Source organism: Pseudopodoces humilis, chromosome 5 (genome assembly GCF_049639895.1).
Source record: "Pseudopodoces humilis isolate 2021_Gansu_Grassland_sample_001 chromosome 5, ASM4963989v1, whole genome shotgun sequence".
Classification (NCBI taxonomy): Eukaryota; Metazoa; Chordata; class Aves; order Passeriformes; family Paridae; genus Pseudopodoces; species Pseudopodoces humilis.
Window position 1 is genome coordinate 16,983,652 of NC_142204.1, and position 72,089 is coordinate 17,055,740.

Below are 72,089 nucleotides of genomic sequence, written 5' to 3' on the forward strand. Positions count from 1 at the left end.
TCAGTTTTCTTCAAATTGAAGAAAATACTAAGTTTTGAGGAATATAAAGTAATGAGTCCTAAGCATTATTCTAAATGCCCTGAAATGCAGATTTTAAATATCAAGTGGTGTCATTTTTAAGAGGAAAAGAGGGAAAAAAACATAATGCAGCAGCGTCCCTCACACCAGCTGGGAAAATCATGCAATATATATGCATGATTTTGCATCTCTCTTCCCTCATCCAACCTCTGTAAACCAGTCTCTGGCAATCCAGAGGAGGTTGATAGGCAGTCTGGCACTAACAGGGACCTTGTTAGCTGCCATTAGCCAGAGTCACTCTCTAATTCTTAAGCTTAGACAATGGGGAAAATAAGAATAGCATTAAAATATTTATTGCTTTCCCTCTCAGCAACTCCCTGTAATTGTAACTGAGAACCACAGAACACAAAGATTGAAATATTCAGCTTAAGTAGCTATAAATTTAGGAAACACATTTTCTTTCCCTGACAAAGGGAGATGAAACCAATAATAATACAAAAACCTCTACCTAGAGAAAAACAAAGTAAGTTAGGAGCAGCAGTTCTCTGTGAGAATCTTCTAAATGCATAAAAATTCTGTTTGGCTTTCTAAATAATAAATTGCTAAAGAGCAAATTTTAAGAAGCTCTACAGAAATTAATCTTTCTTTAACAGATAGCACAGGTACTCAAGCCTTTAGTTAATTATGGGGGCTTTAAACAATATTGTCCTCCATTAAGGAGCAAGTGAGGAACAGTTTCTTTTTAGGCAATTGCATTCATTTAAAGTGACTTTTTAAGGGTTTTTTTTCTAAAATTAAAAGGTCCATTCACAAGTATCATCAAAATTAATTCCACAGTGATGCAGAACCTGGCTAACAACTCAAGTTTCATATTCATTTGGAAAATTGGTTTCTACATAGAATCATGGAGCTTTCCAGATTAAACAAACAGAAATCAGTACACAAAATTTTCTATTACTGAATGAATTCATACATATTCATACATATTCATGAATATCTCTGTGTTTCAGACCTCCAAGCATACAATTCCATAGGCCACCATACAGAATTCCTTCTTTGCCTTTAACCCAACTGAGACAGAAATGAATTTTAGCCTCCCCAATCCTGAATGAATTATTGGTAAATCACATCAGGGTTTATCTCTACTCTCTCCATGTATATGAGGATAGAAGCTATGCCTGATAGCATCTCTCTGTCACTCACAAGGGCTGAGGTAACAAAGCTTTTAATTTTTTTCAGTCAAGCTTTTAAGAAATGGGAGAATAACCCATGAGGATTCTTGCATAACACACTTCCTCAACACTCCTGGCTTAAACTAATATTTTCCCAAGTGATTGCACCAAGGATTTAATTGTAAAATATTAAACTGTTACTCTTTCTTTCCCAATCTTGCTTTTTCCTCTCCTGAGAGAATATAAAGCTGAAAAGGCATTATTGCCCCTAGAAATGTAAAATCCCACGAGTGGGTGAGCATCCCTCCACCAGCACATGTAAGAGGGTGAGGATCTGAATAAATAAGTCCTTAACATTCAGGGCTCTGAGCAACCCAATCCAGTGGAAGATGTCCCTGCTCATTGCAGGGGCTGGATTAGGTGGTTTTAAAAGGTCTCATCCAGCCCAAACCATTCTGTAACTCTATGACTGTACAATACTGACTCCATTCTCTAATTAATTTAAATAGGAGTATCATAGCAATTTCTGAGGGAGTAAAATCCAATGATGGGTTAAAAGGAAGTGTATTTGAAGCTATTACAAATCATGATGAACATGTCAGTCTAAAAATGGATCCATGATGCTCTGGTTCTGCCTTTAAAAATACTATTTACAAAACCATTCTGCATACCAACAATTAGTAATTTGTATGTATCCTTGTCTTGCCTCACCTTTCCAAATGCCATTAAGTCAAGCAATTCTTCCCATTACCATTTCAAATGGATTTGTACTAGAAAAGTGACAGCTGGATTTTTTTTTTTTAATACAGCCAGAAATAAAAATAATTTATGACTTTATGATATAAATGCAATGATATTAATCTCTGTCCAGAAATTAAATGTACATAAGTTCAGCCTGCAAGATCCTCCTTCAGAACAGCTTTCTGGTCTGTGAATGCTTTGAATGATTCTAACCTCAAGACCTGATCAACCAATCTATATGCTTTTTGTGTTTTTAGAAAGTTCTAGGTTCAGCTCTATCTTGGCAAAACTTTGCTCTTAAGGATGAACAGACAATACAGGAGTAGATCTGCTCTTTATCTATATCAGCAATGCTCCAATAGCTCAATAGGCAGTATATTGATTTATGTGAGTTGGGCATATCCTGTAGCCCCTGAAATTGTCCTCTTTGTTTGATTTAGAGAGAAATTAGATTTAATGTGCAGTAGATATGTCTGAAAGCTAAATTTTTCCCATTATCCTGACATCCATCACTACCTACCATGCCCTGTGCACTTTAGATTGTTTCCAGATTCCATTAAGTCCAGCAAAACTTGTAATTAATGATTGATTCCGTTTGGGTTTTAGCACTGTACCTGTAGGGTTGCTGTCAAAGGAGTGTTGCTGTATTACACTTTTACTTATTTATTTACTTGTTTCATTCTCAGTGTTTAATGAGCCTGCATTGCCTCCAGAAAACTGATGGCAAGACAGTAGGAAAAATGACTGCTTAGAGAGACAGTTTCTGGTATTTTGTAGCCCAGACTGCTGGTAATGCTCTGGAACCTGTGCTCACTCATGGAAAGAGCAGAACACCTAACCAAAAAGTTATGGCAACTTTAGGGGCATTTATTGTTTTCAAGTGAATTAAATTGTTACAGTTTCTGAAAGGAAATAGGTATTTAAACTATTTTAAGGGGAAGGCAAGGGCAGCTGTTTCAACACAACATTCAAGTTTCCCACAGATGTTAGGGAAGGTTATATATTCCTTTAGATAAACTGTGGGACTGTGAGCAGAAGTTTATATTCTGTTTGCTGTCAGATTCAGTTTCCAGATAGGTTAAGTCAGAATTTATAGTGAATGCAGTCAATGCCAAGGCCAGATCTTCAACAGCTCCTTTGCCCCTGTTGCTGATATATCTGTCTGTAAAGTTTTCTTTCCACAACTATGCAATTGGAATTGTACTTCCACAAATGTCTAAAATGTAACTATAAGATGAGAGAATTTTGCAAAACATGTTTTCCTCAGCAGCATTTTCAGGAAAGGTCTTAAGAATTTATAAATATTCCTAGAGTGTTTAATTTATTTAGCATGCCTGTTGAGAAATAACATACTCACTCTGAGTAATTTTTAAAAAGTGCATGCTTTAAGGAGTTTAAACATTGGCTAATTGTATATTGAAGTTAAGTGTAACACATTGCTTCCCCTTGAAGCATGATGAATTGAAAAGCACAGTCTAAATATCATCATTACAGAATTAATATTTTATTTATATTTGATAAAATCCTAACATACACATCTACAGTACCATTCCTAAATGACAGTCTGACATTTGCAATTGAAGAAACAGCTTGTGAAAAATTAGTGTAAATGTGAAGACACAAATGATAACTCAGATGTATCTGCAGCCCACACACCGATCTTAAATGTCCTTTTGTCGAAGAAGAGTCTCTGCAGACCAACCATGATATAAATAGTATCTAAATATTTCATTTTATTTCAGGCAATAAAAACATGCAGGGTGACCATGAGGAGAAGTAGGTTGATGCAATGTCCCAGCCCACTGATGAAGCTAAGGAAAGAGCAGTCCTGATGTAAACTCCTGAAGCACCCACATCTTCAGGAAGGAGCTGCAGCTCCACTTGCCTGAGCAAGTGGAAGGAATTTCCTAAGCATATATCAGAGTTTTAGGGAGTTATGTGCTTTAGAGATTCCGTCATCTTTTCTGTGTAGTAGAATGGAACATCCCTCCCATTTTTCCCTCTCCATCTTTTTATGGAGTGGCCTTTAGGAATAGCATTACTGCAGCCACCACAAATGATATCAAATAAATAAAGAAGTGGAGGTGGGTTGCAGTTTGAATGGGACCTTATCCTTTGCTCATGACCTTGACCTCTCAGGATCAGATCACAACTATTTTGTGCCTAGAGAATGCTGAATTCTTAGCCTATTTTATAGGATGAAAATTCTCCAATGGAGTAGCAAGATAAGCCATCATTAGTTCAAACTCGTAATTTCTATTTCTCTGCATGAAAATTACCTGTCAAGGGAATAATAAGGCCCTTCTTTGTGCATCTAGCAGTATAAAGTGTTGCTAGGATTTTAGGGGAGAGCTGAACAAGTTCACCTTATTTAAACTTCTGTCTGCTTGAATTTTGAAAAACACATCTCTAAAATGTCATTCAGTGGATAAAAGGCAAGAAGATTGGAGGAGTGAAGTTTTCCTGTCTCTACCTTTAAAGTGCCAGTTATTTCTGAGATTGCAAGCTATTTGCTGAACCTGGTGAATTATAACCTTGAATACCCAAATGCTCACCACAGGATTGCAAAGGCTTGGTTTGTAGCAGGGTATCTAGAGGAATCTAGCCAAAACCCAGACATAATTTAGATTCTATCACTGATGAGATTTTAAACTGTTTTCCATTGTGCTAGCAAAACAACACAAAAGCAGTTCCCCAAATAATGTGCCAGGACGGAACATGGAACACAAATCAAAGGTCCAACTCAACAGTTTTCAGAGCATTCACCCTCCAGAATGGTCTCACTCTTTGGTTATGCCAATCAAATCTGTCACCAAATTCCTGAATGCTGTGCTTTGATCCTTCTGTTTAGAAATTCAGCGTGATGCTGCTGAGCTTGTAATGGACAAGTGAGGAATGAAAAGGAAAACTCTGGCAGCTCCTTCAGTTGGGACAGTTGTCTGTGAAGCCGTGCATGGTAGTGCAGGTGCATGTGAACACTTCCATATTCATAACAGAAGGGGAGAAAACATTAATTTCCTAAGAGACAAGAGTTAAACCTTTACACTTACATAGTGTTAATGGAAAGATGTGCATTGAATCAAATTGACTGAGCCTTAACTCATTCATGGCCTTAACTATTCAACAGGGAATCAGGAAATCTAAAAAAACCCCACACTTTATTATTAATAACCACTCATAGAGGAAAGAGGTGCAAGGGCCACTGTTCATACCTAACCAGGACATGCTCCAAGCTTTTATTATTTCCTTGGCTACTCTAGGATTCTCATTTCTATGGAGTTCCTTAATGGAATAGTCCTCACTGTGATCAAGGCTATTTATTATTAATGATGTGATTGCTTCTTTAGTCCTCTCCTTTATTCAAATGGCTCTAAATCCTAATCATGGAAGATGCAGTTGCTCAAATTCTTATCTCACTAAAAGTGTCATAAACCAAAATATTGAGTCAAAGGAATCATTTCAAATTTATAAAGACACAAAATAAAATTCTGACCAAGTACAACAAAGGTAACCGAACATAAAATTCAGTGCTGCATCCTCATGAGCACACAATAAACTACAAAGACTTGTGGACCTTCTTGAAGAAAAGAAAAATGAGTGGGCAATTGATCCAGAAACAAAATGAAAGCAACCTTTATCAAAAAAATATTTTAAAAGTGCTGAACTGCCCAGAACATATAAAAAAGACCACTACACACTGGCAACATCATCGCTTCAAATGAAAAAAACATGAAATTAAAGTCCTCTGTGAACAAAAGGAGCTAAAAAGTAAACAAATCCCAGTGCAGCAAAAATAGGGCATGGTAGTGAACAAATCTAGGGAAGCAGCTAGACTCTGAAGGCCAGGAAATACATCAATGAAATTAAATATAATTTTGAAAATAGTAATTTCTAAATTGAAAATTTAACTCTGTTTTAGTAACCTTTTGTAGCTTATACTTCCAAGCACGTATGACCCATTGTACATTATCTGAATTTTGAGCCATCACCTATATACCACCGTACATAAAAAGCAGTAGCAGGTCGATGTGAACTCTTCTGATAAGTGTGACGCATAAACCATGCCTGTGGTTCTCAGGAAAAGAAATCACACAAGAGCAAATGGCAGCCTAAAGATACCTTCCTTTCTTCAACTTGGAAGTGTCAGGGGAAGAGTTTTATGTGAAGACACATAAAGTCTACAAAGCACTGCTCTTCCTGTACTGGTTAGAGTGGTAACCAGCTTTCCAAGATGATGATGTTGACCTTCTGTGTCACTCAGCATTGATTGAAAAGACACTAACTACACGACAAACCTGCCAGAGAATTTCTTTGGTTCTCTGTGGAAGGCTCTCAAAGCCAATCAAGACCCTGAAGAAGTGTTCTTGCTTGCTGGGCTGCACTTCAGAGGTTAATGTGGTTAATGTGCCTTCCTGGTTTTAGAAATATTTGACTGCTCTTGCTTGCAGACAGTGCAGAAGGTAAGGACTCTCCTTTGGATCCTGCAGATTGTCTCAGTGTGAGCAATTTTTCTGCCACAAAGATCACCTTGCTGTGATGAACTTTTAAATCTCCAGCATTTAGGTCTCTTCTGGGAACTCTCCAGATTAGTTATCCTGACATTCCAGGTTCTTTGTTTCACAACAATCATTCACAGTGAAGTCAAAGATCAGGTCCCTGACCTACTAACAATGCTTTCTGTGGTTTTTGTGTTCAGATCTTGCTTCTTCACTATTTTTTCTGAAATGTTCAGAAATTACTCTTTTAATTCAATGAAAATTATTTGCTTGTTTATAAAGCCTATTTATATTTTAATATTTAAAACTTTCCAGCTTTGAATAAATTAAATGGTAGATAAATCACTTCCTTATTAAAAGTTAGTCTGACATGCTATGCCTGTTCTGGACTGTTAGGAAGGCTTAACACCATCCAAAACTCATTTAATTCTTATGTTTAATGCCCTACACAAGCTCTTAGGTCTGTCTTTTCCCATCTCTGATAATCCATTATGTACTATTCTTTCCTATACAGCAAAATACAGATTACACTGCAGTTCTTTCATTACAAGTCTAACAGAAACGTTTTTTAAAGCTGTCACTTTGTTAATCATTTTACAGAATCTATAGCAACAGAGAGAATATTTTTTTGTTTCAGTTGATTGTGACAGACATTATGAATGACCATTTATGTATAATCTTTTCATCAGCAATATCACAGCAACTTCAAATCAAGTGATTTCATATAACAGATTATCTAATACCTGCAGCTGGGATTTTGGGCAAATCTGTACTGACCACTCATCAATTGTAGAAAGCCTTAGATGCAGAAAAGTTCCAAACTCATATTTTTCCTGTCATCATGCATAGACTGAGTATAATTATTTGCTATTTCCATTTAAAATTATTAAGCCCAGATATGCAATTGCATCCTGCAGTTGCCAAAATGTCTGAACAAGAATGCAGCCATACTGTGTCTTCATACAGAAATTATATAATTAGGTTAAATCCATTTTTGCCAATTCTACTTTTGTTTCCAAATTCTTCCTATAGAAGCTTTCAAACCCCCACCATGTCCTGTCTGTAATAGTTCCTATTCCCACTGCTGGTCACAAGAAAATTGATACATAACATGGTGTGATGGGCTGACCCTGACTGGGTACCAGTTGCCTACCAGAGCTGCTCTATCTCTCCCCTTCCTCTGCTCAGGACACAGGAGAGAAATATCCAAGTTTACCCTGCATTTTCTCCCATTTGTTCAGTGTATGTTGTCCTGTAATTTCCTGCCAAATGCTGCAAGTGTTGGCAGATTCTGGCCACCTCATTTTCACTAGAACAGGTCATTACTCTTAAAATGGCCACATCTACTTCCTCATTGACAAATCTGTACTTAAGGAGCTACAGGATGTGGTGCTTCATACAAGTAACCAGAAACAGCCTCTGTAGAAGTCCTGCAGAATGGAGCAATCATTCCTTCAGTCTGGAACAAAACACTGGTGTGGAAGGTCAGCAGTGGAAAGCTGATGCTGTTTCATGGATTCATAGATGGATGAATTTTGTAGTGTTATTTAGCAGACATTGCAATTGGATGGACCTAAGTTTGGGGCAAAATTTGTACATATGTATAAAGTTTGTCCAGGAATTTATATCACTGCCCTGGGATAGGCAGCCCTAGTCCCAAATCAGAAGTTACAGGGCATCAAGGTCCTGCTGGGCACCTTGGAGCTGGTCTCAAAGCCAATTGCAGTCCCTGTTCCTGGCATTAGCACACTCAGCTACCTTTAAAAATGCAATGACAGCTGATGGGTATTATATATTTATAATGATTTATTCACTTCAGTACACTTGTCTCTGTTCCCTGACTGAATTATTGTAACAATGTTCTCTTTTCTAGCCACCAGTGACTGGTGGTTCACATGTGTTGATAACCTGATGTTAAGGTAAGTAGCCAGAGAAACCATGAAACCACCGTGTTGCCAGTGTCCTCTGGTATTTATTCCAGCTACAAAATCCCTTACATGACTTCCTTGTTGTGCCAAAAATGGGCAAGGAAATAATTTTCCACACCAGAGTGAAGAAATTGGTTTACCTTGAAAGCTGCTCACTTGCTTTTTTACTCATTGTCCTCTCCTTTTCAATAACACTTTGCAAATGGAGACAGATATACAAAGAATCCTGATCATTTCAAGGCTCAGTACACCAATGCTCTCAGTATTTTGGGACTTGGCCTACAGTGAAGGATCAACAATTCACTTATGTCCCTGGTTTCCACTTTAACAAAAAAAAAAAAAGGGAATCTACTGAAATAACTCAAATTTAAATTATACAAATGATTCCTTTACAATGATTGTAAGGAAAAGCTTAACTTTCCTTTTTGTGATGTAGATCTTCTGTGAAAAAATAGGAACTAAAAGAAGTTTAAACTTTTAAATGCTGCATTTCTAGGAGAGTTTTGCTTTCTTTACATTTCAGAATTAGAAATGCTAGACTCCTGTATATGTCCACGCTTTTGGAGGTATTGGAGGAATGCAATATTAATAGAGCTGGAAGTCTCTAGATAAAGTAAAAACAAGTTTCAAGGGCAGAAGCCTTGAAAGCGTCATTATCCTGACTTTGGGAAAAATTAACCTCCTCTGAGCACTGCCTGGCTCAGAAATGTGCTCTTGCATCTACAGCATGGTTTTACCCATGCAGGTGCACACCATTCTTCTCTCTTTCTTGCTGCAGCCTGATCAGGGTGGCATCCACCTGATCATTAGGAATAACAAGTACCTCACCTAGAAGGGCACATTTCATTTCTCATTCTTTTAAGCATAGTACTTTGTTCCTGTATCAAATAGAATAATGAATTCTGGAACTCATATGAAAAAAATCTTGCTATTTCCTGTAAAAGGAAAAACTCATTCTATCTTGCCTGTGTGCATAATAATCTTGTTGCCTCACCAGAGCCAGTAGCAGGAATTTGACCACAATTCTTAGTAGCAGAAAGGACAGGTGAGCTTCGGAAGGACGTGCTGCACTAGTTTGAGGCACGACAATGCTTAAATATTTCATTCAGTCCCTTCTCTTTAAGTTACTGCTTTCTAGCCCTCCAGCAAAAACAGCAGGGGGCTGGCCATGATTCGTTTTCTTCCAGTTTTCCATTGTTTAGCATCAGCACTGAGGTTGGGCTTGCACTGTGCCACCAGACTGGGAAACAAAGGGGTCAGGCTGTGAGCACACAAGAGCTGGGTGACCTTGCTCTGCACCAGTAAAAGGCTGCATCACATTGCTTTGGTGCTGTGATTTAAAGTTTTATTTAGGAGGTGGGTAAAAACACATGTATATTATAGATTCTGATTCTGAGCCTGAAATACGAGCTTCTGGAGAAAAAGATGCTATTTTATTTTTATTTATTTAATTTTTTTTAATTAGAGGTATGAAGAATCCTGACTCTAGATCATGAGCAAAAATTTCAGGAGAGGGGTTTTCTGGCAGCTATTAACACAATTAATTGGCTGTAAATCAGGAAGATTTTTAGAAGCTGGTGGATGGAGAGGGATCTTGCAGTCTTTTTCTGAAGAAAGTGCAAAGTACTCTCCATGTTTCTTGCACTCTTTCCAAAAGCACCAAATACTGGCCACTGTCTGAAAGCAGATAAGGAGCTGGATGGACACTGGCATTAACCAGTTTGTCAGCACAATGACTGCACTCTTGTTATCCCTATCATGCCTGTGCTGGCATCATTAGGCTAATAAGAATATGTACAAAAGAATGTGGGGCTTAGGGCTTTTCTCCTGCTGAAATATTTGCTAGGATCTGTGGCAGTAAAGACATATGGTCTCACACCATAGTCAAATATAATTCAGACACAGCAAAGATTACAAATGCCAAATAGCTCCTCTGGAGGCATAGAAATCCTCAGTGGGCTCAAATCCACTGAATCATTGAAAGGTTCAGGTTGGAAGGGGCCTTAAAGGTCACCTGGTTCCAACCCCCCTGCCATGGGCAGGGACACCTACCACTAGACCAGGTTGGTCAGAGCTCCATCCAACCTGGCCTTGAACACTTCCAGGGATGGGGCACCACAACCTCTCTGGGCAACCTGTTGCAATGCCTCACCATCCTCATGAGTAGCAAACTCATTCTCTCTTCTCCGGAGCCAGGAAAAAGCATAAGCTTTTCTGGGACCAATGTTATTTTAATTCTGTTCTAGAAACTAGGAAACAGGACAACTAGTTTACCACGTAACTGTCAGATAAAAATGAAAATAAAGTGCTTATTTGGATACATCTGATTTGAAATCTAATGTTTCTGACCATTGAAAATGTCCTAAAAATCTTTCTTCCATAAACTGTTATTCCAAGGCAAGCTCTAAATAGAACTATAAAAGATGAGATTTTAAAAAAATAAGTGTATGAGCAATGAACATGCTCATTCATTGCTCAAGAACTTAAGGCATGTATTTTCTTGAGGTAAATACGAGCACAAAGTTGATGTTACAAAAGTTCTGTCTCAACATGGGGAAATAAAAGATGCCAAACAGCACATGGCTAATTTGCCACAGCTTGGTGATTGTTCTCTTTTATGCTTACCATAAAAACTGAGCCTGAGTCTAAATCTCCTGAATACAGATTGGATAAAGCAGCGCAAAGACCACAGTTCTGCAGATCTGCTGATGATCTTCTGTACCTACACAGAGACCCAGCAACAGAGCTCACGTAGAAAAAATTGCAGGGTAAAATTTTTCCTCTTTCACTAACATATTTTGTTTAAGAATTAAGATTAAAATAAAATTTAACCTTATAATGAGTGTTGTTTGCAAGTTCTGTAATTCATTGGGAAGCCTAAAAAGCCCATGCTGTCAGGACATCTATCAAAGCTTGTGCACATTCAGAAACTTATTTTAATTTATCTGGCAGTTCCAGTTTCTTATGCATTCCAACTTTTATTAGTTTATCTAAGCTAGTGTGGCATCTTGGTATAAAAATCCACATAAGAGCATTTAGAGCTGTGTTTGGATGAGGGCAGTGACATATATATGTAAGTAGGAACAGACATCCTGGAAAACCATGTTTTCAGTAATGTAAAATATGCTGTGCTGATGAAAAATAGATAAATGTCTTCTCTTTTGGTATTTTATTTTGTGGCTACAGTAGATGCTATTACTCAAAACAAAAATTATTCCTCCAGCCACCATTAACATTTTATTTTTCAAGTGAAAATAATTAAGTTCCTTGTAGTTATTAATATTTTAACATTATAAATGTGTATTAAAACAATCAAAAACTATGTTGTCTGCTGTTGAAAGAAATGCAGACCAAATTAGTCCTGGGTAAAGAGTGTAAAACCATTTCTAAGATTAATTTGCTCTCATAATGCTTATAATCATGAACCTTTTTGTGTTTGATTTTTACAGCAAACATTCTTTTGGCAGAAATATGTAAAACACTGAACTTTAAGTGACCACTGGAGAATATTTGTGGAAAGAAAACTGGATTTATAAACATAAATATTCCATTCCCATCCTCTGGTAATCAGAAGATTCCCATCTGATATGAATACACATTTTAAATCAACCAACACAGCGAAGATTTCGGCTTTTGAATGCTCATAATAAACTGCCTATGCATGGTTTATGGATCAAGAAATACTAATGAAAATTGTTGAGATATCTAAAGTATATAGATTTTGGGTTGTTTTGGCACTGACTGTGTTTCAAGTAGCAGAGCACAAAAGAAGACTTGTGCAGGATGAAACCACTGGTGTTGAGAGCCCAATGCCCCAATCACATTTTTAATGAAGTTCAAGGTGCTCCCCTGATGAGTGAATGAATGAATGAATGAATGAATGAATGAATGAATGAATGAATGAATGAATGAATAATCAGTGGTGGATATAGAATGTTAAGCACATTCCTGGATCTCTTCTTCAAGGTTCTCTCCCTTAGAATAGAATCCAGTTCCTAACTTACTCTGAGAGCACCCCAAGATGCAAAGTAAAGCACTGAAAAAGCTGGAATTACATATGTGGTCTGGAACACAACCAGGGCTGCAGGTGTGTCTTGTGTGCCCAGGGCTTGTTGTCAGGGTTTGTGCAAGGTCTGCAATATGGAAAAAGTCACTCAGTGTTTCTACTCAGCATTTCTATTTCTGAAGCAGTCCTAAGTATTATTGTAGGAGTCTAAAGTGCTTGCATATAAACATAAAGCTCTATACACACATGGATGTGTCAAAGAGCATAACCATGTGTATGTATTCCTTTTTGGGTCACAGTCTTCAAACATAATACATAATTTTATGAAACACATTTAAATTACTTTGTGATAAAGATTTTTTTTTCTCCCCAGTCAATCCAGAGCACAGACTAGCTTCCTTTTATGAGAAATGATGTGTTACTTTAATTTCACAGTATGTACTTTTCTGACATGGAAGAGTGATAATATAATAAATCTTCTTCTATGATAATCTTTAAAGTCAATACCTAAATCACCAGGGTTATATATTTGAAACAATAAAAGCCTCAAATTATGTCCCACAGTGTGACAGGACTGGCTAAACCTTTAGAGTTAGCAATATGGTAAATTAGTTTTCTAGCTTTTCACCTCTACAGAAGCAGCCTCACATCCTGGTGACAACTTAGCTTAGAAATAAAATGAGTTTGCAGTTTTCCTGCTTATACCCAGTGGTTAGTCCCAAAGAACTGGTGCCTGGTTCTGGATGATTGCCAGTGCTAGTTTAATAGAAACATATCACTATCATAGCAGGGGGAGTGCCATATTAATGACACACCAAATATCAGTGCTCCTTGTCCCTTGGTCTCAAAAATAGTGGAGATTAACCTCAGCATGGCCAGTTTGCAATGAGTTATGCCCATTGAAGAATTGGTGTGCAGATGGAATTTCCTTCTTCTCCAGCAGATCAAATTTGAATTACCTACTGGGAAAGCTGTAAGAAAATTTCCTGTCTTGATGTATATAAACCATAGATAATCAGAAGTTTTAGCATTTCATGAGGATTAAAAAAAAAAATAAATTTAAAAATGTATAAAATTATCTTTGGAAGAAATAAGTAAAAGTCTGTGATTGATGTTTCTTTCAATGAAGATAAACATGAACACACCTCCATCTTCTGGGTTTAATCCAGACATAATAGATGATAGACACACGTTTCCATGTAAGCATAGAAGCCCTTAATGCACAAAAACTGGGTGTTCATGGAACATTTGTGTGTGTAAAAAAGTTGTGGGCTCATGTTACTAGGTATTAACTCAAAAAACCACATATTTTATGAACTACAGATACATAATCTAAGTTTAGATACTTTTGTGGAAAAAAACCACCAACCCCAAACCCAAAAAATATAGGTTTTCTTTCTGTTTATTGAGCAAAATGGAGCTCTTATATAACAAAGAAAAATATCAAGTGTTTTCATGCTGTAAATTTGTTACATTTACTTGTTACTTGTTGCATGGCCTTGTAAAAGTCTTCTACATGACACAGGTTGATTCTTTTCCTAAATTTTATTTAAAATAAATATAATTTGCATCTGCATTTTTCTTTATGAAAGTCAGCATAATGGAATTGTTTTATCCAGACTTACACAACACTGCCCTTTTTATAATGGTGTGATAGCTGCATTCATTAGGGTTATACTGGTATAACAGCTAGGTAAAGCTAGTGAGGAATCAGGACCCTTTTCTTCTCATATACAGATCAGTTTCTGCTGAAAAAAACAACCTGCATGTTTTCAACTTTGCATATTTTAAATTATCTGTACCAAAAAAGGGACTGATGCCTATTGCCAAGACCTGTACACACTATTCATTATATCTGGAAAGAGAGGACAGGCTTAGTTCATTACAAAGTTGTTAAATTTTTTATTAGGCCCTGGCTAGTTAATCCATTAAATGGAACAAACTTCTTTTTCTCAAAGTTTAATAGCTTGCTTACATCACGCTGTGAAACACATCAGAATGTGCACAAGAGACAGCTCAAATTTTGAAAATTTTTATCTTTTCATAGAGTTGCTTATCATATGAAACAGATGTAAATATATAGTAGCCTTATTTAAGAGACAGGAGAGTTTTTAATGAATACTTTGCATTATGTTTAGTGTCTTTTATACATTATTTTGATCTACGATTTGTTCTGAGTGCCCTCTACTGAAAAGTAAGATGAAGTGATTAATTATTTAGTACCCAAAGATATAATGCTTACAAAAAACAGTGGAGAGTTGTACATTCTTAAAAGACATATGTATTGATACATGAAAGGCTTTAGAGCAAATTTACTGCTTCAGAGATAAATTCATTATGTGAATGTGTTTATAGGTGTATTAAAATATGGTGTATTTGTGGCTTCTGCTTCCAACTGTCTGAACATATTTTTTATTATTATCTAAGATAACAGCAGAAATCCAGTGCATTTGTTGAGTAACCCTTGAGAGTTTGCTCCAAAACCCCTGGAAGTTAGCAAGAATCTGCTCATTAGTTCAAGTGGCTCTGGATTGGCCCTGAGTAGGTATTGTATAATATTAATCAGTAACACACACAAATTCAGGACTGTTCTGCTACTGTAGGACAATAATAAATTAGAGGAAACAAAAGCAGCAGGTGGATGAAATTTGGACACAAAGAAATCAGCTTTAGATGCATATGTGTATTTTATGCATACACATACATACAAATGTGCAAATTTCTGTCTTTCTAAACAGCTAAAATGAAATGTTCACCTTGAATGTTAATTGAATCCCTACTGTTCAACAAGCTTCCCATTCACTATGAACCATCATGGTTTTGCTCAATATAGATAAAACTCATACTTTAGAGTGCTGCATTATTATATATTTTTTAGTTTTTATAACATATTGACATATAATTTTTTTAAAAGAAACAAGTAATCTTTGATTACTCCCAGCTAAAGGACATATAGATTTTTGCTTGAAGAAAAAAAAAAGAAATTTGCATAATTTTCTGGTTGATAAAACCAGCAAAGTATGATTCTTCCTCAGCATATTGGTTAGTAAAAGTGGGTAAGGGATTGCTATCTGGCACTGCCAACCCAAGTGTCTGAGCTAGAGCTCCCCTGCCAGCAGAGCTCTCTCCATCCCACTGTAATAAGTACAGTGTGTCACCTGCTCCTGAATCACAGCTCAGAGCTTCTGAACTTTACTGGCCACCTTCACCAATTCTCTCCAGACACAATGCACTGTTCACTAATATCTGGGTGTCAGTCTCACCTCCTGTGAGCCTGCTTTTCTTTTTCAGTCCCTCTCTTACCTTTTAAGCAAAGTTTTCTGCTTATTTGGGGGGATTTTTTGCTAGTCAGAGCAGGCATAGCATTAAACATTCCTTTATATTTTATTTCCCCAGTTTATCTACATTTTCTTTGATTTTAACTTTTCCAATATGTTTCCTTAGTTCCTCTGAAGAACTTCTTGTTAATTCTCACCACTCAAGTATCAAAACTACAACTCGTATCAGGCCAGTCTTTTTTTCTATTTTAGAGTCTATCTTTTTTAGATTTGTTCATCAAATATCATATAAATATTATGCAATGCAACTTTTTCTAATTTTTTTTTAAATGGGTCACTTAAATATCAGTCTCCATTACAACCTCATGATCCTCCCTCCATAAAAACCGCTTTCACCATCACTACCATAAAAAATATTTATATAAAATGACAAGTTTACTAGCTCCCAGCCTTGTTGTTCTCTCTAATGAGCTCAGATTGCCTTCAGATTTAGAAATTATTGAATATTATCTTGTTGATGACGTAGAAAATTTGCTACAAATACAGTTTTTATTTAGGTTTGTTCTTCATACAGAATGTGTATAACACATATACAAGTGTATTTGCCACAGACACACACATTTACTTTCTTCATTTATTAAGAACAGAATTAAGTTCCAGTCCAGTCAATTTGAGTTCATTTTTTTGAACAGATTTACCACTTCATAGAGGGCTCACCTGTATTCATTGTAAGTAATTCCAGATACCCACATAGCAATATCAGCTAGATCCATGGATGTTTTGTGAGCTTTATTCTCATGTAGGAGATCAGTGAAAGGGTTTTGGCTTCCCAGAAGATGAGTAGCTGAAGGAGAAGGCTCTACAAGAAGAATCCAAAAGTATTTTGGACTATGGACTTCCATCACAGATGATATTTATCATGGAAAAAAAAAAAAATCCAAAAATTCCCATGAGATCAGTCTGTGTGAGAGCTGGAAGGATGGTGAAAGGGAAATCACTTTCCCCAGAACCTCTTACTTCCACAGTTTCATGGATAATTGCATGAATTTCTTGCATTGTCTTGATGCTTTCTATGGTGCCATTATCTTAGAAGACTGAAATTCTGAATCCCAGAGTTGGATTTATTGTCCTGCACTGCAATTCATGTTCCTGTTTGAGCTGGCCACAGTCAATGAAGAATAGGTATGCTAAAAGAAATATTTATCTCAAGGTAGCAAGTAAGAGGGCCCAGATAATTCAGAATACGGTACCCACTTGTGTCCATAAGCTAGGAACAGATGACAGATAACACATTACACTGTAGATAGCTAAATGCAGGTAAGACAAATAAATTCCTCTGCACTCTTCTCTTATAGGCCAAGGCCTTCAGAACTCAAGAGCTCTGATTTCTAGCTGATTTTAAGCTGATGGACAGGCACAGTGGATTCACTATCTATTAGTGGGGGGGGAAAAAAATTAAAAAAATAAAATAAAAACTTTTAGGCTGCTCTGAAATAAAGCAAAATATTAAACCTTCTCCAAAACATGAATATAGTCCCAGTCTCACAGCCAGACCTACAAGTGGCTTCTTTGTGAGCTTCTTTCCGTTAAATCAAATGACCATTTGATATGGAGAAGAGTGCAGACATATATTTATCCTATTTGGGCAGAAGAAACTGCTGTCTACAGTGCCTGACTCAGAATTTATGCAAAAGCTTTTAAGTTTACAAAAAAACACTTGCTTTTATTTTTTTTTTCCCACTTTTGCTTTAAAACCTGCATTTTTAAAGTACATCTCTCAGTTTTCTCCTTAAGTGCATCATTCACAGTTAGGAATATGAAACGCTCCATGTTCATAGTTATTTGGCAGTGATTCTCCCCTAAATCTACGTTGATTTCTGAATTTTAAAGTAAATGGAAGACACTGTAATTGCAGTACTTGAGAACTTTGCTCTCAGTCAGGTAATATATGACTGATTCAAAGCATCATTATATTATTTTATCGTTATATTTGCTGCCTTTGACTATGTGCATTACAAACCATCTGGGGAAAACATTTTTAATAGAAAAAGTACTTGTGAGAACTAATTCTGAAAAGCAAATATAGCAATGCTATTTTGCAGGTATAGATTTCCTTCTGAAGTGGTAAAGCATCCTCTACAGTGCTATCATGTTCCTTCTCAGATAGTTATTTATGGAATTAAAAAAAACACTACAACACGTCCCTGGAAGGACACAGAGACCAGATATCAGGAGAAGCTTCCCATGAAAGTTAGTGAATTGTGTATTTTAAAGACTCAGATGTCCAACCAAAAATGATTGAAACTGCTTCCACCTTTTTCACTTTGTGCCCCACCAGAATTTATTTATTTAAATAGTGTACATATATACACACCATGATTATATGACAAGCTATGAATCATGAATTCTTTCATGATTCAGCCACATTTGAGACATGATTTTTACATTTTTTGGTTGTTCCTGTGGATATGCTTCCCTATATCCTTATCCTTTCCAACATCCACATATGCATCCCAAGACTCCTACCAATGTGGTGGGGCAATCTGACAGCATATTTAAACAAGCTGAAAAAAATATTTTCTTTCCATAAACATTAAAAAACAAAAGTGTGTGTAAGATAAAATAGCCCTAATACAGCCTTCACAGTTATTAATTGCTGTGACCTTCAGGCAGGTTCTGCTGCTGTCCATCTCCCCAGTGCTCACACACCAGATTACAAAGAAATTTGTAAATATTGTATTTTGTGATATGATTACTAACTCAAGATGGGTAACCAGACTTGGAGGCGGGGTGGAAGGCATCAGCATTCCTACCATTTATTTGTGCCATTTGCAAAGCCACAGTTGTGGGTCTCCCTGGGTGTCCACCAGGAAATCTCACTTCCTTGAGGCTGAGAGCAAAAATTTGCAGCACAGTTTTTCCAGTGGGGAAGACTGGCCCACTTTGTCAGCCTGTGCTGGAAAAAACCCTGATGCCATGGCCCTGTGTGCTCCCTTCCCATCCCTACTGGGAAGCTTTGCACACTGCCAGCCCCCACCCCTTCCAGAGACTCCAGCAACCACACTCTGCTGATGGAAGACCCCATAAACAGTTCTCTGCATGGTACTAATACATTGTCTTTGGGTATTGTGTCTGACTTATTCCCTTGACTGTAAACAAAAGCAAGAGCAGCGATTCAGGGCTAGGAAGAAATCCCTGAACTGAATGATTATGCATAATCAGAGTTGTGTTAATTAGAATTACCAGGGATTAGTCCCTTTCTCTCACTGAAAAAAAAAAAAAATAAAATTACAAATCATTAGAGAATGGAAAATGTCATCTTAAGCCTAACAGAATTTATTTACCATGATCCAGGTGGGAAACCAGCTCTCTGAGAACCTGAACATGAGATATCACTTTATGACTGGGCACACTGCTGAGGTTCAGTGACCCAGCCAAAATATTGTGCAGCAGGAGTTAAAAGTGCAAAAGGCACAGCAGGGAGAAGGTGATCAGTTCCCAGTTGCCTACAAGGAGTGCTCTGGTTGAGGATGGTCAGGGAGTACCGTGTTCTTGCTCTGCTCTCAGACCTCCCAGGAACACCTCTCACTGTGCAGGTAGCAGATCCGGCTTGCAGGACATGTCAGACACCCCTTGGGCAGCTCTGCCTGTCCCCAGCAGGACGTGGGGCGGGTGACAAGGACAGCAGGGAGGAAGCAGGGTAAGACTCATCCACAGATGTGTGAATGGCATCTTCTCATTCGAAAAGTTAGTTTTCTGTGCTTATTTTCCAGCACCTGTTGTGAACAAGGAAAGTGAACCATGAGGCGCTGGTTAAGAATTGAGAATTAAGCAAAATCCTGACACAAATGAACGTAATTTCTATTTTGAGTAAATGACACTGTACCCATTTAAGTCAAAGCTGAATTCATCCAGTAACATATACCAAGCCCCAAACTAGTGATGACAGCGCTAATTAAGAAATAATGAGAGTGGAATAGAACAATGTCACAGGATAAAGGTCTCCTGAGCTCAACAAATGCAGAAATGAGGCTCATTTATCATGAATGAATGTCGAGGCAGAGCTGCCATCTTCTAAAAGCATGGAGCTTTACTCTTTTGACAATGCCAAGTAGTAATTATTTGTTTCTTTTATGTGGAACTTAGTGATTTATATAGATGTAATAATTTTATTATCTACATGTACATCTCTACAGTGGCTATTGATAGTGTAGGTGAACAGGTGTTTATTTCATAATAGTTGATCTATTTTATTCTAATTATCTTAGGATATGAATTGAATGCATTGCAGAAAAAGTGTTGCCTTTCAAAGCAAATGTTTTTGCTGTATCTGCACTACCACAAATTATTTCAGTGAGTTTTGTGCTGTTCCATTAGGACCTAAACATACATTCACTAAATAGTGTTGCTGTGAGAGCAGGATACAACCAAATGGGCCACAATATCCTTTATTTATCAGGATTTTTAATTAAATATTTTTTTAAGCAGAATAAATTGGAGCTGTTATAGGAGGCACTCTACCATGAAAATCAAGTACAGAGGAACAAAACCGGAACAAAAATTATATTCACTGAACAAACTCCCTGTGTCTGTGTTTAGGTTGATAATAGAGCTTGAAAATCATTAAGGAGCATACTCACAGCCATCTCACCAGAAGGCACACAGAGACAGAAATTCATTAGGTGCAGAGAAATAGCCCAAATTAATCAGCAAAACCTGGCTGCATTGAACAATCCTAGTAGCAAAAAATACCTTATTTCACCAAAGCTTAGGGTTGGCTTGTATTACCAGAGAGTATTTTAAGAAAGTCAGCTTTCAGGAAAAACTTTGAAAAGTATGCTGAGAGAAGAAAAATATTTTTTTTTGTCTGTTATTCTATGGGTTCTTTAAACCAACCAACTTTGAAATCATGAAATTATTTCAGCATTATATCTTGTCCTGAAGCTGAAGAAAACTTGCTAATGCTAGCCACAACCTCATTCCTCAGTAAATGCAACTAAGAGAAAGAAGGGAAAGTAATAAGAAGAAAAATGGCAACAGAGATCGTTAACATGCTAAGATTCAATAGAATAATGTCCTTTTAAGGCACCATGTCACACATACATGCTCAAACATGCTGCTTCTCTGAGACCTTGCTTTTCTTCTGCTTCAGAAATGAGGTGAAAATTATAAAAATGAGAGGCTGTGTGGATACAGCCACAAAGAGGAGACAAGGAAGCTCTCAACTGAGAAATGGCTGATATAAAAGGTTGATTAAACCCAAAAATACTTCATCTAGAAATAAAAAAAAAATTTAAAAAATTTAAAAAACCCCCAACTATCAGAGGAGGAAACTGTCTTAAATCTGCTCCTCTTACCTCTTCCAACAGTCTGTGTGCTGGACACACCAAATGAGGACCAACCATATCCATTCTCCCCATTGGCCAGGATGAGCTCTAGGAATCTGCTGGCTTCCCAGTTGATTGCTCTGCCATTCCTCCTGCTCAAAGAGCCATAAAAACCACCATAACCCATGCTTAGGATTCTGCAGTGAAAAAAAGGATTTTATGTAGCCAGTAGCTAAAAACCAAACAACAATTTGCAGTGGATGCAGGGCTCCAAGACACCAAAAATTTGTCAAAACCATGTATCACTTACAAAGCACAATCTGAAATAAAATAGAGTAGTAATCACTTTGTCCTCTGTCCCTGACTAACTGTTTTGCAGGACTTATCTTAAATCTTCATAAATTATTCCATGCCATACATCTTTTAAAAATGTTTTCGCAAAACTGCCAACATTGTTAGCTGCTGGCTCTCAGAAGTGGCTTCATCTGTTTGTGCAGGTCCTGAAGGACTGTCTTTGCTCAGATTTGTAGACATAAGTACCAACTGCACCAAATCAAGTGGAAAAAAAATAAAGTAACAGTTGCTCAGCATTTCTGAAAATTGAAGAAACATCTGTTTGGAAAAAATATGGGGAGCTCTTTATGAGTTTTATTCACAGCGAATTAGAAGTTGGAGAAAGCAACCCAGAGGAGGACTCTGTAGTACCAGATATGGGAGTGTGGAAGCAAGAAGGAAAAGCTGATAAAAATGGTAGGGAAAAAAAGAAAATAAGGTGTTTTTTTATTTATTTTTTTTTTATTACTGCTTAAACTAAGGTAGAGTCCCTGTTCATATATGCTCATGGCAGTCTTTCTTTCTAATTCACATGATAGGAACATTCATCTTTGACTGTCTCCTGGACTGTTGTATGCCTTTTTTTTTCACTTCTTACTCAGAAGTAGAGGTTTAAAAATAAGTAGGTAGAGTAAAGCAATCTTTAATGTTTCCGGGTTTATTTTGCTGTTTACAAGGAATTTATGGAGATGTTTTTGGGGAAAAAAGTGTATTTGTAACTCTTGCAAAAGCAAAGCATGTTTGTAACCTATGGTTTTGATCTTCTATTCATAGCTTCTTAAAAGCTGGATGTTGAAATGTCTCTTTTCCCTGAGCCCAAATGCTCTTTTTTCTACATTCTTACTGGATTCCAACTCAAGAGACCACGGCCAAAACTTTTATCTGCCTTTAGATATAGGCTACCCTATATTGCCTAAGCTTCAAAAGCCCCAACACAGTGCTCGCTAAAGGATACTTCTTACAAAACCGAGCATTTTTGCCATGTTTTTCCTGTCCAGAGCATAGAACCCTTACCTCTGGTTGGATACGTCATGGACAACATGGAGATGAGAATATGTGCAATTAATTTGAATAAAGTGAAATTTTCTCCCTTAGTCAATAGGAATCTGTCAAGCCAGTATGAACCTGGTAATGACCAGCAGTCAGTACAGCAAGAGTTGGTATGGTCTGGTCTGATGTGAGACTCCCAAAGGGAAAATTCATGGTCTTTGTGGATACCTGGGCAAGTGATGCATCTGTATATTAATTTAAAAACTGCCATGCTATTGAAAATCAAAGCAGTGGGAGTTGTAGCTCAAAAACAAGCTGTTATGTCCTTCCATGTGCAGAAAAAAGTAGCTTTCCACTGAAAGAACATATTGGAGAAAAATGCCATGGTTGGTAATCTGAATTTACATTTAAGTCTAAAATCTTCAGTAGAAAAGTGTAGCATCTTCTTCATCAATAAACTGACTCCAACAAAAAAAGTTGTTTCTGGAACTGGTTTAGGAGAAGTTAGTCAGTATATGTCACCAGAAGAATCATTAATCTTCTATTGAAATTAATCTCATAGTACTTAGACTAAGACTATTCTATTGATTCATTTAATTTTATATCCATGCTACTTATTGAAGAACAGGATTTAGATACTTTAGATGCCTCTGATAAAGGTACAATAGTACTAGTTAGTGTGGCTGGTGCTTGCTGCATACCTAAAAGCATTTTTTAAAACTGTTTAAGACATCTGACAGGGATGAGTTGGGTGTCCACTTCCAGATACCTACCTGAAAATCTTCAAAACCAGAGGAAGTTTTTTGTGGTTTTTGTTTGTTTGTTTGTTTTAATTTACTGTAGAATTCACCCATTTGTGCTTTTCTGCATCTATATATTTATCAATAATATCAATAAAACCAAGGTGGTGTGATTTTCACTGAAATGAAATTTCTGTGTGCAAAGTCACGCAATATAGAAATGCACCAAAGTCTCACTACGTAAAGAAACAAGCAGGATAGCAAACTGATCTATGTGTGGAACTTTATTATAATCAGTGGCAAAGCTGCCATTCACTTCAGAGACCGAAAATTCCATTCATGGACTGTGTGATACATCTATGGGCACAGTCTGTAGAAAAGTTCAGAAGTGGAGGAGCTTAGGTCTCAGCCTTTAAATGCAGTCCTTGCTTTCATTAAAACCAGTTTCTGATTAAGACCCTTTCTATGTTCTGTGTATATGCATCTCCTGTTAGCTTTTGCTAGAGTTCTGGGTATGTCTCAAAGATAAACAGACTGCTTAATTCTTAGCTGGTGATGCATGACAGAATTTTGGAAACAGGACTGTAAATGTCACACAGACAGTAAATATGTTCATATTTTGAAGTTTGGAAGTAGGCAGCAGTTGCCTTCACTGTAATGAAAATATCTGCATGCATTTTTATTGATAGAAAGACTATTTTAATAATTATACAGATTTAGGTCCCTATGAGGGTGAAAGGAGTCTTCAAATAGACCACAGTTCTGTGCCCTGACTAGTCACAGTCTAAACATTCTAAGATTTGACAGAACATTTTGCAGCATTAACACAGGATTTTGACAATGCTAGTCTTAGGAAAGGCGTTGAATGGAGAACAATTTCTTTAGTAGCATCTGATATTTCTGAAATATGTGTTATATCTGCAAAAAAACCCTCTGTGGAACAGATTATGTGTTGATGTTACAGTTTGTGTACAACCCAGTCTATTACTTTCCTAAGATTTTGAAAACTGTATGTGTATGAATTCATCTGTATAAATGCATGCTCCTTCAAAACACCAAAAGGCTGTGTTTTTAACAAGCATCTATGCTATATAAAGCATAGAATTTCAGAATTAATATTGGCATAATAATTCATTTTGTTATTCCATAATTCAGCTATTGAAGGATGGTTATAAAGTTTGCAACTGTTAAACTTGACAGGTTGCTAGAGATATTTATTTACATGTAACAGATAAAAAATTCTAAATCCGGAGGGAAAAGAAAGCACAGCAGCACAGAAGTTAACTTCTTGTGCCATGAAACCAAGACACCCAAACAGCAGACTACAGGCAGTGCTGCTAAGTGAACCACTAGCAGACGTCCTTCCTGCTATGCCTAGCTAGAATTAAGCATTGCAAGACGTATGTATGCCATCGAACTAGAGGGATTGTCCCTCACAAATACAAAATTCTGCCAGAATTTCAGTAAGTAAATGAACAAATTAACAAATTATTAAAAAGAAAAACTAACAAATGAAGTCTTGTTCAGCTCCACAGCCAATAACTGAAACAACCACTAGCGGTATATGCTGTGCTGATTTTTAGAAGTATATTCAAACACATGCCGTACCTCAAACTTTTTTATCTATAAAATAACCAAACAAAAAAAACAACTAATAACTCAACTTTTGTTGAGGAAACAGACCAGACAACCATACGGTTCCTTTAACTCCTTAAGAAGTTAAAGAAATAGACAAAATCCACCGTCCCCCTCCCTCCGCTGCGGAGAAGCGGAGCGGAGATGATGATTCGGTCAATGAAGTTATTCGACGCGGCTCGGTAGCCCGCCCTGAAGATGCCCCTACCGAGGTCACTTCTGATTAAACGCTGGGGGAAGAACGAGGGGAGCGATGGGGAGCCAGCTCCGTTTCTTTCTTGTGGCGCGATGTGAGACCGGAGCGCCCCGCTGCCCCCGCTGCCCCGCGGGTCCCGCGGCCGGGAGGGGCCGGCGCTCCGCCCGCCGCTCCCCGCACCGCCCACCGCACCGCACCGCGCCCGAGCGGGGCCGCGGGGCGGGGGAAGGAAAAGTTTCCCGGGGGATGCGAGGGCCCCCCGCCCCCCGAGCCGGGCTGCCATTGGCCGAGCCGCCTGCCGGAGCACCGAGCCACACAAAAGGCGTTGCTAAGTGGATGTTTATTTTTTTCTCCCTCTTTTTATTTTTTTCGCTCCCCCACCCCCCCCCCCTTTTTTATTTTTTTTTGCCTCCCCCCTCTCCTTCACTACTTCTTCGGTTCACTCGCGCCGCTCCCGCCGCCGCCGCTCCGCTCCCCGCGGGAGGCAGCGCGGCTCGGGCGCGGAGCGGTCCCGCGCCGGCCATGGCCTAGCGGAGGCGGCCGGGGCACAAGATGAGTTTCCCGGCGGAGGACGGCGTGGGCAGCCTCTGCCACAAGGCGCTGCAGATCATCTCGGAGCTGTGCCTGGGCGGGCAGGTGGAGCGGGAGAAGTGCGCCGGCATCTTCCCCCTGGAGAGCGCCCGGCAGGGCATCGGCGGCACAGGTACCGACACCGGCCCCGCCGCCGGGCTCGTCCTGCCGCCGCCGCGGGGCGGACAGAGAGGCGTGGGCGGCCGAAGAGCGCAACTTTTTCCTTTGCTTTCCCTGCGTGCGGAGGGGGCGGAAGGGGTGGGGGGCAGGCACGCAGCCCGCTTTAAAATCCGCTCCCTCTCGCAGCCCGCCGAGGCCACCGAGGAGCGCTGAGGGGAGCGTCGGGACCAGCGCTGCGGGGCAAACGCGGGGGCAGCGGGTGCGGGGCCGGGGAGCACGGCCGGGTGCCGAGGGGACAGGAATCGCCGCCGGAGACGGCCCCGTAGCCTCGCAGCTCTCTCGTTTGCCGCCCGCATCTCCGCTTCGGAGAGGTTTTCCCCACGACGGGAGTTTGTCTGTATGGAAAGCCCGGCCCCGGGCTGCCGCCGCATGTGTTTGCGGGGCCGTGCGTGCGGGGAGCGGGGCAGGGGCTGCGTTCCGTGCTCTCGGCACGGGTGGGCAGCGGTTCCGTGCAGCCTGGGCTGCACCCGCTCGCCCTCTCCTGTCCCCGGCCGTCCCTCCGCTGTGATGCTGGGGGCTCGGGCAACAGGTTGGGCTGCGGGGAGTGCGGGCAGCGCTCGGGGCTCGGGGCGCAGCCGGAGCTCGGGGAGCGGCTCGGCACGTCCCGCCTGCCAGTCTCTCCTTCCTCAGTGGGGTTGGAGTAATTTGCATCCTCTCCGCTCATCGCTGGGGGAGGCAGGAGAGCCGTCTGACAGGCAGTGGGAACCTGTGGAGTCAGGGCAGAACTTCGGTCCGGCCCAGGAGACTTGCCCAGGAAAATTTGGGTAGGGTGGAAGGAGAAAATCAGGGTTAGTATAAACATTCCAAATTCAGAAAAATTGTCATAATGAAACTAAGATTTTGAGTTCTAAAAGTGGTGTCTTTAGTCCCTGATAGCTGGGTTTTCTGCACCTTTTGGAACTGACTCTGCACCGTTCCATTATCCTGTGTGGTGCTCTCTGGACACCTTGTTTTCCTTGGCACTTATTTTTAGGACAGGGCTGAAAAATTGCTCAAAGTTCTGTGCTTAATTTCTGCTAGAAGGGATTGATAACCTCTACTGTCTGTCCATAAATTCAAATGAACAGCTTGCATTATAGCCAGCAAATGCCAAGTGTAATAGTGCAAATTAAATTAATTAACACTGGGTCATGTAAAGCAGCAGGTTCTCAGCGTGTGCCCCAGCTGCACTGTCGCTGCCACGGCAGCTGATGGGCTTTTTGTTGTTGTTTTCTTTTCTTTGAATACTCATAGATTTTACCACAAATCCTGGGTTATTTGTAGTAACTCAGATCAAAATTACTGCTGTCTGTCCCTGCCCTACTCAGCCCAGCCCGACCCAGCTGCCAGGCAGGGCAGCAAGGTGAGGAGAGGCAAGGGGGCTGCAGCCTTTCCCCCAGCACGGATCATGAATAGTCTGATCATGCTCTGTGATAATCTTCATGGTCAAAATGGTAGTAGGTTGAATGAAAATAGCATTACCCTATGGAGCCTGGAAAATTGGGCTCTGCAAAGTTGGTGTATAAACAGGTGGGATATGAAGGACACAAAACATTCCACAAGGTAAACCAAGATCTGCTGTTTAGAGAATGTGAATCTTCAACACTTGGTTCAGTATTGCACTGTGTATAATAAGAGGAGCTTCTTTTTAAACATCTCTTGAAAGTCAATAGTCTTCTTGGGTTTCCATTTGTAAACCCTAACTACCCTATAATTGTTGCATTAGGGAAAAAAATATAGTTATCAGATCAGGAGCTGGAACCACTGGGTACCACATGTCAGTTGAAATCCTGAATCTCACTTTTTCCCCCTTAAAAGGAAACCAATATTACATGATAGGTGTCAACTTTATTGAGATGCACAGTGTATTGAGCATTATATCATTAACAACACTACTAATGAACATATATTAATACTCTGTCTCCAAAGGAGGAACAGAAACACTGTCATTGTTGATAATTGACAATATTTTAATATGTAAACACTTGGGTAGACATGACATAAATATAACTTGCGTCAACATTATGAGCAAAAATACTCTAAAACCAGTTAAAGCTGAGGGAAGTGGTGTCATTGAGAGGTGAGCCATGCCATATCTCTTCTTCTCTTGAAATGCACATAGAGTTCCTTGTCACCTCTATGGATAAAGCAAATGCTGTCCAGAGCATTGAACAACCATAGATTCACTTCATTAAAGGTGGAAATGTAAAGTTGATTCCATTTTCCTCGTCTCAAAAAGATACCTAAAAGTGTCACAAAGGTAGAATAGGTGAAAATCACTAATGAGAGAGAAGTCTAAACCTAGCCTGACAGAGCTCAAGAAGCATTTGGACAATGCTTCCAGGCACATGGTGCGATTCTTGGGGATGGTCCTGTTCAGCGCCAGGAGTTGGTCTAGGTGATCCTTGTAGGTCCCTTCCAACTCAGCATATCCTGTGATTCTGTAACCCATGAGGAGACAAATATTTGGAAAGAACAGTGCAAGCAATCTTTCAGAAAGAGTAGATGGTAAAAAGGAAAGTCAACCATTTCTATTTAATACAAGGGAAAAAAACATGCTCTGGAAGTTGAAAACACTGTGAAATGCAAGTAGAACTGCATTGATATGGTTACATTAGTGAGTGTGGTGACAGCTTTCTGTTCAGCTGGACCATGGAAAGCAGCCAAGCTTCTCAGAGGAATCAGCTACTTTAGGCAGGAGATGTATCACCCAATCACAGGCTCAAAGTAAAATATGAGGCAGTATTGACCCCATGACCCAAGAAGTTTTGGAGGGAAGCAGAGATTCTGGGCAGTGATTTCTTTTGATAGTGCATATGCCTAGATGGGAGAAAGAAGCATAAAAAAGATAACAGAAAAAAAACAAAAAAAAAGGAAGCTGGAGACACAGTCAGAGGAAGAAATGGTGAGTATGAGTCTGGGGAGGCTGAGTTTAGCAAAATGAAGTAACAAAGCAGAAAGGGGATATTCAGGTTTCCTGACAATAAGGGAACAGACAGGATTACATAAAAGAAATTACTGATTATTCAACAGGTTTTTTCCTCTCAGTGCCAGCACCAACACCTTAGGACCCTCAATTACTGCTCACTACTTGGGTCAAGAAGGGGTAATCTTATTTAGTGTAAAGAACAATCAATCTACAGAACTTACAGCAAATAATCTTCATGAGACAGAAAATTTTGTAAATTTCTAAGAACTTTAGACAAGTGAATATAAACATCTGTTGTTATATTTTCTGCCCCAGTAATTACAAGAACTATTAATTAGCTCATCTCAGGGGAATGCATAAGTGAAAAAATTAGGAAGCTGCTTAGGTATATGGTACCTTTTTATGATTAGATGACTGTGAATTTTCTTCTGGAAGTTATAGCATTTCTGGCAAAATGCTCAATTAGATGTGCAGCTGTTTTGTTTTAATTTTATATCATCAGTACATTTGGGCAAAATAATTAAGATGTCAATTATAAGAGTTAAGGTGGAAAATAAATGGGAGCTGGATGTGCAGGATTTCACATAATAAAATTTATCTCTAAACATAGTAAATTATTAATTTTCTCTAACTGTCCCAAACTCATATGCAGTGTGGTTATACTGGTATCCTGGCTCAGGTTATCTCATTAATAAAGAGCTCTAATTAATTCTTTCCAGCTAAGCATCCCTCCTCATTTTCAATGGAACCAAGCACATCAAAGGTCCCAGTTGTGAGCATTTCTGAAGATTAAGCCAGTTGCATACAGCATAATGAGAGGAGTTTGGACATTCTGCTCTAGGGACACATGTTTAAAATTCATTTTATGTCCTCTGCAAATGGTGGGCGCTTTGTGCTCTTTGCCTTTTTTTAGGCCTGCTGGTCATGCAAAACTTTATTCTCTCATTATCGGTTCCCATGGGTGAGCAATGTTTATTATAGAGCTGGAAAACCAGCTCTGTTATAAACATTGAGGACATATTTTAACCCACTAGAGTGGGCAGTGAATATCTTGAGAGTGATGTTCACTCCTGCTCCTTTGTTTGTCAAACAATTGATTTTTGAAAGTTGACCATGCAAAGAGCATCAGCTTCTAGGGGATAATTTGTTATTCATGTAAATATTCTACTGACAGTTATTCTGTTAACATAACAGTTTAACCTACCAAGTTTTTAACCCTACCCTTGATTGACAGTCTACTAAAAAAGTGCAGAGGAAGTAAGAAAGTACTAGAGCATCCTGCACATGGCCAGTCTGTAATACAGACTCACTCTTCCATGAAGAGCAGTGTCTTGTGTCCTCCTGCTGCAGTGGCACATGCCTCCTCTTGGCTGTCAGAAGCTTCTCTGGCAACTCTCAACCTGCTGGATGGCAGCTGATGGTTTACATTTAGTCCTGCTTCCTTTGAACACGCTGTGTTCACGCACACAATGTGCACACATCCACAAACAGCGTGAGCTGTGGCTATGCTTGCACTGCCTGGATGTATTTACGAGAGGGAGAAGAGCAGATGTACCCCACAGAGTGCTTGTAAATTCTTCTCAGTTGTGCCAAAGCAAGCGTGAAGGGGACGAGAAATGGCTTGGACAAATGTGAAGGCTACTGAGATCAGGGTAGGGCTGTCATACAAGAGAGGAGCATTTTTCTTTGTGATAAAGTAACTGTTGTGTGAAACAAGTGAGCATTCTGTTACAGAGAAATGAAACAGTGTCTCTGCTACAGGGGAACGTGAGAAAATCAAGCAACAAACATTTTAACAGTTATAGACTGACCAATTTACTTATTGTACAGTTCCTCACCTGGTTAGATCAATTTACTATCAGAGAAATAAGGCTTGGTGGGAAAAAAGTGCAGGGTTACTGAAAAGCATAACTTACAAAATCAGTGTTAACAATCTGTGAAAGCCAGAAATGCATTGAATTCAGCAGCATAAAGGCAAAACAGTGGGGGGAGGGCAGTCAATGTGCCACTGAGACCAGATCTATTTACAGCAAATGTGAAGGCAGTCACAACAATGCAGACAACAGCAATACATAGTTTAAAAAAAGAGGTTTACCAAAGAATCTTCCTCTATACACATTTTATAAAGAAATACAGGGGGAAAATACAGAAAGGTTTGCACCATCTGGAGGACAAATCTGCAAAGATGGAGACAGTGTTTTCCTGGGTCCTGTCATATGTGTGAGATATTTGTTACATAATGCTGGGTAAGAATAAACACAGCCATGACAATTCAAAGATGACACTTGAGCTGCATGAACCTCCTTACAGCTTATGGTTTGCTTGTGGTGAACAGCAGTCCAGTGAGCTTATGATGTGTTCTAATTTACTTGTCTCATCTAAAAGAGGACAATGAGGGCTTCTTGTAGACACAAAGAGATCCTCAAAAGTCTGAGAACTGTGCAGGACCAAGCCTAAGACTGGGTTGGGTTTTTTTTTCATTTAATGGAAAGCTAAATGGGCAGGTGTGGGTCTAGCAGAGAGTCCTTCCTGTTAAGTGAGAGTCAACAAGCAGAAAAGCATGCAGGCCAGGAAAAGCCTTGAGAGTGAAGACCAACAATTTATAGACACAGCTAGGCAAAAGTGAGAACCAGCATCTATAATACAGCTTAGATAAATTGATTTTGACAAGAGATTAATAATTCTGCATGCGGTGATCATGTAGTAACTCACAGTGATCCCTGAATTCATTTGGTTTCCCTCCTGTCAGGAAAAAAAGCTATCATAGAGTTCTGCTATGATTAAGAAGTGATCTACCAGCCAGAAAATGGTGGTGGCTGTGTGGAACAAATTCAGACACCAGAATGAATTAACAGGGAGGGAACACATTCACAATAAGGACAGAGCAAAAGTTTGAGGAAGATCTTCTAAGGATGCTTCTCCATGAGAACAGGAGAGGAGGTAACACCCACTCTTTTAAGTGAAAGGCTTTTTTTGCCATTTGGTATCTACATCAGGTGTTTTGACAGGTTCAGACTGAGAGAGAATATACAAGACTCTGCACCTGTCACATTCTGAGGCATGCTAGAGCATCATGTCTCCATCTGAAGGGATTTGGATAAGACAGAGGTAATTGTGAAAGATCTGCTAATGCAAAGAGAAAATTAATACCAGCAAGTTTTATATGTGCTTAAAATTTTCCCAAGGAAAACCAGACATCAGAAATGGTGGATTTTCTAGTTCATCTACATGGGGATAGCAAAGATTTATTGCCCCCCAACCTTTTATAATTTATAAGGGCCCTGCTTCACTTCAAATCCTAGAAAACCATAGACATTAATTTATCTGATTGAGCTGACTCCTGCTATTACATACACAAGAGCTCCTTTATTATGGAAAGGGTAAAGTTCCTTATGTCTTGATGAACAAGAGAACAAATTCAAAGTAAAATACATTTGAACACAGCTTACAGACATTGCACTTTAAATATTTAAGAGAACCAAGATCAGATACACACAAAGAAATCAGCCAGAGGAGATTAGAACACTCCCTTTCCCCAGGTGCTCCTTTCACCCCTGTTCCTTTTCTGGGAAGAATCCATTCTCTTTAGCGTGGTTCACATAAGATGTGCCTGACCCTCATACTCCTGGCATCTACCTCACAGCACTGTGTGGTGTTTCTGTGTCCAGGCAAGATCATGGATTTCTGGAGTATGTTTTTCCACATGCAGCCTCATGAGCCATACATTGCCTAAAATGTAAGAAACCTTAATTTGATTTTCAAATGGAAGTCTGCCAATGTGCATGTTTGCAAACTGATCCATGAACAGACCTTTTCTGAGGCAAGTTCCAAACAAAAACTTTTTGGAATCTGTACTACCTAACTCAAAACTCAAGAAACTACCTCGCATCCACAGAGTTAAAAAAAAAAAAGCAACACATGGGGTGCTTCTGAAGTACTTGCCTGATACAAAAGACTGGCTATCAAGTAATATTTTATGGTAGAAATGTATCAGAGGATATTTATAAAAATGCAGAGAATTTTTGAGGCTTCTCAATAGACATGCCTTTCTTAAATGAGAAATATAAAATTGTCCAAAATTCCATGTCTTGAAAGAGTAGTATTTAATTTAAAAAGCATGAGGAAACAGGATGCTTTCAGTTATTAAATTTTATCAAGACTAGAAATATGACATTTAGGAGACATGTCAGTAAAGAGAGTTCACCAGAAGTGAAATGAAGTCATTGGAAGGTCTCCCACTTACCAGAAGGGGTTGGTATGATAAAAAAGACCTTCTTGACATTCCTGAGTATACCAAGCATGAGAACAAGAATGGGAAATGCATAATTCTGTAAAAATAATTTTGCATTTTCAGAGGGATATCCTGTTCTGTGCAAATCTAAATCATTGCAGACAAGCTGCAATTATCAGTTCAGAAAGAGTTGTTCCAGATGGTTTTTGTTTTCTTTTGGACCAGAGACCAGTGAGGACATTATTCACAATGTTGACAATTAATGCTATCCCAGCAGTGTCTATATCTCCTTCTGCCCTTAAAAACTTAGGCAGTCTTTGAATTTATCACCAGTTCTCTGTCTTTAAATGATACTTATGTATGTGAAGTGCAACCCTGCTCTGATGACAAATCTATCCTTCAGTACCCATTTTTCTTCCCAACAAGGATTCCTTGTCAGGGATGTGAAGAAGCTCCAAGTCTGCGGAACTTTCTCTTAATGTTTTACATTCTTCAACCAAACATCCTATAAAAACTTAGTATAAGAGACATATCCAGCTTAACACACACATCTGCTCTTCTGATTATTTCAATCTTCACATAAATCTCATGTAATTGCTCAGCTGAATGACTGACAGAAGGAAGGACATGAAACAGTATGTTTTTTATGTCAATTTTTATTTTATGGCATAGTGATTGCTTTTTAGCAGTTGTGGCAATAAATGTAATTAAGTAGGTTTTCATACTGAACTATTTTCTGGTCCATTTTCTTGCAATTCAAATATTTCCTATATTTGTTGCATTATGAAATTCAATATGTGAGCTTCTTTAATTCATTAATAAAATAGCAAAAATTGAGACTACAACTGTTCATAGAATCAGTTCCTTATCTGTGCTTGTGAGACTTTAGATGTTTCATGGGATTATTTTACAGATATAAAACATATATTTTCTGTAAAGATTTTGGGAGCTTTTTAACTTTGAAGTAGTTTAATGGAAATAGAGAAAAACCGCTTAGAGAAAGTTGAAGTACGGGAGTAGGTGTTGAAAGGAGACAACAAGTTATTTGAAGGCTTGAAAAATGTCTTGCAGTGAAAAACTTAAATTAGAATTGGCTAGAAATGCTTTGATGCAATGTTTTCAGCTGATAGTATCTATTCATCATATTGAAGCTCTGCTGGAAGGGATCAATTTTCATATTTCTGGTTTTGAAATGTTTCCAGCAGTTTCAAAGTTGTTAAAACATCCTCCTCCAACATTTTCCAAATGGAAAAAAAACCTACAATTTTCAGTCTAAAAGTCTTCCTCTCAAAATATAACCTAATTATTCCAACTGTCCCTGAACTGAGCTGGAAATATTGCAAATCACCCAAAATTGAATTTATTTTTGTTTTCTTCTTTTGTTTCTTAATTTTTATTTATTTCTGGCAGACCACCAACGTTTTCAAGAGTTCTACCTTTTGTCACACTTTGAGAACAGAATAAAAATTTGGTCCATTTGTCTGGTTCAGTCCATCAAAGGAGGTTCTTCAGTGAGGCCTACCTCTGTATGAATATATTGAATTTGCTTTTGACTGTGTGTCGGGTTAACCTGGCCAGGTTTTGGTAGCAGGGGGGGTTCCTGTGAGAAGCTGCTGGAAGCTTCTCCCATGCCCAACAGAGCCAAGGCCAGCTGTTTCCAGGATGGCCTAGGCCAAGCCCCCACACGGAGGGGTTGCAGGAAAACATTTCTAAGGAGAGGGGAAAAAAATCTGTGCATCAGCAGCTGGAAGAGGGGAGTCAGAATTTGTGAGGAACAACTCTGCAGACACCAAGATCTGTGAAGAAGGAGGGGAAGAGGAGCTCCAGGTGTGACAGTGTATTGCCTCCCACTGCAGGTCTTCACCGCCGCAGCCCGTGGAGCATCCCAGTCCCAAAGCACATGAATTCCCAAAGGAAGCCGTGGCCCTGTGGGGAGCTCACCCTGCAGAAGGCTCCTGGCAGGATCTGTGGACCCGTGGAAAGAGAGAGGATCCCTCACTGGGGCAGGTTTGCTGGCAGGACTCACAGGCCTCTAGTGGGTGTGTGTTGGAGCAGTCGGCTCCCAAAGGCCTGATCCTGAAGGCCTGATCCCAAAGGCCTGATCCCAAAGGCCTGATCCCAAAGGCCTGATCCCAAAGGCCTGCTCCCAAAGGCCTGATCCCGAAGGCCTGCTCCCAAAGGCCTGATCCCAAAGGCCTGCTCCCAAAGGCCTGATCCCAAAGGCCTGCTCCCAAAGGCCTGCTCCCAAAGGCCTGCTCCCAGCAGAAGGGACACGCTGGAGCAGCACGTGAGAAGGACTCACGCTAGAGTTTGGGCAGGACTGTCTCCTGTGGCAGGGACCACACACTGGGGGAGAGCAGCGGGGGAAGGGTGTGAGGAAGAGGAGGGAGCAGAAGAGACAGTGTGCGATGAACTGATGCAGCCTCTGTCCCCCCCGTGCTGCTGGAGGGGGGAGGCAGAGAAAGCAGGAGTGAAGTTGAGCCCCAGAAGAAGGGAGGAGTGGGGTAAAATGTTCCCTGGTTTGGTTTTATTAGTCACCATTGATTTTACTGGTAATAAATTCATTTCCCCAAGTTAAGTCTCTTTTGCCAATGACAGTAATTGCTGAGTGATTTCTCCCTGTCCTTATCTTGACCCACAAGCTTTTTTGTTATATTTTTTCTCCTGTCCATCTGAGGAGGGGACTGACAGAGCAGCTTTGATGGGCCTCTGGCATCTGTCAGTCAAACAACTACAGACCATTCCCTGGCACTGAGGTCATGCAAGAGCCTCTCTCCTTGCTATTAATGTCTGTCATCTGCTGAAACAGAAGGGTCACATCCAAACCACCCACTAAGAATGATAATTTTCCTGTTCTAATCCTAGACCCTAGAAATTAGACTAGGCTAGGAATTAACTGGGAGGGTATGATCTCCAGACTCCAACGTTTTCTATATGTTTTTGCCTTTCTCATGCATTTTCATGAGGAGTGGTCTGTAAGTTTGTTACTGAGAAATGCACCTGGAGTTTTCATCTTCAGCTTTCTATCTTCAGCATTCTGCTTCATCTTTCTATCTTCATTTCTTATAAGGGCTGGTGAGGTACGTACTGTTTCATGGAGCTAATCCATACCTTTTTGCTCATGTGAAAATCTATAAAAATATGCTCAAACTCTCTTTGCACTTTTCCAGTGATTCAGTTAAGTAGCTTGGAGCCTGGAGTTATGGATACAAAGTATTAGCTGTTAAATTGTCAAGACTTGTTGTAACAAAGAGCAGCAGCCATGGCTTGAGGAATATTTAAGGAGGGTTTAGTGAATAATTTTAAGACACATAAAAGGCTGTTTTGAAAAGGAAAGGGATTTTTTGGCTATAATATTGCAGGATACTGGAAAAATCAAATGGAAGCATGTCACATAGAATAAAACTCCTAATTAGGAATCAACTGGCAGTCCTGGTGATCCACCATCTCCTAAAAGACAAGTGTGTCCATGAAATTTTGTTGGTATAAAATCTGTTCTCCTATCTTTGGCCAGGCTATTGGATATTCTAAGCAGTTTTGGCAGCAAAAGTCAAATACAGGGCAGCAGGAGTAGCTCAGCATACAGCATGATCTCCGTACAGCTCAGGGCATTTCACTGTGCTCTCTGAAGCCAGCTACATTTTCACAGCAGAATTTTAGATACTGTTATATCTGTGCTATCTTGGTCTGACACAGTCTTGGTGCAGAGCTGACAATTTAACCACAGAAGTCTCTTATTTATGACAGACTTTATCTTGTTCCTATTTACGCCTGAAAGTTAGGTTTTAAAATGTTTCTGAAGCAGCTGGCACACAGAGTACAGAATTTGGCAAATCTTGAAGAAATTTGTGCATCAGCCTAGCAGTTTAGATCTAATCTGTCTTCATGTGTACTGATAGAAAGTGTTGACTGTGGCTTAACTTTTTCATCGATGTGTTCTTGATATTCTAAATATGTGTTCTAAGGAACAAAGCATCAACAACCTTTGACTGAAATTAAAGTTGTTGATGTTTTCAGAGCTGCATCCTCCACCTGAAGCCAGTAAGTAAAGGGATGTGTACATTATCCGTAAGGAGAAGGCTGTCTATATAGGTGCTTGTTTTCAAAATTGGAAATCTAGATTTGGGAACAGAATTCTCATGTTTTTGCTTTAAGTCTCTGGGAGGATATTTGTTGTTTGATTAAAATAACTTTGCTTTAGCAAAGTAGGTCAATATTTCTTTCACCTACTGACCTCAAAGCCCTTAGCCAACAGTGGCTGGTATTTTTTGGGGATTGTTTCCTTACTTCCTGAGAAGGAAATTTCCTGAGAGGGATGTCTGAGTATGTGGTACACATACTGGCCCTTGGTCTGAACAATTAAAGGAATGTTTGTGAAGCAGATATTAGAAAATAATAACATCTTAAAGATACAGGCTTAGCTAGCAAAAAGAAGAAAAAAGAAGAAAAAACTCAGAACTTTAAATAGGATTTTAAAGCTCTACACAAACATAATAATAAAAATGCTTCTATCTCCTTGCCTGTCAATTTTCATTATTTTTTTTCTCTGCATGTTTGTCTGTCATGATGATTTTTGTTTCTAATTCCTTGCAGACGTCTCAGTCAGTCTCTTGGCAGTTGTCGTCAGCTTCTGCGGGCTCGCCTTGCTGGTGGTCTCACTTTTTGTCTTTTGGAAGCTCTGTTGGCCCTGCTGGAGGAGCAAACCTCTCATCTCCAGCGCCAGTAATGTCCCGCAGAGCAACTCCAGCGCTCCTACGGAGGTTTTGGAGAACAGCGAGAAAAAGGAAGTGAAAGAAGATGGGAAAGCTACCACCAAGGTACTTGAAGCTGCTCTGAAAATCAGCCACACTTCACCTGACATACCAGCAGAGGTCCAGAACGCACTGAAAGAGCACCTGATCAGACATGCTCGGATGCAGAGGCAGATCACCGAGCCCACGTCCTCATCACGGTAAGTCAAAGGCACTCACACTTGTGGCACCTTTCCCAGAAACAAGTAGAGTAGGAATGCTGCTGAAAATTTCCAGGATCCTGGATTATTCACAGGTTTCTTAGCAGTTATGGGTGAAACATCAGTCTTGTGAGTGTGAAGCCACGTTCTTCTTTGGACAGAATATTCTAAAACATATCAGTTACATAACCATTTTAACATATGAAAGTGAAATCTACATCTTCTACTACTTTGAAAAGATAGATGTTGCTACTTTAAGCTTTTCCTTTTTGGTTTTTGATTACAAGAAAACATAATTCAGTGTTTTTTTGAAAGGACTGCAAGTCTAGATTTTCACAGAGATGTTTTTTATAGATATATCAGTTGTTTTTGCAGATGAAAGTTTCCCTCTCAACCAAATAAATGATAGGTTCATTGTCGATGGCACATTTCTCTAAGGCATGGTTTGCTGATTACGAAGGAATTAAAGTTCCAGTCTAAAAATACAGATCCTTGTGGACTGATCTTAAAGCTGTACAGATTCCATATAGGTCTATAAATAAATGACAAGCATGCAGCATTCCTTAGTGGTTTCTTTAGTATTAAAGTGGAGGACACAAACTTTAATTTTGCATTAGATGCCACTTTATATTGTAAAGCTGTGAAGACATGCAGGTACCTATAGATTCAAATGGGATTTTCTTCAAACACTGTCAGCAAATTTAATGCATAGGAACAAACAATGAACTGCAAAGGTCAAATCCTAAGATAAAAAGGAGATTGTTTTATAAGCAAAGATTGGGAAAATTAAGGCTAAAAGAGGCACCTGACGTATTGTGTAATGCCATAAGTTACAGTACAGATACTGTGTAGGATGTAGGTTTTTGTCAAAATGCCATTTGCTAAGGAAATACATACTACCAAAAAAAAATAAAATCCCAAACCAACCAAATTAGAAAACCCACTAAACCCAAAGAAACAAACAAACAAAAAAAAAGGCTCACATTTGCAATAATTAGAGACAAAAGGAGGAGAAGACACATGCTTTACACTGAGCAGGCACATACCTTGCTGGCCTCCTGGGAGCCCTAAAGACAATGTTTGGCCAGCTCAATGTTTGCAAATGTTTGGCACTCGTTGTGGCAGTGAGTGCTCAAGTGCTTTTGCTCAGCTATTCCAACCTCATGGAACAGCCAACAGGAAGCCACAGGAAGCTCACAAAATGAGAGCACTCCAGCCAGAGGAGGTCTGACTGACTTGAGCAGCCGAAGCATCTCCTGAATTATGAGGCAGTCCAGCTGGCTTTAAGACACATTACCCTGGCTCTGCCTGGTTCCTGCTACTGTATCCATCTGCTCAGAACAGGAGCACAGCATCCAAACCACACTGAGCAACATTGCCACAGTGCTCAGATAATTCTGAACTTGTAACTGTTCTAACTAAACACAGGGGAACAAATGTTGGTACAGTTTAGCATGACAAACCCATTACCCAGCTCACTGCTACCTAAAGAGATATTAACTGAAAGAGTTTTACCCATCAAATCCAAGTATTCAGACTGTCTGACCTCCTGAACAGACAGAAGAAATGGCTGGCTGGCAAATCGACTTGAATAGTCCCAGTGGTACTATAGGGGAAGAAAGAAGTTCCAGGGATATGCTCCAGATCTACTTCAGGCAGTGAAAATATTCTCACAGGTCTCTAGAGTGATTTGGACTGGGATCTAAATTAATACAAAATATTTGTGAAGCCAAGGACAGTTGTACAAAAGAAAAACTGCCCACCAATACCAGTCTTTGTGCAACCTTGTAAAGGAGGTTTCTTTTTATCTTCTCAAGTTTATCAGGGTTAAATCTCCTCTGAAAGGGATAGTTCCTGTGCTTTGAGTAACTTACAGTCCTACCACAGCAACAGTCTGTCACTTCTCTCAGCGTATTTATATATGCATATATATACATATATATATATATGCATTATATACATACTCATTCAGTAGCAGGGTGTTTGGAAACATCACTTTCTTTTAGAGTTGGGTGAAAAATTCTGCATCCTTTAACAAAACATGCTTAGAATGACATGTGCCTTAAAAATTACCCAGAAGTGGCGATCTTTCTGTTTGTAAACACATTTTATCTACATCCCGCCTACCTTAAGGGAGTCTTAACTGAACAGCCCATATTAATTGCTGCTGCCAAGAATATCAACATTTAAACCAGTTTTCTGAATTATTCCTTACTATGTGTTGCCCCAGCTGGCAACAATGTACCAGCAAAATGACCGAAACCTGACTCTGGTGCCCTTGATTGGGGGCCCTAAATAAAAAGGAGCCAATGGCAGATGTAGAGGAAGTGTAACTTCTCTTCCACCATCTTCAATGCAGCACTGCTTTGTTGCCCTCAGGAGTCCTGAGGGATGCAGATGCACCCTCTTCTAAAAGGATTCCTTTGACAAAGGATCTCAGAGGAATGCTTGCTGTCTGGATTGTTTCCTGTACGCTGCTCTCACCTGAGCTGGGGCAAATTAAAGAGTTGTAACCAGTTTTACAATGGGTTCATAAAGCTATCAGCTCTTAATAAAATAAATTAAATCATATTAAGTCATTGTAATTGAAGCATGAGGATTTTAATAAGCCAATCAGAGCAACATTCAAATGTGCCTGATCACATTTTTTAGACTGTACATTTAACACTGAGACATGTTAGTCTGGGGAAATGATACACTTCTGTTTAGTTATAACTACATATTTTTCATAGTCCCTGATAATATGAAAAGACCCATTTGTTAAAAGCTCTTTAGTCCTTGACACCAATTAACCAGTACACTACAGCAGAACTGCAGCACTGGTGCTCATTTGCAAATATTTTTTGCTCTGTGTTATTGAGAACCACCCTTTCCCATACTCTGTGATAATATTTTGCAATATAGTTCATTGCTTCTATGAAAATCCAGTCTTCAAACACTCACCTGTATTTTCCAAGAACATGCTTTTTGCTCTTTAGCATCAGCTGGAGAGGAACATGTTGAGCCAGTCTGTTCCCAAGGGGCACAAAGGCAAAAGTGAAGTGCTTGGGTTGGTTAAGGGTAAAGAAGAACAAATATATCTGTTGATTTTAGTGTTTGCAAGGAGAAGAGAGAAGCTTTTGTTCTGTCTAAATACCACCATTGATCATGCCCTTTTCTGGATTTGGACCAAAAGATTGCTCTAATGCTATCTAGGAAAGCTAGACCTGAGTCACCTCTCATAAATCTCAAGTCATTTCATGAATCAGCATCCTATCCCTCCCTTTTGTCACAGATGTGGCTGTCTTACTGAGTTTGAAATCAGCTTCATAGTGTCATTATGCCCCTGAAAATACAGTTTTATATTAGATTTACATACAGATTTGCTATCACTCAAAATGCATTTCCTCTGTTAAAGAAGGCAGGTCTACTATAGGAGTGGAGCATGTCATGTAAGAGTCAGTAGAGGTTGAAGTACCTGGATTTGCACATGTTGGTAGCTCTCCCACATTTTAACAACCTGGTTCTCTTACATCCTTGTATTTCATTATCACAGTCATTAATCTCTTTGTTACTGCAGAACAAAGATAAATATGTTGCCATGACAACAATGAAACACCTGAATAATTAACAGACCAATTAGCTGTCTTGGTGAAATGCTGTGACTCAGAACAGATACTAGGCACTGTGTAATTAGGACTTTGGCTTACTAGAGCAAAAGTGCTGCTGGTTCCCACAGGGAACAACCATACAAATGCATTCTTTTACTTTGTGACATCTCACAACAATTCAGCAGAGGATCTGAAATGCATGAAGTCTGAAAATTTCAAAGCTGGTACCTTAGAAATCATAGATTTGGGGTCTTAAATATTGCTTTTGCATGCATTAACTCAGATTGTCATAAATGCAAGGGAAGTTGAAGAAAAGAGAATTTGTCATGCACCTGTATCTGCTCAAACTGATGTTGTACAACCAGCTTCACTGTTCCTCCTGCAAAGGCAGTTTTAGCTGCTGCTTATGTACAACAGGGTTTGAACATGATACCCCCATGGCAAGGGGACTGGAACTGGGTGATCTTTCAGGTCCTTTCCAACTCAAACTATTCTATGACTCTGTGATCACCTCAATAACGCAGCTGCAGGTGTGAGGGGCACTCAGGAAGGCCTTCCTTAGCACTGACCAAAGTAGCAGTAACACAGGTCTTCCTGGACCTCATTTTGAGTCAAAGATACTAAAAAGATAGTCCTTAAACTGCTGCCTGCCCAGGAATGTGCTACATTTTGGGTGGAGTTCATCTCCTTCCCCATGTTCTGGCATGGCCATGAGGTTGTGCTTCTTGGAAGGCAAAAGCACCAGAACAGCTGTGAAACTCCCCAAGGACAATATTCTACTTTTCTGACCAGTCAGGGCCTTTTCATTCCTCACTCCATTCCAGTGTGGACATTAGACACTATGAATTCAGGGAGTTTTGATGTTTAAGAGGGAAGAAAATCTTTCAACTTGCCCATCTGTAGAGAAAGAGAGGCAAAGTGATGTGTTATTACATATATTACAATATTAATTAACACATATGTTACAAGAGGGACGTATTGTTATCTAAATTTGAGATCCAAACACCTGGATTTTTTTCAGTTACTTCAAGTCTGGGCTATGAAGCTCTCCCTGCCCTGTTTTTGTGTTGAGCTAGGACTGCTCCCTGCACCTAGCAGGACTGAAAGAGCTGAAAGGGGTAACGTTCTTGTCTATTATTGAATAGGTGCAGACTATCCTCTTGCATCTCTTCTCAGCTGAACTGTGGCAGTTTTGTGTTTCATGCCTTCTGCAACCTCTTCACTTACAGCAAAAATACAAATAATATCTATGAAATGAGTCCTGGTTGCTTTCAAATGGACAATTTGAATTTCTGTTTTAAAGAAAGAAACACACAGCTGTGACACCTCTTGTTTTCAGAACACAACACCACAGGGAAACCAAGCAATAAGGCAAGACTACGTGTGGCATTAATAAGCAACTGATTGCAAAAAGCAGAGGAAATTCTGACAATTGCATTGTTCTTTAATGGTAACTAAGTGTGCTCACAGGAGGAGGTGGTGAGCTTCTGCAGCACAGATTGTTGGGGTAGGGAAGTACCAAGGAAATGTGAAAATGCCTAAAAAATAAACTGGATAGTGTAGTTATAATGGCATCTGCTGCTGATAAATGCTGTGAAGCTTTATTTTTTTTTTTACAACACTAAGGTTGTATGGCACTCCAGGGGTTTGATTTCACTCTTAGTAAGAATGGCACTAACTCGCCATTTGGATTCATGAGCCAAGATAAGCCCATAAATATATATGTTTATGCAACATTGTATTATTCAGAATTGCAAGGAATTTAACATAGTGTTTCTTGCTAGTGGCACAGGAATCAGCTTTCTAATACCCAGCACAGCAGACCATGAGAACAAAAGGATGGGAAAAAAAAGCAATGAAGCAATGGCAGAAAATTGTTGGCAAAACTCTGAAACCCATTGCAAGCACAACAAAATATTCCCAGTGCTTTTGGAGAAGCCAGCCTGCACCTCAGTGTAGCAGATACCAGGCAGGTGTATATAAAATGTTGTAGGATGGCAAAGTTCTACACTAAAAACCTCCAGGCACAACTCTGCATTTCTCTTTCAGGCACCTTTCACTGTCATCAGTGTGAAGGCTGGTAAATATTTAATTGGAAAACCACCATGGAATGCCTCCAAAAACTGGAGAGTACTGATGAAAATTCTGCAAGTGCTTTTTTTTTTTTTTTTTCTGTTTAACCATACTTTACTCCAGCCCTAGCAAAATGGAATCATGCGAGGTTGGAACTGTCAACTTGTTCTGTGAAAGAACATGAATTCAGTTTCAGCAGCATAGTCTGAAAGCTAAGTTATAAATATATTTATTTTTGGTACAGTGGGTATCCCCCTAGGCCAAGAAATTAATTCTGAATGATCATTTCCTCTCAAGGGTGCTTTAAGACTTGCAAAACACTGAAGGGGGTGTGGAGATGATTACTTTTTAATTCTTTTAAAGACGGGAGTCCTCACTAATTTTTTCTTATGTTTTCTTTTGAGAGATGGTCTTTTCCCAGAGATAACCATGGCTTGTTTTATGTGTCTCTGTGTGTCTCTGTGTGTGTGTGTGGTGTGTGTGTGTGTGTGTGTCCAGGCACAATTCTTTCAGGAGGCATTTGCCAAGGCAGATGCAAGTGTCCAGTGTTGATTTTAACATGGGGACAGACCCGGTTTTGCAAAGGGGAGAGACCACAACCAGCATTGGGAGAATAAAACCAGAACTCTACAAACAGAAGTCTGTGGATTCTGACGGGCAGCAAGAAGATGTGAAAACATGTGGAAAACTTAACTTCACTCTCCGGTATGATTATGAGAATGAACTTCTGGCTGTCACAATTGTCAAAGCCTTAGATCTGCCTGCTAAAGACTTCACAGGAACATCCGACCCCTACGTTAAGATTTATCTGCTTCCAGATAGGAAAAAGAAGTTTCAGACACGAGTTCACAGAAAGACATTAAATCCTGTCTTTGATGAAACCTTTCAGTTTCCTGTAGCCTATGATCAACTCAGCAACAGGAAATTGCATTTCAGTGTTTATGATTTTGACCGATTTTCTAGACATGACATGATTGGGGAAGTTATTCTTGATAACCTTTTTGAAGTCTCAGATCTCTCCAGGGAAGCCAATGTATGGAAAGACATCCACTGTGCCACCACAGTAAGTAATGCGTTACAAAAGCATTAACATCATATTTTCATTTCTCTTTTGTAGTTTTTGGCAGTGTACCCTGTTTATCAGCAGAGTCCAAAATAAAAAATAAATAAAAAGAGGAGATGTAAATATTTTCCTTTGAGCACAGAGAATAATGCTTGGGAAGATATAAAATTTAATTACCAAAAAATCTTCTGGGAACATACTGTCATCTTTATGGCTCACTGTGTGTATATAAATTACATTTATTAATTAAATGCTACATCATGAAAGTCATTGCTTAGCCAGAACTAATAACATTTTCCTGTTAGCAAAATACTTTGTCCTGCAAAATGACCACCTATTAAGAAAAAGGGCCAATCCTATCCTGCTCTTGTTAGGAAATATTCATAGGTTAGAAATCTTGGTAAGGAAAGGAGGCTAAAAGTGCTTGAAGTGTAAAATGTTCTTTGCTGACTGCACTGTGCTTAGGGCCCCCAAAAGCCGTATCTGCATTGCTGCAGGTTGCCATGAAAACTCAAGAGGCACAAGCAAGAAGAATTAGGCAATAGAAATTAATTAATTTATTGTTGCAAGCAAGAAGAGGAGGTCTGTGCATGGGTGACAGGAGGAATGGCAGGCTACCAGAGAACAGCGGTCTCCAGATATTGCTTTATTAGCCTTGACTTCCAAACTCATCCTCCCTGGCTGGGATTTGAAGGGGGAAAAAAAACCAGTTAAAATAGTGAGGTGTAGGGTGTTTGTTTTGGTTTTGGATTTGGTTTCAGTTTCTTTTTAACTAGCATGCTATTTATATAGAAGTTTTGCCATCCCTGGTTCTGTGGGTGTACCCAAACAGTGTGACTCATCCCAGGGTTTCAGCAAAGGCCAGATTTCCACACGGGGATGAACAGAGGACAGACCAGTACTACACATAAGTGGCAGAAGCTTCTCACCATCCCTTCTCTGCAGCCAGAGATTTCCCATGCCTTTTTCATCAAATGCTTTAATGATGCTCCTACCTACTAGGCAGACAGGTTTAGGTCTGCATTGTTAGAAGCATAAGGAGCACCAACATGGCCTCACCGATTTGAGCATGAGCATTGTGATCCCTGCGAAAGGAGAAATACCAGAGTGTAGAGTAGTTGAGGCAGTTTTCAAATGTGAATTCACAACAGCAGCTATTTATTTTATTTGTTTTGCTGGGCCTACAAAACTTCTCCAAACAGACTTCAGCACACCTCCAGAAATCTTAATCTGTGTGTGCTTAGTTTGATCAAGCTTATATTTCAGGTTAATTTAGGAATTGTGTTCTAAAGCTTAAATTTGAATCTTTGTTTAAGGTCTTTGGATAATAGTGCAAATAACGATTTTTAAAAATTTCTTCTAGCTTTGATATTGTGTTTAATACTTTAGTAATTACTTAAAAGCTCACTGGTCACTTGGAGCAGGTGTATCTATGAGATCTTTAACTGATAACTAGAACAGTTTCAACAAATAAGAATATCTGGGCTGTTCATCACTGGTTTTGAGCAGACTGAAATGCTGTACCAGATTATGCATTTGGAGTTGATTCTAATACATATCTGGATGAAAATGGTTGCTAATCTTGGTATTGGATCCCAGTTCAAGTTTCTTCCTCACTTAGGGTTAGTGCATGCAGTTTTAGTGCCTAACTCACTCTGCTGGTGTTTTCATCTGTGTCAAGCTAAGAGAAAGCACGAGGTTTTTGGATTTCAGCCTTTCAATCGGTATAAAGTACTGCATGTGTATGAAAAGGTTGTCTCCAACCATCAATAACAATAGCCACATAAAATTGAGATGTCTTCTAGTGTTGGGTAACCTCATCAGCTTTCACAAGCCTTACCCTGTTCTCAGAAAATTATGTAAGAAACTGGCAATTGATTTTTTTTCCTGGAAAAATGAAGCCTTCCTAGAAGATGTCCAGTAACTGTATGTGCAATGTGCTGCCTTATGTTTTACTTAAGCTATTTTATGTAGTAGTAATACAAGCTTCTAGTTCTGTCATTTCAGAAACTGTAAATTGAGAGAGCCAGACCTTCACCAGGAATAAACACTGTGTGAGATGTCAATCAGTGAGGACTTACTGTCTTAAACAGATATAAAATATATAGATATATTTTATTATTATATTATTATAAAATATATTATGTTTTAAATATTTTTAATAGAAAATCTACCAAAGACACTAAGTCGCATTTAAATGACTAATGTTGGCCAGAGTCAACTGAACTTGGATAAGCCTTGAAAAAGAAAGATCCAGCTGGTTCTAGAATTGGTGGGAAATAATTCTAATCAGAGCAAGAATGCTTTGGTGTTGGTAAGGAATCTCTTTGCAAATCAGGCAGGCTGTGTGAGTGGAAAAGGCCCTACCCATCCAGTAGCCAAGATGCTACGCTGCAAATTTCATTTCTCTCATGCTTTTTACTTCTTCACCTTCTCTCTGTTTTGCTGTATGCTCTGGGAAGTTTTTCTGTCTCTGCTCAGACATGGTTCCTACACCCAATGGTCTGCTTTTGTTGTTGCTAAATGACAGATGTGGAAAATGGTAGAAGTGATAGATCAAAGAATTAGTCCAAAACTTGAAAAAAAACAGTGGAAACAGCCTCTCCTTAGCTGTGAAACTTTTACCTCTCTTCCACAGTCAGGAATTTTCTACTCAGAAGTTAAAAGGAGGGTAAAAACAATTCCTGTTACCAGAGTGAAAAGAATCTATTCTTGTGACACCAAACTTTGCAGTCTTAAACATTACTACAGAGATTTACCAAGAAAATGGATTGCAGCATTTTGCCTATGAAGGAAATTTCCACAGGAGATCAGGACAGTCTTTGTTATGCAACAACTCTTTGTCAGCAGTTAACATAACTTTTAAAATATTTGCTTGCACAAATATAATTAAAATTTTAAAATAATTGCTTGCACATAGAATTTTTATTTGGTACAGGAAATACAGTCTGGGAAAATCAGACCGGATTGTTGCACTGAGCCCTTTTGGCTCTAAACCAAATAACTCTGTGTGAATCTACAGTTTTAATACACTTTCTTTGCTCCTAATAATAATTTGAAATTATTCTATGGAAGTGCAGGATTGGCCCACACACACACACACTCTCATTTTTATTCTCATTGTTTTCAGATGAAGATATTTATTCACATTTTTTAGTTTGTATTTTTACCTCTATTTTTGCATTCATGCCATTGTCTCTCTGTTATATATGATGTTGAAAACATACCATGTTTTATAATATGTAAGATGTACGTGTTTTAAGTGCTAAAGTATATTCATTTCTTAATGTTAGATTATTAACGTAAATTTAGAGCAAAATCAGTAGTGCAGGTAAAGTATCTTACATACCTGATATATTCCCAAATTTTGCTTGTACAAGTGATTGAATTTTCAATTAATAATCCATCATTTGCTTCTGTTCACCTGATTAATTAAAAGAACAATAAAAGAAAAAAATCAAGAGGCAGCTTTAGACTACCTGTGAAGGTTGTTCAGTATAATGGAACACTGTAATTTTCACTACACTTGAGAAAATTAATTCATAACATTAAAGGCAAACAAATAATATCAAATGGATTGTTTAATCAACACATGAGACTTCTGTTTCTGTCAAGTGCTTGTAAGTCTTTCATATATTTCTGAGGTTTTGTTACTATCAAAATATACTGCATACTTTAAAAAAAAAAAAACAACTCTTTTTTTTTTTAGTTGCTAACAAGCACTTCTAATATTCAGTGTGTTAAAATTTTCTACTCAAGAAGTCCGCTGCTGGCGATCCACCAATTTCTGCATGTAAACATTTATTAAGTTCCTAGAATACTTTTAAAAGTATTTTAAAAGTTATCACCTGCTTTGGAAACTTCCTCTAATGTTGTTGCCTACAAAAATTGGCAAGTGACTGTCAGAGATTTTTTTTTTTTTTCTGAAGGTATCCTGTGAAGTCTGTTAGAGTAACCAATTATAGGAAACTATGCAACTGGGGGGAAAAAATTAAAGCTCAGAATTTAGAGGAAATTTCCATTTCCAACAGTGGTAGTCTCTTGGGGATCTTAGTCATCAAATTGTCAAGTACTTGTAGCCTCTAGAATTATCTCATGTAGACAGATGGAACTTGAATATTATTTAGCTCCCCAACACGAGGCCTTTCAGTGCTGCAGTTTGCTCATTTGTGAAGTGGAATGCAAAAGCAGATTTTGTAAGGATGTAGTCTTCATGCTGTGTCTGTGGTGCATGATTGCAATTGGAATACAATTAATAGTGTCACTGGGAAAGACAGAAGTGCTTAAATATATCTATTTAAAATAAGTAGGACAGTAACATTTGTCTCAGTTCATTTATATCAAACACTTGCCAGAGTAGGAAATAACAGGTAATTCTGCTGGCTGCTGGCCTCTGTTATGAAAATAGATTCTTCCGATTTCCTCATCAAACAAGAATGAACCCACCTCTGAATTTCACCCATGTTTGCTTTGTTTTTCTCCATTTCCCCTGTTTTGTAGGTGGACAAAGCCTTAGACCTCTCCCTGAGTAAGGCAACTGTGGCAGAGAGCTGACAGAGATGTCTTTTGTAGCCCAGCGTTGAGGCCACATTTTAAGGATTGTCCTGTTTCTCTGAGTGTTCAAAGAGCAGCACTGTGAGGAGAAGTTTTATCACCAGCAATGTAGTGGGCTAAGCCCTACAGCTACCCATCTTCATCAGAATGCACTGAGATTTATGAAAGTTTCTGGAAATGCACCTGAAAGGTTCAACAGAAGCTTAAACAAGTGTGAAAGACTCAGGGCTTGTCAGTGTAGGAACATTTATCATCTCTGTAATGGGAACAGCCCCTTTTAAGCCAAGAACTGCTGGCACTTGTCATTTCTGCTCAGGGCCAGTGATAAAAGGGATCCATGTGACCAGTGCTCCTGCTGAGCAGGTGAGAGAATACTCTGCATCATTCTTTAGAGGAAACATTTTGGACAATTTATGTTTGGAACTGCTTTAGGTCCGTTCGATAACTAGAAAAGACAACTGAGAAAGGGTGAGTTTCTGTCCAGTTACTGAAAGCAGGGAAGTTTTCTACTAGTATTGTTGTTGTTGTTGTTGTTATTGTTATTATTAGTATTAGTATTAGTATATGTTTCTCTTCATTTGAAACAAAAAATTATTTGAATATTTTGATTTCCTAGGGGCAAACTGCTACTTTCACTCTACCCTAAAAGTAATAAGTATTAGGTGAATGAAGGGCATGGTTTCCTCAAGGGATTTTAATACCTCTGCATCCAGACAGTGCTGTGGCAACTGCAGGTATATGACTTGTCTGACCTGCTGTGCCCTGAGAACTCTCTGACTTTCTCACTGCAGTCTCTTTGCAGACATTGCACTGCAGCTTCAGAAAAGCATCTTTCTCTAGGAGGCAATATACATTTTGGTTCGTTCTCCTGTCACAGTCGGTTCACAGAAGCACCTCTGTTCTCAGCTGTTCTGAGGCAGGAAAGGGCTTCCTTGCTGCCTGGCAAGATGTAACAACCCCCCTGTGCACAAGACAGGTGGTTCTGTATGGAGGGAGCAGCACAAGGAGCACCCAGGAGCATTCCAGGGCGCAACTGAGGGCATTCTGCAGTCTCAAGGAGCCCTCCCTCTGCCACCAGGGCTGCAATCTGCAGCAGAGCTAACCCAGGCTCAGACAGGCATTAGCCTTCTGCAAGCAGAAGTCAAAGTCATTATAGAGCACCAGGCCCCACTGCTTCCATACTGTCTTCCACAGAGGCAAGAACAAACACAAACTTAATTGATTCATTTCCCAGGGCAACAGCTCAATCAGGAACGGGTGCTGAGAGGAAGGAAAGAGCTGGGTTTGATATGCAAAGAATAACAGAAGACAAAAATAAATATTAGCGGTGGGGACAAGGTTTCCAAAGGAAAATCCCCTCGAGAGGTGGTAGAATTAGCTCTCCAGTTTGAGCCTCACAGAACTTTTAATAATTTCTGTGATAGCAAGGGTACCATTGGATTCTAAATGCATAAATGAGAAAACAGACTGGTAGATTTCTGTCCTGTTCTTTACTATCACTCTTTTAAGTCTTGAGATGTGCCTCAAAACCAGAAATACCTTAATACATTCTTAACTAATTTTCTCAGGGGATAGATTTTCTTTCTCTCTCCATCCAATTCCCAACACTCATTGTTATATTTTATCCCTGATTCTTGAAGCTTAATGTCAGTAGTTTTTATTGGAAAGGAGAAATATATATAATATGTTTCTAAACAGAGAAAATCTGTGCTGTGGGGGAATTATCTTCCTGAAATATTCAAGTAATCCAAAGGTCTAGCTCTGCCAACGCATTTTTCTTTAAATTTGCATACTATATAGAAAAACAGTTTTCAGTGTTACTAAAGGAAACAGCTAAAAGTCTAAAAAGGCAAATGACTGAATATCTCCTTAGGTAGCTAGAAAACTATTATTATTATTTATTACAGCCACTTGCTAAAAATATATCAGGAAAAGTGATATATATATATCAAATATGCAAATATGAATTTGCATACTATTGCAAATAATTTGTTTAGAAATCAAGTACAAATGGAATTCATGCTGCTGTTAGTATTTTTGTTATGCTACTCTTACATGCAGTCCTTAGAACGTCATTCCAATTACAATTAATAGGAAAGTAGTTCCAGATATTAAAATTGATATTAAGAACTGAAATTGTTACTGTGGATTATGATAATCTGAATGATAAATAAACTAGAAATAAGTAACTTTTGAGGGAATCTAATTTCTGCTGGACTATTCATTATGCAGATACTTATTATTTTAACCATGGAAATGAATGAAGGCTAGTAACAATAAAAGCATGTACATTTTCCTGTTCCAGTAACATTTACATAGATCATTGTAAGAATACATAGCAAGTTGCTGTTTAAAGATTTTGCTTTAATTTCAAAACTTGGAAAAGCAGTGGAAAAGAAAATGAAACAAACATCAGTGAAAAAATGGTCTAAAGTTCACTTGTGACTCATAAAGAACGTTTTTTTCACATATCAGGTTCCAATAAGCTCTTTACTCCTGCTGTCATAGGAAGTCAGTTAAGATGTTGGCATAGAGGAGGGAGACTTTGAAGTTATTAGACTATCAGTATAGGCAATAAACAGTTTTCCTGTTCAGTTTCAGAGTTATGGGGGTTGATATGTGAGTAGAAACCACCTTGAATCTAGAAGGATCTTCCCCACTGCACTTGTGAAGGTTCCTAGTTAAAAGTTATCTCTTGAGTTTGGTGGAAACAACTGAGAAAATTAGTTGGAGTAAGTATCAGAAAAGCTTTTTCTAGCAATAGCAGTTCAAAAACCTCAATCAGTTTTATTGATGCTCCCCTACAAGTTCTCCAAACTTCTCCTTGTGTCCCGTCCCTTTTTTTCCACAGCCTCTGTAGAAATGATGCAATTTTTACAGGCATATGTGTGAAAATGAGAGCACTGGTGTCCATTGGGTATGGAAACAAATAGAACAGCACAAGGAACTTTTTATTTCTGACTGTGCCAACTCCTGGAGTAATTTCCCAAGAGCCACAAAGCAGAGAATGTGAACAGATCCTAATGGATCCATCCTTAATGGAAGTAATGTAAAAATATTATTAGCACATTCATTCACGTGGTTACTAATGTGGGAAGAGAATTATGCTATTGTAAAAAAATCTGCATTCTGTAGCTCAAAACCCACAGAGTTCATCAGAATAACTGATACGTGCCTGCGAGACCACTGTTTTCTTTGTTTTATTTTGTTCTAGACCCACCATTCCAGAAAATGGATGGGATAGAGGTAAAATGGTAGCTATTAAAATAGCTGAAGCTGGTAAAGTGCTGGCCACTGTTTCAGGTCCTTAGCACTGTGTGATGGCTGGTGGATACAGAAGGCAAATAAGTGAAGGAGAGATATGAGGTGTCAACAAATGCTTCCATTTGCATAAGTGCAGCTGTGCTTGATACTGGTTTTTCTTCATCTGTTATTGGAAGCCAGTGGGAGGCAATCATTACAAGCATCCATAAAGCTAGCTGTTAATTGAAATCCAAATTTAGTTCAAGAAGAAAAAGAAAATCTCAAAATAGGTCTATGAAAGAGATGAAGTGTCATGGGAGTTATCTAAGTCATGCGCAGTTTTTGGAAAATATGTGATTCATGTAAGGCAATCTGAGGATTGTTTAAAAATATGCACAAATGACAACCACTGTTGTGACAACCACAAGATTGTGTCTTGTGAGCTGTGTTTTGTTTGAGGTGCATTGTAATGCAGATGTGATTGCTGGGGGCAGTTTCTGCCTTGGTTTCTTCAGGTTTGCTTCTACTGAAGGGTTCCTGTCAGATTACTTGTGTCAACTTGATTAGCTAGTGTATTATAAATGAGAAAAAATAAATGAGAAAAACATGAATTTTCCATAGCACTGAGATTCTAAATTAAATTGAATCCTATATTTAAGTCTCAACTAAAATTGATAATGTTTAAGGATCCAGGGAATTAAAAAATGTTACTCATCTTATTCAATGTGATTAACAAAGACTGTCATGATGAGTTTAAAAAAACCCAACCAAACAAAGTGTTACTATATTTATAATCTAGGTCTGAATCTGTGTTTTCAGCCCCAAATTTATGAATATCTAGTGCTCAAATTAACAATAAAATATGTGTCTGAAAATGGAGATATCTCAGACATTTTATGCAGTACGTAGTTTCTTACACTATAATATATAGGTATAATTTTAATCTTAATTCTTCAAAAGAATATTCGGAACTTCACACATTCACACTCACGTGTGAAGGAAGATCACCAGTCTTGGCAGATATTCAGAGAAGAAACTGCTTTTCTCTGCCCCTCAAAAATGTGCTGAAGAGTAACAACAGAGTGAGATTGGCAAGCATTTTGAGCAATGCTACTTTTAAACTGTTTAAGTCATAGTACATAGTCCTGTCTGTATTCTGCTTTATCAGCTGAGCTCACACAAACCTTTGTGTGTATACCCAATTTTTCTTCAAAGAGAAATAATAGAACACACAAGTTCATACTCCCATGTTCAAAAATTATTTTTTCTCTATTCACCTACACAAGCCATCTCTCTGAAGAAGAAAAAATGAGATCATTTTATGAGCTACCCATGGTGTTTCATGATGGAACCCATCTTCATCGCCTTTCTCAACATAGGTACCTTAGGTAACTCTGAAGCACTGAAACTCAGAGAACTCTATTTTCTTCTCAAACAAAAGAGTGAGATCTGTTTGACTGAGATCTGTTTGATACATGGATATGAGAAACAACCATCAGACTCTTAACTCAGTGAGTAATGCCAGTAAGAGATGCTCTGCTTGAAACAGTGTTCAGATATGTCAGAACTGTAAAATATAAAACATCACTTACCGCTGTAACAAATTAGTGGAAAGAATTACCATTCATTTGTTCAAGTTTTATTTGTTTTCTGAAATAGAAAATTGAGTTTGGTAATTTGCTTTGTGGCACAAAATTCTGCACTCTTTGCAGCAAAGAAAGGGAGAGGTCAAATAGCTCTATATTGTCCTGTGTGAACTGAATGAGCTCAATCATTTTGAAATTCTGAGAAATCTGAAATTCTGACAAGCATGAAATTTGCCCACAGTGCACGTTCACATGCTTATCAAACTAGTAATTGTCAAAACAAAATCCCACCAAAATGACTGAACATGTGAATTGACTAACCTATACAAAAGTCAATATTTTATTACCACTGCAACAGAGACTTTAAAGCTAATACAAAACTGTATTCTTCAATCTAGTCTACAATGCAGGGAGAAAAAAAAAAACAATAACAAGACAAAATACAAAAAAATCCCACCCCCAAAGCATGTGATTAAGTCCATCTTTACTCAAGAAAGATGTGAAATACTTGTTTCAATTTAGACAGAGTATTAGCCTGAAGGAAGTCAATAAAACTGTTCACATAAGCAACTGAAGAATGTGAACAAGAAACACTTGTCTAACTGTAAACAATGTATTTGTCATCTACATGGCAATCATTATTTTAATATGTTTCATTTAAAAATATATTATGCTTGCCTTCTAATACTAGAACAGCTGTACCACAAATCCAGTGGCTCTCAAGTGAATTTTTACTCTCACCTTAACTGTAGGTTTGACAGATAGAATATTGAAGCTGAGATGTCAAAAATAAGTTTTTTAGTATTAGTAAAAAATAAAAAGTCCTTTCAGATCACATAAGTATGCTTGAGAGTGGCTGCTTTACAGAGTGTCTTCCTTACATGCCCCTTACAAACTCATATCTAAGTTCTTCAATTTTTGGGGAGGTGGGGAGGTAGCAAAGGTGTATTTAAAATTAAGAACAGGAACATTTTAGAACATAAAAAATATCTCAAAACCTAAACTTTTGCAATGTTGGGATCATTGTATAACTGAGAAAAGAAAAAAATAAGAACTGGTAGAAACTTTCTTAGGTTACATCTCTCAAGTATTGTAGCATCTAAACTGTATGTAAACGTCCTATTGGATGAGTACTTAGCACATGGTCTCGATATAGAACCTGTCTCTTTGTGAGGATTATTAACATTCATGTGGACCCTATCTATTATTTTGAGTATATTATCCTCCAAAATATTGTTGTTGAGCCAGGAAAGCTGTGGGTGCTACTCCTTTACTTTGCTTTCCTTCTGAAACATAGCAACCTCTCCAAGCACATTGCGAGCAGTAAAGAGAGCAACTTCCACAAGCATGTTCTTCTTTTTGAAGCACTTAGACAGGATTAACTTTTTATACACATACCTGTGAAGAAGTTATTCTCCTACATAAATTCCAGTGTCTAAAGATCATGTAAATGTGACTGATCTCATTATATTTCTTCAGATCAGAAGGAATCATCAGATCTTTTTCTATTGGGGCTGATGGAGCATGAGTGTTTTCAAGAGCAGAGCTTGACATTCTACTTTCAGCACCTTTTTGTTTGTGTGAATTCAACACAAAAAGACAAGGAATCCAGATAGCTTTGTCTCTGGTTTTGTTTTAATTTCTCGGTTTAGTTATTGAAGATCTTTTCCCTAAAATGTAGTTTTGTTGTTACTCCTCCTGTACTTTATGGAAATAATTTTTGAAAATTGCTTGTGACCTCTTCAGAAGCATCTGAGGCTGCAAAAGATGGAAAAAATATTACAGTTTTGCATGATCTGAACTGAATTTTGGTAGTATGATCGGGTTTCTAATAATTGCTTTTCTTTTTCAGGAAAGCATAGATTTGGGTGAGATCATGTTTTCCCTCTGTTATTTGCCTACTGCTGGGAGAATGACTTTGACAGTCATCAAATGTCGAAATCTCAAAGCAATGGATATAACTGGTGCATCAGGTGAATCTACTTTTTTTAAACAACAAGGCAGAGTCTGTTCAGGAAGGGGATGATTAACATCTTGGGATTTGTGTGTCTAGCATGGCTGTGGGATGGAAGGAGAATGGCTACAGACCCATTTAGAAGGACTGCCTATCTATGGTCTGGCAGCCAGGCTGTCTGGAGAACCCATACCTTTCCTTTGCATTTACAACATGATGAAAGCAGTGTTTACCAGGGTCACTCAAATCTTTGCAGCTTTTTACCTTAGCAATATAACATTCTTACCACAGTGTTTTTGTGCTGCACATTTGAATGGCTTTGGGTCCTAATGCATGAACTGAATATCTGTTACTCAGATCCGTATGTCAAAGTGTCGCTGATGTGCGAGGGACGGAGACTGAAAAAGCGGAAAACAACCACAAAGAAGAACACATTGAATCCCATTTATAATGAGGCCATCATCTTTGATATCCCTCCAGAGAACGTGGACCAGGTCAGCCTCTCCATTGCAGTGATGGATTATGACAGGTAAGCACAGTTCACTTGCTGACCACTGAGACAATTCCTGATCACTGCAAGACACTGCTTTTTGCCCCCTTGAGCTTACAAGCAGCTTCAGCATCACAAAAGATAAAGCCTTGGAGCCTTGTCCCGAAGAGGTTTGAAGCTTCCACACCTTTTAGAGCACATGGCATTTTATCTGTATCATAAATAACTGAGATGAGGAAGAAATATGGCTCAATTTTCTTTCAGGCCACTAGCCCTCATACACATTCCTGTCCATTTCTGCGGGCTGGACTATGTACAAACTTTATAAATCAGGTATGTCCTCTAGCTTAAAAAAGTCCCTCACACCTCTAATTTTTATTTAAATAGCAGGTATTTGAAACTAAAGAAAATTTCAATGACTAAAAATGAATTAAATGCTAATTACATCATTGAATTAAGTCATAATTAATGCTTGGGTTAATTCAGTAAAATAACCTTTCAATATGTAACCTTTGGGTTCAGCCCTCACTGATAACATGTCTAATGCTAATTATCTACAGCATCACTGAGAATTGACAGGAAGAGACTCCTGCTTAGAGTGGCTCAAGGACTGCAGGTTGATCAAGACAGTGACTGACAGAATCCTGCCTGAGCCAAGTCTGCTTCATTCAAGTGCTATTAGTAATGAGCTCTTGAGATTGCTGGACAAATAAACAGTGAAAGTCCAATTTAGTAACATCACCCTTCAGACTGTTTTCCCTTGCCATCAGATTTCTGGTTGTCCTCCAAGTTCTGCCAGGAAGACATTCTCGGTCAGACGTGAGAGTGGCAGCACGGTGCCATTAGCAGGGAAGGAGCACAGCAGCTTGCACACTTTCAGTCCCCCTCAGCTCCTCCTTTCCCAGCACTTGCTAAGGGGAAATTGGAAAGCATTATTCTAAGGTACACAGAGTCAAGGTACAGTGTTCCTCAACCAGTTTATGGCACTGTGAGGAGCACGAAACATTAAGGTATGGCCTATTACAGCTAAGACTCTTACCTTTCACATTTTTGACTGAACTTCCAAAGATCACAGCAGCTAGAGCTGAGAAATAGTTTATGAAATTATGTCTGAAGCACTTGCAGCAGGAAATGTATTCCCCACCATTTTCCTTCACCTTCCTCTCCCACAAAATTCAAGCATGTTTTCCTTCAGATAAATTTGTGTATTAAGATCCTTTTCTGTCCTTGTGGCTTTTGGGTTGTAACCTTTTAATGGCAAGGATTATGTTTTCATTGCTTTTTTTATAGCTGCTAGAAGCACTCTGGTAGTAGCTGGAGGTTTTTGATGTTACCATTACAGAGTTTAATATTACTACGCTACCATCAAAACTAATATCTGTAATAAATGATGTGAAAACTTGGGTCCTGTATTCTGTGCCACACTAAACCAGCAAACAGAATTGTATACCAGATATTATTAAAACAATTTTTTATTAAAAATCAATTTTCTCCCTTTCTACAATTCTCAGAGTAGGGCACAATGAGGTCATTGGAGTATGCCGGACAGGAATTGATGCCGAAGGCCTTGGAAGAGATCATTGGAATGAAATGTTGGCTTACCCACGTAAACCAATAACTCACTGGCACCCATTAGTAGAGGTAAAAAGTAGCAAAATTTTCTCTTTGATACTGAATGTTTTTGTCCCTCACATTTACGGACTTCTGAGAATCATGAAAATCGGTGCAGTACTTATAGATCAGGTAGAAGATCATTAGCACAGCCTAAATCTATTTGCATGGGTTTATCTAACACTTAAAAGAGCCTTTTCAAGAGTTTCCATGACACTCTGAAGGCATTGTAAGATTACATTTAGACATTTAAAATTTCCAGAGGTTATGATAAAGAGCTTACAGCTACTTAGAGGAGATCATTTGCAAAAATTTCAAAAGCAATCATTTCCTATTCAAAAATCTTTAGTACAAGCTGCTGTTGCTAAAACATTAATCTGGAACTGGCCTGCAAATTAGGCTAAATTGTGGCAACATACCAGCAGCTCCCTCCAGAGTTATTCAACAGATGCTTACTGGAAGCTTTTTCAAATGTAGGGGGTGATTATGTCTACAAGTCCCTGGGCTTGGACTCCCTCTGCGATCTGCTGTGGCCACACATTGCTGGTGTTCTGTACACAAAATCCTCACAGCTCTGGACACAGAAAGACACATATTGAAGCCTTAGGAAGCAGCAGGGGCACAGTTTAGCCCAACACAAAAGCAATCTCTGTAGAAAAATTAGTTTCTGCCTGAGGCCATTTGATTTCCCCACTCCGTATAGCACATCGCTGCACAACATGTCCTGTGACAGGTAGCAAAAGCATAATATCAAGGTTCCAGGAAAACACCAAGAAGAGTGTGGGAGAAAGAAAACTGAGTCAAGGCAGCAGAAAAGTGTCTTTTAGAGGTTCATGGCTCTGTCTGGTTCACGTAAGTTAGGAGACAGAGGCACCACCCCTGTTGGTGAAATAAACCCACTAAACGAGTCAGAGGCATTTTTAAAAAGTCATTTCAGAAATTTTCTTTCCATTATTAATTCTGCTGGTGAGTTTGACATCAGAGAACTTTGATCCAAAGATCATAAAGGGTCTAGATATGATCTGGATTCTTTTTTGAGAGAGTCTCTCATCCTCTGAAATGAGAATGATGCACAGCCACATACGAAGACATTTGTAAAAATAACACTTTTCTTGCAGCTACCTGGCCGAGCAACCAGTTTTGATAGCCAGGGATCCTGCTCCTCACCCAAACCACCGCTTACGCCCTAGGGAGTGAGAATGGATTCATCGTGGTCAGTACCCAAGGCTCCCTTGTAACTCACATCTACATGAACAGAAGGTTTGGCTTCCGCAGATGAACTGTATCCATAATTTTTTACCAAAATACATCTTTCCTATTCTAAGTCTTATATGGCAGTTTATAACAATTTGTTAATGTGTGAATGAAGTTGGCTCGAGTCAAATATAACCCTTCCTCATGCAAATTCATTCACCTGTTTTACCTCTGGCATGTGTCCAGTGTCATATTCAAGCAGTGTTTTGATGGGGCCTGTACATTTTCATAGGCAAAGAAATCTGAAAAAAAGATCCCTTAAGGAATTCAAAACTACTGCAGTTTTTAGCACATAATTCTCTTGAAGGAAAGCAAACAGTTAGGTACAGTTCATGTAGTAAATTCCTTCTAAATTGCACTAAATCCTCTATGACTTTGCAAGTTCACACTTCAAACTGAATGTTGCATTAAAAAACCCAACTGTTGTCATGTTTTGAGTATCTGGAAAATCAGTCCATTCCTTGGGCAGGAAGGAAGGGCTGATTTAAAGCCCACTGGAGCCAATGAGGAGGATCTACTGACTTCAGTGGGTTTTAGTCCAGCCCTTATGAAACAGGTATGAGAACTGGATCTATGCAGCTATAACCCCCCCAGCACTCACGATGACAGCTGCATCTCTACAAAGAGCCAAACTGCAGAGGACAGAATGCTCAGAAGTAAAGGAATTTATTTAATGTGATTTATCTCTTCACAAAATTGACCAGATATTTCAGTTACCCACAACGTTTTTGTGATTCTTGATTTAATGTGACAGACTTAGATTTCTTTGAAGTTATTTTGACTGAGTGCACAGCACACATGAAATTCAGTTTCTGGTTGCTGGCTGGATGCCTCTAGACATATATGCTAAATATGAATTTGAGATGTGTTTTCTGTCAGTCTATGGAGAAAGAAATTGAAATGTGTTTTACAAGCAAGTAACCTCATTTATTAGAATACAAAATGACAACAAATGCAAAAATCTATTGGCTGTAGTCAGATATTTTAAAAACCAGAAAAGAACTACATATTACTTTGTGGATTTATCTCTAAGCACTGCAGTTTACCTCAATCAGATAAATCAGATTGTTACTTTCTTTTTTCCTTTTTCCTTTCTTTTTGTGACGGCATGATTGGGTCTGAGGTTTTGAAAGCTGGACTGTTATTAGAAAGAAGTTGGGTGGTGGCACTTTTTGTATCTTTGCAATATATATAAAGAAAACTGAGGAGACAGTGTTTTCCAAAGCAGCATTTTTACAGAAGTATCATTCAGGAGAAAAGCACCAAAGGAAGATTGATTAATGATTAATGACAGAAATGTTGAGAATTAATCTGGATGTAAAGGGAAAAGGTCATTTTGGCAAACTTCTGAAGAACCACTTAGGAGTTGGTTTAGCCTGACTGACAGAGAATATGTTCCTGAGGATCCAGTCCCTCCATGCCACCGACTAATCTCTAAGACAGACAAAAATACCTTGAAGTGTCTTAACTACTCCAGAAAATCTAGCAGGACTGGTCTTAACATTACAGGCGTATCTAAGTCACAGAGGGAGGCAGCTTTTATACCTTGCCTCCTGTGCCTATGAACACAGCAAGCAAGGAAATAAATATAAAAAACAATCTCTCAGACAGTCTTAACAAATAAAGAAGGAAAAAAAAAAAAGAAAGAAAAAAGGGAAAAAAAAAATGGTTCCAGCCCAAGTGTTTGAATGCCTGTTTCAGGTTGTTATTCATGGCCTCAAGGCAGAAATGGTTTCTCTCAGAGAGGATTGGTAATACTGAACACTGATCCTCCCTGCTTAAGATTGTATTTTCATCACCACAAATACAGAGCAGCCTTGCAGAATTTCATTCCTCCATTTGCTCTGGATGAATAATTTTTTTAATAGGAGAACAAACTCTCCTCTGTGAGGCTTTTTTTCCCTCCCATCATTGTTATCCTAACAAGATTCTGTGGCCTAGATCATTTTCAACATTATTCTGCAAGGCGGATATAGAAACATACATATATATATATATATATATATATATATGGAGATTGAAAAAATATTTTATGTATGCATTTACTTAATATGAATTATATCAACAGTGGCCTTTGTGGCCTAGAAAATAATTTTTGTAATGTGGTACTGTAACAGTTAACTAAATATTCTTTGCACTTTTTTGCACCTAATATCCAAAAAGTGAACAAATTCATGATCAAATGTAGCATAAGTGTTCAGCAATGAGCAACGTATTTTAACCTATTTTACTGTTCTCTATGAGTATTCTGTATGTCTCATCATAGGTAGTAAGGTATTTCAAGACTCATTTTCTTAAATTTTAATTGTTGTCAAATACCAAAGGCTTGGTTTGTGCCCTCCTGTTGTGTTATTTTTGGTATTGTTAATAACAATAGTGAATGACTTCTGTGTCTAAACTTGACTGATAGGTGCTCTGCATCTAGGAGAAATCAGGCTGCAAAATCATCTGGACATCTAACTCTAAAAATCATGCCCTAAGAAATTATATTTACTCCCTTAGCAGTGATTAATAGAATTAGTGAAAAAGATTATTTTTTCCCCATTGTTTCCTTAACTATCTCAAAAGACAGGATATGTACTTAGTATAACCCACCCATTGACTTTAGAGCCTGGTTCACAAGTTGCTCTCAGTGGCATCACAGAAGCACCAAGGAAAAAGTTAGCACAGTTTAAGTCAAGGAATATGTTGCTCAATGTATATCTTTATTAAATTATTATTTTTAAATATTTTGGTTTGGAAATTTGGAGAAGTTGCAAGTTCCTTGCTCCCATCCTGATTTTTTTTTTCTGCTTATCCACATATCTCCCACATCTCACACATTACCCTAATTTGGGAAAAATCAAATATGGCAAAAGGCTGGTTTAAAATATACTGTAGTACTTATACAACAGTTAGAAAAGCCTCCTTTCCTAAAGGCCTGAGTTATTTTTGAATATTTTTATTGAAGCTGTTTGCTGGAAACAGTACCAGTACTTAATAAGAATTGTATTTGCACGGCCTGGCTTTTTTTGTACTTTCACACTGCGCAGGTGAGCACAAGCTCACTAAGATTTAAGTCATGTACTGCACTCCATGTCCCCAGCTTTGGATCACAGCATTTTACAGTCCTGCTGACATGGCCCTTCCCCTCGCCCTCCCAGCAAGAAACCTTTTCTTTCCTCACCACCTTTTGTCTGTGCTGGGCTTAGGAATATGAATGTTGGTAAGGGATATAGTGGCCAGCAACTTCCTCTGCAAAATTTCTTCTTCAATAAATGTAATTCTTTAGGCTTCTTATGTTTAAGTAACAAAATTATACATTTTTTCTTAAAGAATCACCACCACTTCCAATATTTTTTAAGAAATTATTGAGCCAACAATAAATGTTTTCATTGGGTTGGTTTTTTTCAAGGGAAAAAGCAATTACTTACCTAATTTCTTTCTGTGGATGCATTTTTGGAGCAATATTAAGAAAAAGTTTAGTTAAAAGACGCATTTGATCCATCCTTTTCTCCTCTTTCTCAGCTTTTTAATTGGATTCAATGCAATCCTTTTAAATTTTTTTTAACATGATGATGTACAACATACACATGATAGTATAGTTCCAAGATTATTTTGCTACTCTTTTTTATAAACTTTTATATGTACTAACTTTTTATTATACTCCATTAATTTAACAGGCTTTATACATCTAAAATCATTTGACTGCATTTTTTGAGTGAGCAAACACTTAAAAGAAGGGTATTTCAGAACTCAGTAATAGAGTTCTTCTGCTGAAAATGTAAAATTTTTCAGAAATCCATAAATGTGCCTGTCAAGTTTGAAAATCACCTTGTTCAAGCATGCAAAAACCTAGGTTTGTACATACAAGAACTTGCACTTGCTGGATGTACAATCACTATTATTTAGCACTTCTGTTGCAACAGAACACCCACACCTAATCAGAAATACGTTTGAGTTCATGATAAACACTTGACAAATCTGTACTGAGTGAAAGTTTCTTGACCTGAAAAGTTCACATGGTATTGTTTTTATGAATGAACATGCTTGAAAATTCGGTAGATGTTAAAATATGACATATATGCTAATCAGACAGTGAGGTGACTTCTGGAAAAAGCTCATGTAGTATGTGCCAGACCATCCAAAAATATGGATAAAATATACCATATATATCGGAAATATTAATGCATGTTTTGATGGGACATTTTCTCTCTCATTCACACCACACCAGAGACTCGGTTTAACTGGAGATTCATTTAGCTTCTGAGGCTTGCCAGCCTAAACTGAGCTCTCTGAAAACAGCTAAATTATGGCACAGAGCAGACCACAGAGCTAGGGAAGATGAAGGAAAATGTGGCAGTAGACACAAGGTTTCTCCTTGCAACTGCAAATGACGTGAAATGGAAACCTTCCTCCTGAAACTGATAATAATTCAAATAATTTTACCACTTGTCCTTTCTTTCTCTGCTGTAAAACAGGACAAAAGAAGCACGTTCCTGAAGAAGCATCAGCATTAAGCACAGGAGTTAATTGAGGTGCTGATTACAGCCATTTGCCTTTTCCAAGGCAAATAATACCTTAACTTCTAAAAGTGTCTTTCGTTTACTCATCCGGATGAATAAATATCTCCTGCACAATTTTGCTTTTCCTTAACCCTAGAAAATGGTAGTTTTTTAACAGCATGCATGAAACCAGGAGCTAGAAATCTAAGAGAAAGTGAAGCTGCAGGTGGGATTTGAATTTCACAAGGGAATCTGGTCAGGAAAATGGAACTAACACCTTCAGTCTTGTGCTGAGTGCTAAGTGACGCTTGATGATAGCAAGTGCTCAGGGCTGTGATTTTATGTTTTATCTGATAGCACCTCTACAATGTTGCTGTTGCTGGGAAACCTCTTTACAGGCTCAGAGAGAACCATGCCTCTGCTACTGCCATGTGAATTTTTTTCCACCCTAGTGTAGACTGCGATTCTTGTGTTACATGGGGCTCAGTCCCCTGGAAGGGCAGAAAGCACATTTAATTTGCAGAACAGGAAAAACTGATTTGGCACTCTGCCATCATGAGGACTATTCGCTTTGCTGGCACTAAGGACAAGTTTTGTGCCTTGCTGATCCAAGGGAGGACATTTCTTACAGCACTCTGTGGCTAAGCCTGTGTTGCTGAACCACATTGATGCTACTGAAGATCCTCAGTGCCAACATTGTCAAAATATATCTAACACATATAAATACAGGTCATATAGGTTGCCAGAACACCAAAGCTCCCTCCTGTGCAAAAGAAATTATGACTCCCTGAAAAATAAATCAAGGCAGTATGTTTGGGAGGTTGGATCTGCAGGAAGTCACAGAGCTGCTGTGATGAAAGTGGAGCTGCTCTGTAATAATTTATGAATACAACATGTTGAGTCGACTATTGGTCCAGAACTAGGTGAGTTCAATAAATCTACTTCAAGGAAAAATGGTCAGAAAATGTTTGACAGGGGAGTGTCTCTCAGGAGCAGGTGAGGTGTATAAAATGTTAATGTCCATCTTGGTGGCCTGGGAGAGTCTGCTGATGCTATAGCCAGTCTGAAAAATGCATCTCATTGAAAATGGCAAATCCCAAGCAGGCACAGGAAAAAGGGCTGAGGAAAGATCAAGAGATCTGATTCAGAGCAGACAAGATGTATGTCTGAGCAGGCTGGGGATTCAGGCTGGCACTGTAGTTTTCAGAGAAAATGGGTTTGGTTGCTCTCCCATGAATGGATGGGAAAGCTTGAGGCAGGACAAATATGCATGTAGAGTGTTATTTTAAATTCCATTTATTTGAAATATTTAAGTTTTCCTATTTATGATTAAATATTTAAATACCATTCTATTTTTAATGAAGTGGAGTATTCTCAGACTCCCTAAAAGAAAAGTTGCAAATCCATTCAGACTGCCTGTGTTGGCACAGTAACTACAGACACAGTGTCCCAAAGCCCAGCAAAAATTAAAGAATTGTGAAATCCTGCCTCTACCCTGGAGAGGTGGAGTCAGGAAGCCTGACACAAAAAAAGAACTGAAGACAGACCAAGGAAAGGATGAGGGCACAGCTATTTCATCATAACTTCAGGGTTCACAAAGTCATTGATTAGAAAAGAGCGCCAGAAACATGTTTCCATGGAAGCAACCTACCTTTATACAATTTTCCTCTCCTTCAAAATACAAGCATATAAGTGTTTTTGAGAGATTGCATTTAAACAGTGTGCAATATTTTCATACCTTAAAAACTCAAGACCCTGAAATAAAATAAATCTATCCATGCATCCATTCATGAGGAAAATAAAATAAAATTTAGACGAAAGCAGGAAGTAAAAACTTTCTGTACAATAAATAGAGCTCTAGAACTTGCTTAAAGTTGTTTTCCTGTGTAGAATAATGGCATAGATTTAAGACCTCATACCCTGAGACCTCTTAGTTTAAAAAGGAAAAACTGTGTTTCTGATTATGAAGCAATATTTTCCTGCAGCTATAGAATTCCTAGTTGCCTGCCCTGTGTGATTTCAAATATCAGAAATATTCCAAGGAATGTTTGTCAACATCACAGACAGGAATCTTAGGCACTTAAGGATAGCACTGACAAAAAGGAATCTGGTTTTTGGGGACACTTTCTAGGTTAATTTCTGGAGAAATTGTTGGAGGCTGTTGGATGTTTTTGTGAAGCAGATACATTTCCATAGAAGTAGTCTGCAAGAGGAGAGAGAAAAGAGTCGAGCTGCTTTTTTCGATATGCTATGAGTTGAGACTGATAGTAGGATCAGAAGTGGACTGAAAAAGAAGATATTTAAAATATCTCGTGACATCTGAGCCATAACAGGAGACAGGAAAGGAGGGGAAAGGCCTATAAAGTATAAAAAGAGCCCTCTAGAAAATAAAAATAATAAAATCTTAAAAATAAAATAAAATAAAATAAAATAAAATAAAATAAAATAAAATAAATCCCTGTTAAAAGTGGAAAATATAAAGAGGGGTTGAATAGTCTTTTCAATAGGAAAAAACATATGCGTAACAAATGCTTCCAAATAGAAAGGGATTCTTGTTATGATTCTTCTACTGCGTATCTTGTATGGCCATTGCAAGCTCACGAGAGCAGTGGAAGCCAGTTTCAGAACCTGTGTCTGGTCCTAAAACAAAAACAACCCTCTGACCCACAGATCTTGTTCTCAGAGGATTCACAGTGCAAAGAGCACCAGTAGTTGCTTATGTCACATCCTATCCCCCAGTCCTTTTCTTGCAGCACAACTGAGGCAAAAAAAGGACATTTCCCTCATGTACTCAGACACATTCCTCTCTAGATGCTGTGGTGGCCTCCTCTTTATTTGCACCTGACATAGCTTTGAAGATCTCCAATAGGTGCAAAAACATTTTTATATATTGTCACCTCTTCACATGATCAAAGCATCTGACAAAGAGTGCTTGAATTACCAATAGGAAACACCTCTGGAAATGCTGCTGTGGTACACAAGGGACTGTTTTTTTTCTCAAGTCAAGCCTCAACACCACAAAATGGTGGACTCGTCATTGGGCTGCTGCAGGTGCTAATTCTCTGATGACTCAAAAATCTGCAGTCATAATTATGGTGTATTTCTCCCTTAATATCCCCCAGGTCTTTGTGTATGAATAGGGTCCTGGAACAGGTTTCAGCCAAATCCCGTCTCCTTCTGTTCTTCCTATTCATAGAGGTTCAGCTGAATAATGAATTCTCCTTCCTTTGTCCCAGATTGTCACATAGTAGTGGGTGTACTGTGAATGTTTCACCCTGGTAGTGGCTGCCTCTTATTAAAAACCAGAGTGATCAATAGAGGACCGTTAATTCCCTCACCACGGTTTTCTGAAGCTTAATTGTGTAATAATAGTTATGAGGGAAATGACTGCATAGCTGAACAAGACAGAGAATTGCCAGCTGTAATTATTTTTTGTCAAGTGAGTATGTGTGGATGGGTGGATCTTTCCTCTTCACGTAAACGGAGATTGGGCTACCACAGAAAATGAGAAAGGAGATTTTGTGGACTCTCCAAAGAGCATGTCACACTCTTAATGTGCTCCTTTCAAGCTTCATGTATTATAAGTGTTTAATGATCTTAATTATCCTCCTAGCACAAGAAACTGACTCATTTATTTAAACCTACAACTTTTTCAGTTCTTAGTCCACAAAGGTAGCTTTGGGCTAGGGAATCTAAATCACTGGTGAGAAAGTATAGCTTTATCTTAGCCAGCAGCCAAAATCTGCACAGCTGGACCTTTTCTGTATTCCTCTGAAAGGGAGCCTGGCACTATTGCACTTTAGCTACTTGCCAGTAGCAGACAAACAACTGTAGGTCACAGCCAGGTTTCAGAGAAGCTCTGAGGATTAACCCCAAAATCCTGGCTCTGATTCTGCCTGCCCTCCAGGCCCAGGGCAGACTATGAAGTCGAAGAGCAGTTCTACCCAAAGAGAACTTAAAGATGAGCAACCTGTGCTGAGAAAAGAGATTTCATTCAAACAATACCCACATGGCTTTTAGAGGTTTTTCTTTTTTTTTTCCATGTACTGTTGTTAAAAGTTGACTTTTTCTCAAGACAGAATTTTCTAATTTAATCTCTAGCAGGGCAAAAAGCGGTACTAAAGTACCAATCTACTCATGCACTGAAAATAATATTGATGCAAAAAAAAAATAGCAAAAAAGACTTTCAGCGTAAAATATATGTGGCAGAAAAATATAAATATGCTGACGAAAAGACATTTTGCTTTTTATGGGGCTTTTTCTGACTAGAATTAGAATATTCCACCTCTCTTTTTGGGCTATCTTAAGAAAAACACAAAACAGCAAATATATCTAATGTTGTTTTAATAGTTATTGAAATAACATAGCACAATAAAACTGATTCAATTCAGCCTCTTAAGGTGTGAGTATTAACAATACACATTTATTTATATATTTTGCATTGCTAAAAAATCTATTCATCCCCTTATTTCAAATATACAAGAATTCTAGCATGCTTTCAAAAGGAGCTTTCTTTTAGGTTAATCATTTTATACAGCAATTGTTCTTGTATTAATTAAAATGAAAATATTTTCTTAATATCATTACAATAGACCATTAAATGTATCCAGCAAAATCACTCTGTAGGTCTTTTGAATACATAATTTCCTCTGAAAGCACAGCACTCGGTACTTGGCCAGCCCAGTGTTGAAATCCATCAGGACCACTGCTATTGATTTTGGTTCACTCCGCATCAGGTTACACGTGAGGATGTGTCATAGCATCTTATGAAATCAGCCCAGTCTCAAGGCAAGTAGAATGATTTCCCTTACATCCACCATGGATTTTTGTCACTTTCTGACAGCTCAGACTATATTACAAGTCTTCAGCTCATCTCTAGGGCATGAACTATTATTGCAAATGCTGATTTTAGTGGTACTGGTAGGAAAGATACGCCTCAGCTGCCTGACTTGGTAAATAAAAAAGTCTGGTGCATGTAGTGAGAGATGGAGGTGATTTATTTTTACAGATTTTTCTTTTTAATGGTGGCCTGCAGGTTTCCACAAAATGCCATTTTGTTTTGAAGCTCAGTGGGTGTGTGTATAGACTAATCCTTTCATATGAAGTTTTTAGATAGGCCTGTTGCACATGCAGATATAAAGAACTTCTTTTCAGTCTATATTTCTATGGAAAAAATACTGAACAAAATTTAATTTTGTTAAACAAATAGAAAACTATTTCTCAATAGAAGGAAAAAGCATAGATATATATTTAGTATTGTTCCTTGTTTCCCTTTCTTCCAAGTGTAGGACTTTCTATGCCTCTCTATTTAGGTTTTTAGGATATGTTGGACTTGATGCACATGTCTAAGGACAGGATATGGGTAGTTTTATATCCTAGAAGCTGGCAAGCTGGCATCCTGATTTGGAGAGGCACTTCTGACTTGTGCTTTCTCCACTTTCTGGGGGAGATCACGAGGGTGTTTGTTCAGCAAACGGTGTGAAATATTGCGCTAACTATGGCTTGTTAATCTCAGCTCCCTCCACACCAGTATAGCCCTGCTGGATGGGATGGGAGGGGACAAAGGCAGATGGCATCTCCTCCTTGCCCTGCTCTGCCCAGCACCTCGGGCAGCAGGACAGCAGCACTGGCTCCTCTGAAACACCCAGATGCTCCTCCAGCCACCACAAGGGGAGTCCCAAAAAGCTTCTCCTTCCTTTCCATCAGCTTGTGGTCCATGCTGCATTCAAGCTGACAGGCTTCAGTGCACCCCTCTTGAAAACCGAAGCAGGAGGAGAAGAGAAATTAGCCACATCTTTGCTTCAGCACAGAACATCATGTTTTCCTAGTATATGCTTGTTTGTGGGGAAGGCATTCTCCAGAGTGTATGCTTCAAAAGGTAGGAAGTTAAAATGGAGTTCCTGGCCACAGGAAATATTGACAGCTAAAAAACCCTCTTAATATTTAAACACTTAATATCTTGATCTCTTAAAAGAAATCACCCAACACAATGCCTGTCAGGATAAGCATCTTTGCTGTGACAGTGAGAGTTCTGGATTAGGCCCTAACTGGCCCAAACTCTAACAGAACTCCCTACCTTTAAAATAATCTTTATGATTAGATCAGAAATGTTGCCAAGTCTATGTAGCTTACAAAGAACTGCAGAGTTCTTCTAAGATTTTGTCTCTTCTTGCTATGTGGTGTTGGCTGACCAAGATCTAATATTAAATACCTGACTGTTTTAGTACCCTTTATTCAGTGTTCATTATGTGACTTTTTAAATGAAGTCTGTGATTTGATACCTAGACATTGTTCAAGTCAATATCCTTGGCTTCTGCATTACAGAGACAAGAAAACAAAACCTTTTGAACTTGTGTTACTGGCTTTTTGTATGCGCTAAATGGCCACTTGTGAAACTTGACAACATAAATTGTACTACTGATAGTAAATGGTTTGTCTTGCACTAGCCTTTGAGAGCTGTAACACATTTCAGTATTTTTACAATGTATTCTCTAGAAAGTGTGAATCTATTGTCAGTTATGAAAAAAAATATGTAACAATGAAACCTCAAAAGATGTTATTAAGTGTACAGTTTGTGATAATTTTATATTTAAAAAGATAAGAAAAATAAAAGAATTCATTTGAAATAATTTTATTCTAATTGTTTCATATGTATTTTGAACAAGAAATAAAGTGATTAAAATTATTCACTTTTTTCTGTCGTTCTTACAAAAGCAAACTTTTCAATGGTAAATAAAGATCAGCAGATTAAAATGGCCCCAACTTTAGCAGCCCTGTCTATATCCAAAGGGTTTTCTTCTCATGAAACTGGTTCTTTAAAATTCTACACCATGAAGAAGCAAAGGATATTTTTGCCACCAGATTTGCAAGGTTCAAGACAGAATGCCTTTGAGTGAAAACAATTAAATCAAGCTGCTCCATTATTACTTTGTGTAATTCTTTTCACATTATCTTCCATTTCCTGCTATGATATTGTTTACTGTAATCTTCAAAGTCATTAGACCATGTTTTAAATAATGGATTAACTATTCAATTTAATATTATTAAAGTATTTAAGAATATTGAAGTATTTCACTGGAGACTCAAGACTGGTTTCCATATTCCTTGTTTCTAGTTGCACAATCCCATAGATCAAACAGAGAGGAGCTTTACCACCATTAAATGGAAAAGAATAGCCAGACTAGAATAGGATTTACATTTAAACCGAATTGCTGTCAATGACAACACCTTACGAAGCAATGATGATCCAGGGTAGACAGGTTCAAGCATGTCAGAACTTTGCTGGCACTTACAAGGACTGTTTAAAGAGGAAAACTTAAGCTTAAAGTGTTCAGTATCAGTTGGATATGATCTATTTCCATTTTACCAGATGCTTAAATTCCATATTACAAACACTAGGGGTAAAAAGAGCATACAAGTAATTGACCTTTGGCAGAGTTATGTAATTCTCCTGAAGAGGAATTAGATAATTATATCTGAGGTTCCCATCCCATTTCTGATCTCTACGAGCTGAACATTAATTTATCCTAAGTCAACTTTTTGCTAAGATATTAAATGCAATTCTGTTCTCTGTTTTAATTCAGGGATTTGGTTAACATCTGTGATTGAAATATTCTGCTTCCTTTTGTACCCTTGTCTTTCTCTAGCAAGGGTAATGTCATTCCAGTTTGCCACTGCCTTTAATCTTAATATTCTCTCTCTCATATACAAAATTCTATTTTTCATTAGAGTGGTGGGTTCTGAGGGTTATGAATATTATAGTTTATTTTGAAAGCTTGTCTGTTATTCACCTAGAAGCAACATGATCATCTTTAAGATTTCACTGCAGTCTGTGAAATATAATTCCTGCATGAAGTCTTAATCCTTTGGCTTCAGTCACTCTGGAATGTATCTTCATTCCTTAAAATAAACAAATTTACCAGCCCACAGAGAAGCTGGAGAACGTGCAGCTTAAAATGGTGCAAAAACCAGAAGGGAGAAAATTTGTCAGGAAAAGAGGAAAAGAAAGAAAGGCAAACAAAGCCCCATAAAAAATATACATGATAAAATCTTGCAAATTATCAAGTATTCTTGCACACAAAGAAGAGCACTAACTTTCAGTCTCTGCACAGAATGCACCACACCTTTAAAAGCGATGAAAAGAAAATCAGGGATCAGAAGTGAATCCAGGTCTCCCATCTTCTAGGCCACAAAACTCCCATTCCTCTACTTGGATTTGTACTTTGCATGGAATATGTGAGAGTCTCCCAAAGGAAAAGCTCTGATCCATAAGGAGGCAGCAAATTATTTAAATAAATATATATATAGTAACCTCTTATCCTGCTAAAACACATTGGTTCAGATAAGTAGACAGAAATATGATATTCTCACAATATTGTTTACTATGTCATTCTGAAAGTTGAATAAAAGTTCTCCTGCTGCTACTGCTGTAGATAAATGAACCTGTTTTTCAACTCAAAAGACAGACACATGTATCTTCAGAACAAA

General features: G+C 38.5%; 1 protein-coding gene across 1 annotated transcript; it reads left to right on the forward strand.

The window, feature by feature from the left end:
- The first annotated feature begins 25,412 nt into the window (after positions 1-25,412).
- On the forward strand, positions 25,413-59,054 carry SYT10 (synaptotagmin 10). The gene is made up of 7 exons (XM_005527912.2): positions 25,413-25,563; positions 37,343-37,700; positions 43,862-44,426; positions 55,662-55,782; positions 56,121-56,292; positions 57,765-57,894; positions 58,983-59,054. Exons 1-7 carry the CDS (start codon positions 25,413-25,415, stop codon positions 59,052-59,054), a joined length of 1,569 nt encoding a protein of 522 aa, XP_005527969.2.
- Positions 59,055-72,089: the final 13,035 nt, after the last annotated feature.

Bases quoted from the DNA above. Each gene is read 5' to 3' on its own strand.
- SYT10 (XM_005527912.2), top strand. From the start codon at position 25,413: ATGAGTTTCCCGGCGGAGGACGGCGTGGGCAGCCTCTGCCACAAGGCG. The intron at 25,564-37,342 runs GTACCGACACCG...AATTCCTTGCAG, and splicing joins GCAGGGCATCGGCGGCACAG to ACGTCTCAGTCAGTCTCTTG. The intron at 37,701-43,861 runs GTAAGTCAAAGG...GTGTGTGTCCAG, and splicing joins GAGCCCACGTCCTCATCACG to GCACAATTCTTTCAGGAGGC.